Below are 64,589 nucleotides of genomic sequence, written 5' to 3' on the forward strand. Positions count from 1 at the left end.
TCAGCTGTTTTATCGACGACAACGTTCGTGTAAATCTTTAACAACCAGAGAAAGTCACCAGGTATACAACAGACATACAAACTAACATGTTCAGCTTTATATCGCACCAAAAAATAAAATATATCTTAATACGATCACTATGACGACCGTAAAAATCCCCATCTTTTTTATTAACATGCATTGGAACATAAGTTATGAGTTAATGTCCTTATACTAGTATATTCTTCACCAGGATAGAAGTTAGTAGACATCAACATCAACCTTGAACGTTGGAAATTAAAAGATATTTGTGGATATCTGAATATATCACATTCATGCTGCATCATCACACTGAAGAATTTTACACCTGAGACGATTACGGTGTCATCAGTCAAGTCATCCTCGAACACTTTTGAAAAACTAATACACTAATCACCTCAAGAATGAACAGATGCCGGGTATATCAAGTGAGGTAATGCTATGGTACTATACCCAGCGTCTGTCACTAAATTTTATACTGCAAACGGCATCTCTTCAACAACCTTCAATAACCGAAAAGCATAATGGTCTGTATCATGTTGATATAAAAAGATACCAATTTTGTTTTAATGAAAATCATTTGCCAACTTCCAAGGTACCGGGGTCAAAAACAAAATGACCCCGGATACTGACTTAATTATAGAGGTCAAATATATTTCAGACTTTAAACTTCTATTTTGCATTAGGAAATAGTTCGTGCAATCTGTGGAACAGCATGTTTGCTTGAGGAATTGACATTCAAGTTTATTGGAATCTGAATATTTCAGTCCTATGTTCTTTTCACTGCGGTTCCTCTTGTAGTGGTGGTGAAGAATGTTAGAATTTACATAGAATACTAAAGAAAGGAAAACTTTTGTTAAAGACTGGCATATTTTTCTTCAAAACCAACCGTCGTCTATCGTATGTCTAAGAGAATTGTAAGGGCGATTTAGCTTAAACTATTTTTGTAATTCAACTGTGCTAGGAATAAATGGATTTATGTGGACCGATATAGTGACTAAAGATGATCGTGAGGGGCTACTGGCCATTTGTTTGCATCTCTTTTCCGTATAATGAAAAGATTTAATATTAATTTACAATGAAATATTGGTTATTATCTGTTTACAGAGTCTACATGACTTGACAAATCCAAGCGTAACTACATCAACAGCAGGATGTTCCACTGGGGGACAGGCATCTGCAACATTTAAAGCATCAGATATTCCTGCAGAAGGGAATCTTTATTGTAGATGTGGTATGCAGAATGCCTGTCCAGAAAAAGCTGAAATTGTCAGCAATAATATTTATGTAACATAATCCATGTACGAGGACACAACTCTGTTCTTAATGTAGCATAAAAGGGGGGTATTCGTATCTCTGACTATTTTGAGGAAATATAAAGATTTTGAACTCTTTTGTCATGGAGGTATTTGCATATACATTGTTTAAACGGAAATGGATTTTTTTTTTAATTTTCAGCCCTTGCCTTAGATTGTCTTGAAATTCAGAGGGTGAACAAGTTTTTTTTTTTTTTTTTTTTTTTTGTTTGTTGTTTTGTTTTTTGTTTTTTGTTTAGCAACGTCAAGCATGCATATATATATATGTGTGTATCTGCAAACAATTAGACGGACGAGATCAAAAGTTATGAATATATCTATGTGTATCGAAATATTCTTTATTGATCAGTAAAGTATTTTCGACACCATTTATATATTGCACAAGGTAAATGTTTGTAAGGAGTTAAGAAAATATCTATACAATACTTATGTTTACATATTTTTATTGATCTTTCTCCCTAATTATCTGCCGACTAACAGACGAGGTTTTTAACATGTGACCTGATTTCATGAAAATCTTCATCCATAGCATTGTAAAATAATATGAATTATTCTAGTACAATGAGTATTTGTCACTGATAATCATCAGAATCGGAGGATGACAAGTTATGTTTTGATAGTAGATCCATTTCCTCGCTTTGGTTATAAAAAACTGCAATGTGTTGGCCCTAGTGTATCAGATACATTACGCTTGGCGCCATCTGTGTATGTGTATCTCAGACTTCGTTTTCGCTACCACCTCGCTGTCACAATTTCAATAAAATGGAAATTTTTACCGTCGTTGTTTTATTTTCTGTTTTTTATGTTAGGTTACACTGCAATAAACTTTACATTTTTTAGAAATTCTGTTCATAATCCTTAAATCTTCATCTATTGTAAAGCAGTTTTGTCATCTTGCGATGGATAACAAGGACCAGAAATATGTCTATCACGATCATGCAAATTTATTTATTTTCTAGTGAAGCAGATATGACAAAAATATCAACAAAAGTGTGATATGAAGCTGGACGTGTTTGATGCTCTTTTGTTTGTCTGTTGGTTAAGTTGTGTGATATGAAGCTGGACGTGTTTGATGTTCATTAGTTTGTCTGTTAGTTCCGTTGTGAGATATGAAGTTGGAAGTATTTGATGTTCGTTAGTTTGTCTGCTGGTTCCGTTGTGTGATATGAAGCTGGACGTGTTTGATGTTCGTTAGATTGTCTGTTGGTTCCGTTGTGAGATTTGAAGCTGGAAGTATTTTAATCCTGCTGCATTGTCCTTCTAGGACTCGTCAGTGATGTTACATCATACAGCTGTCTTGTCCTTCTAGAACTCGTTAGTGATGTTACAACATACAACTGTCTAGTCATTTTAGATTTCATCAGTGATGTTACATCATACAGCTGTTTCGTCCTTCTAGAACTCATCAGTGATGTTACATCATACAACTGTTTCGTCCTTCTACGACTCGTCAGTGACGTTACATCGTACATCTGTCTGATTCTTCTAGAACTCATCAGTAATGTTACACCATACAGCTGTTTCGTCCTTCTAGAACTCATCAGTGATGATGCATCATACAATTGTTTCGTCCTTCTAGGATTCATCACAGATGAGAAGAGACAAAATGTTGAAGCATAGAAAGCAACCGAGGAAAGGTCAAAATCTAGATAGACGATTGTCAGTTTCCAGGCAGATTTCCATTTCGGTTTCAGATTCTCTTTAAATCAATACTCCATAATTTTATATCTTTCGTAGCGTTCCTATGTCTGATAATTTGGGAACAATGTCGAGTACATAATATTGTGTATATTCTGAATCGTGTCCTTTTCTAATGAATTAAAAGTCCATCGGCACTGTCCACTTCCTAAAACCTCCAAGATTGTAAAAAAGACACACAAGTGAATAGCATCATCTGATTGAACATATGTGTCAGATACACTCGAGTATGGCCAGGACTGCACATACCAACAATAGGGAAAAATTCATTTAGAGTATTTCAGAATTTTCCTTTTTTTCTATAACAAGTCGGTGTCATTTCCATATAGCTATGCCTCAATGATCTGAAGGAAAAAACTGAAATTGGTGTCAAAACTCATATTGATATAATAAGACAACACATATACACATCTAAGATTGTATTTGTATATCATTAGACCAGGTGATGATTTTGTAAACATTATGAATAGAAATTATACCGACTCATTGTTTCCAATAAAAACTTGAAGTTAAACAAACTATAATTGTAGGGAATCTAGATTGATTTTTTTAGCTCTAAATACATCATGGTCTGTTATGCTGTCTATGTTATTCATCTCTGTTTTTTTCTGTAGCAAGGAAAGTTTTTGACAACAGAAACACCCCGTTTATGTTGGCATGACAGTATGCATATTTCAACCTCACCGTTAAATTTAGAGATTATGGTTTAGTTGAAGGTTCGGTAAGGCCAATCTTGTAATGATGATAGACAATTTTATATTTAAAGACTTTACAGGACAGTATTGCTCAGTCGTTAGTCTTATCTTTATCAATTATATGATCTGTGTCTTTCCCCAGTGTATACTAGTCCTTTCACGTCTTTCCCAATCGAGATCAGTTTTCGTTATCTGGTATGTTTATCCAGTTGTGTCTTTTAACACTCTTATCATGCAGTTTCGTACATGTTGTTTTATTGCCATTGCGCATGTCATTATCTAAGTAGTAAAGCGATTGTCCTTATTGAATAATGAACTGTAGATAATCGAATCTAGACACATATTTATCTCCCCTAACATTCCAACTAAAATCTTAGCGGGTGACATTTCAGTTACAACTACACATAAAAAATACCTACATGGCCGTTAGGCCTGAAAACGTTAGCGGAATACATTTGTTATTTTACTATTTATTATTTTAAAATATTTTATCGGGATACACAAAGCATTTTTAAGTTTAGTTTATATATTTACAATCTTTTGAAGCCTTCGTGTGTTACAGACGTTCAGTTGAAACCCCTTGTTTACAGTTTTGTATGATGGTGAGCTAATTGTAATAGATTCGATCTAAAATAGTAATAGAAGATACTATATCAACACAGGAAATTGATAAACACTACCATAAACTGTAAGATACCTCAATGTAAACAGACGTGGATCTCTGAATCCACATTCAAATTCCAGAAAACTAGGACAAATGTTATCAAAAGAAACCTTAATATGGCGATTCCTGCAAAAGTACAAGGAGAATAAGTCTTCTTCTTCATCGACGACATGTAAAAAAAATGTCTACATATGTTCCTGCGTATCTGTTGCCGAATTTTAAGCTGGATATCGTATTATCATTCAAGTTATATATACACAGATTTACATATATATTTTATATAGAAATTCGCTTCTGGAACGTTTCATAACATTGTTTTTTTTAGTTTTTATCACTTATATTAGATACTTATTATAAATCGAATTAGTTATAGTACAAAACAAAACGGCTGAAACCTAGTTTTATTAAGCTTGTATAACATAACTAAATATTTAATTTCCTGAATCACTTATTCTGATATCTATATATCTTAATATTATTAGCTCAACAATTCAATGATAGAATCAACCTTGTCATCATCATTCACAAAGTGGGATCTGTATGAACTCTCTAGGTTAATCCGTAAGATATATTTCATAGATAGCAACATTTCTGAGTTATTTAGTAGTACAGTTGTCCCCAGCGTTTTCAATATGATCACAATCGGAGTATCCCCATCCAGTATATGGGCATTCCGTGATCATTTGTTCAGTTCCTATACATTTTATATCATACATCCCTATAGGCAACCCATCTTCACAATACAGTACTCCTGGGCTATTAAGAGCTTTTCCTGTCCTGCAACGATACAAACAAAGCCTCATTAAATCCTATTAAATGTATTCAATCAGGACGAAATACATACAATAAAGTGTCTAGATATCACAGGTATAAGGAACTCCGTACATGTAAAACTTGTTTGGTATAATGTGTCTTCTTTAAGCATACCATGGAATTCGCTGATTTATGAATCTTGACATACGATGTTAAAAGTCACATGATAATTGTGATATAACCGGAAAAAATGGAAATATTTGTAACATTCATGTATCTAAACATTTGGCAAGGCATGATTCTTTCATAGGCACGATTTTCGCTTATATAGGTAAATTGACAAACAGTGGTAAGTATTATATGATAACTAATTACCTCTCAATATATATCAATCCTGGTTGTATTAAAACAGTATAATTACACACACTACGTGCAGTTTTCAGTTTTCCAATGATATCACTATGACGATCATAAATATTCTGATAACTTTCATTTGTTTGTGCGTCAGTTGACAACTTCGTGAACTCTCCCTCCCCTCTCTCTGTGTGTCTCTCCCCCCACCCTCTCACTCTCTTTCTCTCTTCTTTTCCTTTTTCATCAGTTGTTGATGATTTGTGGCAGCTATCATTTATCTATATCAGCATGTTGTGAAATATTATGTGTCATCATTAATTCTGTTGATGGGTAAGAAATATGTTTATAGTCTATTTGATATGTTGAAGGTAAGCATCCGATGTTGTCAGTGTAACTTTTTTTAAGTCATAAATTCAATATGGCTGCCATGATTGATGTTGAAACATTTAAAAAAAGTAATATCTAGTAAATCGTCGATTGTGTAATTATATCATTTTTCATAACTTTCTTTTCATTGTAAAGGTAATTACAAATAAATATCAAATAAAAAGGATCGCTATTGAGTCAAAAGTCATTGAACTCATTTGATAGTTAAAAATGCCGACGATTCCATACCATTTAGTGACATTCAAGTTTTAACAGGGAAACAATAAATTGCCTCATTAACAGCTGAGTGAATTGAATTCTTCATTTGATATGTGATGTAAGACAACAAATGAATGACATTTCTTGAGATTTTATTTTTTTCAAAATATTTACTTCCGGACTTCGGTCAGTGTTGAAATTGTGTAGTTTGTGAATATATTTGTTTTCTGAATGTCCACAAGACCTAAAATCTAGATATCTACATTTAAGGAGTTCCGGTTAGTGGTTTTCGGGTTTAAAAATATTGAAGAAATTGATCTTTTTTTTTAAGGTCACAAGAGTCAATTTTGTTACACTATTTAAAATGCGTTTCCCAAAAAACCTAGAGGTACATCGCGAGGACATTTTGTCAGTAACATACTTTGATCAATTGCTATTAAACATATTTATTAAAAGTTGTCTGAAAGTTAGACTCAATGTTTTCTATAAGATTCAAAGTTGGAAATTGTTTTTGCGGGTAACAAACTTTGAAAGACTTCTTCTGAAGTTCTGCAAGTCCTGCGCCCTTGACCTTTCAGATGAAGGAATTTGTGATAGTTATTGAGTTTATCAAGTATGCTTATAAAAAATTACTTTCAGGGAGAGAGAGAGAGAGAGAGAGAGAGAGAGAGAGAGAGAGAGAGAGAGAGGGGGGGGGGGGTGAGAGAGGGGGGGATGAAAATCCGCATGTGTACAGAATGTCCTAGCCGATCTTCAAAATCTGGAGTCTTAACTATTCACCTCCACCAGGCAGTTTTACTGTTCGGCATTTCCGTCCGAATTATGCCCTCACTTTGTGATTACCTAACCTTGCTTTTAATGTGAGTCCCACGGAAATCATTCATAACGGTTATATAACTGCTTTTAAGATATTTTCTGTTTTTTTAAGGTAAAATAAAATGATAGTCATTATTTATTCAGATAAGCTGTTGTTTAGTAACTTCGGTCATTAACATGATAACTATGGTCATTATGTTAATCCGTATTTATTTAACATGTGTTTTGGTAGTTAATGCGGTAAAGGATATATGTTTTCTTAATAGCATTTATGTTTTACTGTGGGAGGATAGATATAGATAAAACAACACTTACCCGTAACCAAGCGATCTGCAGACTACATCAGCATCTGTATCATCCCAGTGATCGTCACACACTGTTCCCCACTTACCGCCAAAGTATACCTCCAATCTACCTTGGGAAGGGCTGATACCATCAACAATTCGCGCTGGAATAAAACACAAATTTCATCATAAGGAAAGAAGGGATTGTGCTTTTAAAAATTCTTGTTTACAATTGTATTTATTTATTTACATATTTGGGTGGGGTGGGCAAAGGTAGAGCTTTCTTCGCTTTTGTTGGGGAAAAAGATACAGAGAAAAAATACCGGATGCATGATCTTCGTTAAGAAAATACACAACATTTTCTTTAATGTTTCATCGGCATCGTGAAAATTTCAAGTATCGTTAAAGAGAAAATGATAAGAATTCTAATCGTTTCTTCAAATAGATATATATATATATACCCATATTCATTTATATATTGAGTAAAGGCAATTATTAAAACTAGAGACTTTTTCAAAACAGAGATAGGTAGGTGATCAGTCATATATATCAATTTTATCACCAACCTTTTCCCGGATATGCATTGTCAATAGTGTTGATGTAGTGTTGAGTGAATGTTATGGCACTTACTATTTGAAAAAGACAGACATAGAGACGGACGGACGCACGGACGGACGGACGGCGAGACGGACGGACTGAGATTGAATTGGGATAACGTTTCTCTTTGTAATACAGAACCTTTAGGCTTTACCGTTTCATCTGTCACATCTTAATTTGATCAGCATCATTATCGGGATATTTAACAAAATGAGATATTTCTTAGTATAAAGAAAGTTTAAAACAGTAACACAAAGTGGATGCAGACAATGGAATCACACATGATAGATATGTTAAAAAATAATACGAAAATGCGCAAAACTAATACATTTATCTTATCCCTTGTACTTGTAGTTATCATATGTTTTTTTCATGTCATGCATAATGATATGACGTAATTGATAAAATATTACCTCCTGTATTTGAAGTTATCATAAATTTATTCATCTGTCATGCATAATGATATGACGTTATTGTTAAAATCGTATCTCATATTTATGTAATTATCATACATTTATTCATCTGTCATGCATAATGATATGACGTTATTGATAAATCTTATCTCCAGTACTTGTAGTTATCATATATTTATTCATCTGTCGTGCATAATGATATGAGGTTATTGATAAAATATTACCTCCTGTATTTGAAGTTATCATATATTTATTCATCTGTCATGCATAATGATATGACGTTATTGATAAAATCGTATATCCAGTACTTGTAGTTATCATATATTTATTCATCTGTCGTGCATAATGATATGACGTTATTGATAAAATCGTATCTCATATTAATGTAATTGTCATATATATATTCATCTGCCATGCATAATGATATGACGTCAATGTAAAAAATGATTTCAGTTTCCAATCCATTATAAAAGACAAAAATATTAAAAGTTCTATCATTACATTATTTTCGATGACGACAAATAGTCAGTAGTTTTGAGACTATAAAATAGAACCATCTCCCGACACTGAATACACTGCTTATTAACCCCTAATGACAAATACTTAGTCAGCTTTACAAGCTATATATATTGTAAGGTGATGTTTCTTCAGTAGTTAACAATACTCAGAGCTTTCTGTTTTTTTCGAGTATAAACAATTGATCGCCATATACATTTGCCTACGAACGAACTAGTTATCATAATGTAATTTACTGGTATTATATCTCGTCATATATCGCTAATTGTCAGCTCAACACCACAGTTCCTCAACACTTCACTTACCATAGTATTTTAAGATCAAGACATCTGCACCGTTTGATAAGGAAACACAAATGATTGATTGTGGAATTGTAGAAGTGGCACATGATCCGAGACGAGACTGCAAAAGATACAAAATCTGTTCGAAGCAGGTATATGGAATATATAAAAAAAGACAGATATATATCTTTTTCATAAAACAAAAGAAGTTCAGAAATAAAAAGATGGGAGCAATTTTTATATACTTTGTGAAAAAAGAAAAATGAAAAAAAATCAAACAAATTAATAAATGAGAACGAACGAAAAAGGACCGTTGTCCTATTCTTGTGTTAGAAAAAAGGAAAACGAAAAATGTGGAGGTACGTGTAGACATTAATTTAAGTGTTTAAAATTGAAATGACTAAGCATTATAGTACAGACATTGATCCGTGTGTCATTGACATGCTGTCAAAAAAAATAAAAGAATTTTAACAGATTCGCCATTGGAAAGTAAGCAAAATTTTTACAAAGATCTTTAATAGGTCCGTGCTGAACCGTAACTTTAAAACGGTAGACATTTCCTGAAGCTTAATCAAAGTATAATACAGATAGAAGGAAGTATCGATATAAAACACATTAAAATGACATTTTAAGCCAACATCTTCCTATTTCTGCCTGACCTACAGTTGTCATTAAAGTGTTTATCAAAAAGGAAAGTAAATGCGAAAGACAAAATCAATATTTCCATTACATTTGAATTAAAGAATATCATATTATTAAAAACGGTCAATTGACTAAGGATGACTCGTATCACCTTTTTTTATACTTTTATTTCCGTTTCGTTAATTAAATACAGGTAATAAGACACAAATATCTTTTTTGAATAATGAGGCAGATAATGGATATTAAGCAGGTAGTAACATCCTTTACATTGGCATTAACAATAAAAAGGACACATGCACTATAACTTGATTTGCTTATTGATATACTAAAAGCTGTTGTCATCAGAACGCATTATTCAAAGCCATTAGGCAGATATATTTTACACGCTTATCTACATACTTATGGATAATCATCAATTAATGAATTCAACCCACAACGACATCTGAATTGGAAACTATGAGCACAAACATTGTGAAAGACACATAAGTAAATAGCACCATTTAGAACTAATTGGGAAAGACACAGTAGTACCAAGCAATGAATACAGCTGCATTGTACAGCTGTTTCGTCATTCTAGGACTCGTAAGTGATGTTATTGGGCCTTCTGGTGGCCATAACGAATATTTTTTTTATTTTTTGTCTATCAAAAACTTGAAGTCAGACGGTAATGACATGACATTTATCTAAGGTCAGCTCAAGGCCGTTCAGTTGTTATAGGGGGGACAAGTGTGGGATCAAATTCATAATTATTGCAATAATTATCAAACTAAAATATTTTTTTTTAGTTTTGCTCTCTTAAATGTCATTTGATGATATATTTTAAAACCTTCATTAGAAAAAAATGACCAAAAAATATGCCAAAGTAGGTCACGGTAATTAAGTGCCATAATTACTAATTAAGTCACACTTGAGCACCGTTTTTGTCTTAATGCATCTATAAACAATACGTTTATCACGTGCAGTGTATGTATTTTTGCAAAAATGGATGATATTAAAATGGAAAAAAGTCAATTTAGCACCGGGTTTCACAGGATCATAAATGACCTTTGTCTATTACTTACAGGATTGTATTTTTGTTTACTGCTTTAGTAAGGGGAAAGATGGTGTCGGGATATTCATTTAGGAGTCACTGTCGCTGTCACAATCTGACCAGTTCTCCACCGTCATTGCGTCATCAACACAACTAAGGAAACTTGAGGAGGCAGTTGTTTGTGTAGTATCAGACTGGTGTCAGTCATAAGAAAGATACAATAGGACATGCAATATGGGCACAGCTGCCGACTACTCTGGCAACAACCTTACATTGACAATACCAGTCTGATATTGGGGTCAGTCCATTAGAATATTCAATCAAAAGATTGCACACCTTCGAAACAACATTTTATAAAGTCCTTTGAGTCGATAATAATCTTGATCAGTTAATCCATCAGGTGAATCAAAGTCCAAACAACTTTTTCTAGAAGCCAGTGATCACGGTGAAAGCAGGATTTCTGATATTTCAGATGAATCCAGTTCTGAGTCTTCGCTCGTAGAAGTGAGTGACTGAAGAACATTGAAATGAATATCACCATCCACTATATGAGAAGCACAACACCTAGATGTGTTTGGAATCAAGACACCTGTCTTAATGAAAGTCTTAACTCTTATTTCCGTGCATGGTTTCACCATTTTACTTTTTCATCTCTGGACTTTCCACAAACGAAACATCGCGATTCAGTAAGCGTAGGTCGTGGAATATCAAGTTTGATTTTATTAGAGTCAGGTGTCTCATTCTGATGGTCTTAACCACTGTTAGAATTCTCTACTGGTTCATGGTGTTTGTAGAATCTCCTTCTGCATTTCTTACATACAGGGTTACCTAAACATAAATCTTTATTGATGTTATATTTCAAGAAAGACAGAACATCTGCCTGATTCAGACAATATATTCAGACTTTATAATCTGCTTCGCAGTAAGCACACTGCTTGTGTACTGGCATTTTACAAAAATAACAAAAAGTTAATAAAAACTAAACAAAATACTATAATACTATTATATATATGTCACTCTTGTATGAATGAAATTATATTCAATGGTTTAGTTATACACAAGATATGTGCATAAGTCAATGCATGTACGAACTGCACAGAACAAAGCATACTTATATACCATGTGTTACATACACTGCATTGTAGATTACTGAAGTTTGCTAGTGTTTAAAACAAGTCCATTAACAAGGTATACATCAGGGAGATGTCATGATGTCATGATGTCATATTATTTTATATCAAAGCTCCAGTGTCAAACCATTTTATGTTAAAGCTCAAGAGTACAACTAATGCACGGCAGAATTATTATACTGTGAAATTTATTTGAAATGATTTTTCATACAGTATAATTCAATATTCTCTTTCATTAACCGGAATAAGATAGTGACTGGTGCTCTTGCACTTTAAATTGTAACTAGTCTATTTAAATGACATGCCTCTCTTACCCCGACTGTAACTTCTTCATTGCTCTAATTCATGCAAAGATATTTTAAATAAATACACTGCACATGATAAACGTATTGTTTATAGATGCATTAAGACATACATGTGTTTTAATCACTCATAATACCATGTTTATGTTTAGCAATACCTGTATCGCATTTTCATATTCAAATGATCAAAATTGCAGTAAGGTATGCCCATTGTTATGATCAGTCGTTAAAAATCACAAATTTCATAACCGGCTTATTAGGAATAGTATACTTTTTTAATTCATAGGAAAAGAGATATTACAACGACAAAAAAATATCTAATCAAAGTATATGCCTAGAAATGATAATTACATCCACATTCTAAAACAACTTGAGTCTAAAAGAAATGATAATATTGTAATACAGTGCAATGCAATAATATCGGAGACATGCACACCTGTTTAATAAAGTTCTTGGCAAATGTAAACGCATTTCCTAAGATTCATGATGTACTTGCTCTACCCAGTTCCTATTCTAGTATATGAAAGGGCATAAAACGTTCTTTTTCTGCGTGAATTATCTGTTTAAATTGTTGCTTATATTTCTTCTTTGTGTGTATACACGACATCAATAGATCTATATTGGAATGGCTGTTCACTAACACAACGGACATCGGAGAGAGACTTCGATAAATGACAGGAGATTCAACCGAATTTGCAAGCATTATTCTGTGAAACGGGCATTGTAATTAATGTATCGTTCTCTATGTACTTATCCAGTAGAAGTAGGAGACAGCTACCTTCTGACATGTTTTACATGTGTTACTACATGACAAGAAGAATGGTAAAACATGTAATTATTATCACAACCATAAATGGACATAAGGATGTTTCAATATTAGATCATTATGACCACCAGAAAAATGACTTTTCACTTCAATAGTCGTCCACGGCTGACATATTTTCTTTTATTAGAATCAAACATTTGATGATATTGTCAACTGTGACATGAAATAGAAAGGTGATACTTTATAAATGTGAAAAATCAACAAGAAGTGAATACAAATTGGTATGGCAACCACGCAGCCATATTCATAAGGTCATTTAATATGGTAAAAGTAATGATAACAAACAGGGACACTTACACAATATCGAATCAATGTCATTTATTGTTGAATTTTGAAAAGAAAAAAAAGAAGCATCACTTTGTGTTGTATGATGTAAGAATTGAAATGTTACAGTACGAAATGAATTCACTAAGGTAATTATTTATATATTTGACAATTTTGAGTAAATTGTTTTGATTTCGTTGTACTCAATACAATACTGATAATAGTGCAAATTATCATACAATGTAAATAAATAATATAAAACTTTACATCAATATTAAAATATAGATACATACATATTGAAATATAAAACACAAGAACCGCAACAGACTTTCATTAACAGCAAATTATTGCTCCGCGAAAATTAGACTATTCAATAAATTGATGCTTTTAGAAATCGATTGTGGATTTGCAATAGAATGTTATTATCAGATCTCACCCAATCATATATAAGTATATTAATTATTTGATGCTCTTAAACAGAACTGACTATCATAGATGCATGTCAATCTTGCTTTCAAACCGTTAAACCGACGGTGTCCATGTCTTTCTAAAACCAGACTAATCACAAACAGATCCGGCTTGACAGTAGGCATTTTCACACATAAAGTATTTATATTTGTGTATAAAATAACGCAATATACGTTCAATCTATCTTGTGATCAACAGAGCAGTTTAACAAATATAAAAGCACTCTGAGGGTATACATTTTTCATGTTTAACGTAAAATGGTCATATTCCCGACAGTTGAAGATAATTCGATACTAACAAACTTTTAGTCAATAACCTCACTCTGATAGCAAAAAGTCGATGACGTCAAAATCATTTAAGATAATGATCAATCGATATATCTTTGTTTTTATTTTTTCAGAAATGAAGTAACGTGTAATATTATTACGTCTGTAAAGGAAAGATAACCTTGTGTTTGTAATAACGCCCTATGTTGTTTATGTTTAGTGATCTCTGTCACCAGGACAAAACAAATAAATAAATACTGTGTATTAAAGCCAAATCAAAAACCAATACCGTTTCATAAGTTATTTATCAATAATGATTTGATGAAGTTATTATGACAATATGGTACAAAACCACCAGGAAAATACCAACATGACAACATAATCATCATTCAAACTCAAATTCCATAAAAAAAAACCGAAACCAAGATTGCCGCCAGGGCAGGTGGTGTGTCATATGCTCTCCTGCTAATTGCTCAACTTAGTAGTAAACTTTATTTCCAAAAACCTGATGATGAAGTGGATTACAATCTGGAAAATACTTGGCCAGTGTTAAAACTAAAAATTTTATCTTTTGGAAGGGAAGCTTTAGCCAGATAATTTTTTACATGAAATTATACATTGTTGTAAGAACTCCCAGAAATCAAGGAGAGTGAGCGGTTTTTACCAGATTTTACGCCTATGTCTTATTCTTTCAAATGACGTTAAATCTAACCCGGGACCCTTTCACCAGGATACTAATCTCCTACCCGGCAGTGTCTCACCTACAGCATACATACCTGTTGATAACCGTGTTTAATGTACCTTACCTGTATGTGAATTAGATTATGTTACCTGTGTTAGTTGTCCAGCAATGTTTCATTCTACCTGTGTGATTACTACTAATCAAGGACAGGTAAACTTGGATCTGTGATGTCTGTGTGGAACATTTCTACACATTTTATGACTTTTACAAGGCTTCAGACAATTTTATCCAAGATCTACCAAAGGGCTTGTCTTTTGGTCATCTCAATGTACGGGGACTTCTTAGTAAATTTGACCACCCAAGAATAGTACTGAGGAACCATACCTTTGATATATTTGCAATGTCTGAAACTCACCTTGACAACACCATCAATGACTCTGAAATATTGATCAAAGGATATAATTTATTTCTAAAAGATGGGAACCGGCATGGTGTTGGTGTTGCCATATACATTCGTGACAACATTTCTGCCAGTGAAGATTGTGTTGATCATACTGGGACTTAGAATTACTTTCTATAAAAATACAACAAAAGAACTCTTCACCAATTACATACATTAATGTCTACAGACCACCAAGTGAACACGTGGACTGGTTTGATAGATTGGATTCAGCTATTGACCAACTATCAGCTGTAAATCAAAACATCATTGTTTTGGTTGATTTTAACATTGACGAGCTAACATCATCAGGACTAAAAAACTTGATGCTACTTTACACCTTACATCAGCAAATAACTGTTCCAACTCGAGAATGTAAGGACTCAAGAACTCTCATAGATCATATATATACAGCTGATTCATTTGGGTGTTTGGAGTCTGGAATCATTCCCCTTGGAATTAGTGACCATCATCTGGTATATACCATTCGGAAAAACAGAGGATTTGCTCCAAAGGCCAACACGACTATCAGATACAGGAAATTCAAAGACGTCAACCTGGAACTGATATGCAGCAGGTTTCATGGAGCTCAGTTGAACTTTTTAACGATGTGGATTATGTTTGGGCTAGTTTTAAGGAACTTCTCATAAATTTCATTGACAAGCATGCACCGATTCATGAAAACGGATCAAGGCAAACTCAGAAAAATGGATCAATGATGATATATTAAATGAGATGCACAATCGTGACTATTTGCATGCCAGAGCCAGAAAATTGAAGTTAAACTCCGATTGGGCACTTTCCAGAGCTTCTAGAAATCGTGTACTATCTAAGATTAGACAAGCTAAACGTCATTACGTAGATGAGGCTCTCATGCAATGCTCTCAAAATTCAAAAGAAATTTGGAAAAAAATTAACGAATTTCTGCTAAGTAAAAAATCTAATTCCACAATAAATCTTTATGTTGATGGAAATCTTATAAACAACAAAGTTGATATAGCCAATAGTTTCAAAAGTTTTTTCTGTACTATCGGTTCTGATATAGGGAAAGATTTTGACAATAGTCTACCACAAACTGAGAGCTTTGTTACAGAGATACCATATAGTATTCCAACTATTGCAGCTGACTTGTCAGAAATCAAATTAAACATATGCCTGATGGCAAAGCCACAGGCTTAGATGGTATTTCTGTCAATTTTTTTAAATGTGCAGGAGAAGCTATTGTACCTCTTCTTACCTTTTTATATAACATGTCAATAACCAAAGGTGTCTTTCCTTCAGATTGTCAAAGAGCAAAGGTCACTCCCAATTTTTAAAGCAGATGACCAAACTTCAGTAAACAATGATAGGCCAGTTTCTGTACTGGTAGGTCTAAGTAAAATACTAGAAAGACATGTTCACAATTCTTTGTATGACTTTTTAATTTCAAATAAACTTTTAAGTGACAGTCAATTCAGTTTTCTACCAAATCATTCCACCTAGACCGCTTTGTTAAGCGTAGTAGATAAATGGCTGAAGAATACTGACGAAGGTTATCTTATCGGTGTTGTTTTTATTGACCTTCGGAAGGCTTTCGATACAGTTAATATTGTTTTTATTGACCTTCAGAAGGTTTTCGATACAGTTAATATTGTTTTTATTGACCTTCAGAAGGTTTTCGATACAGTTAACATTGTTTTTATTGACCTTCGGAAGGCTTTCGATACAGTTAATATTGTTTTTATTGACCTTCGGAAGGCTTTCGATACAGTTAATATTGTTTTTATTGACCTTCGGAAGGCTTTCGATACAGTTAACATTGTTTTTATTGACCTTCGGAAGGCTTTCGATACAGTTAATATTGTTTTTATTGACCTTCAGAAGGTTTTCGATACAGTTAACATTGTTTTTATTGACCTTCGGAAGGCTTTCGATACAGTTAACATTGTTTTTATTGACCTTCGGAAGGCTTTCGATACAGTTAATATTGTTTTTATTGACCTTCGGAAGGTTTTCGATACAGTTAACATTGTTTTTATTAACCTTCGGAAGGTTTTCGATACAGTTAACCATGCTGTTCTTTTACATTAGCTCAAAGCATACAGTGTATCAACTTCAGCCCTCAGTTTTTACGAATCCTATCTGACCGGGAAAACACAAGTAGTTAGTTTCCCTGGTGTACTGTCAGATGTTCTCCCCATTGGTGTGCCCCAGGGCAGTATTTTAGGGCCATTGTTATTTATTTTGAACATAAATGATTACGAAAAGTGCTTGAAACACTCTATAGCTATGATGTACGCAGACGACACAACGCAGAGTGTAAAGGGTAGAACAGTAGAGATTTTAGAAGAAAAATGTCTGAAGATCTCTTAAATACAGTTAAATGGATGAAAGAAAATAAATTAAGTCTCAATTTAACTGAAACCCAATGTATGATGCTGATGGGGTCATCTCAAAAGTTGCACGATGTTGGCAGCTCTGTTTAAAAGTAGGGGATATTACCATTGAAACTATTAAGTGTGCAAAACTACTGTGTGTTTATATTGATCGTTGTCTCTCTTGTAAATAGCATACCGATTATATCGCTAAAACAATTTCCTAAAACCTTTGTGTGTTAAGGAGGTTAAGGTCATGTATGTCAAATGACATTATCATGAAAGATTACAGCAGTATTTTTTCATACATTTTATATACTGTTCAACTGTCTAGAGTGAGCCTAGCAACAAACTTTATATTGATAAGATATTTAAATTACAGAAAAGAACAGCCAAGATTTTGTTAAATGTTAAAGATATTCTTCGTCCATCCAAGACCCTTTTTGAAAAATTAAAATGGATGCCTTTTTGCAGAATTTTACTTTTTTAGCAAAATGATTCTTTCTTACAAAATTCATCATTGCGAGTCAAAAATGTTAACAGCAGATCAACGAGAGCTTCTGAATCAAATAAACTGTATGTTCCAACTGCCAGAACAAATTATTTCAAAAGTTCCTTTGTATATACATGTTCTGTTTTATGGAATGAAGTAAGTAATGCAGCAAGAGACTCGGGCAGTATTGGGGTTTTTAAAGCAGATATCTGCAATATTACTTCACCAAGTCTTCGATTTATTCCAACAATGCCGTAGATTGTGATTTCGAGGACCAAATGGGACACGGATAAAAAATTGTGTTCCTTTATCGGATGTGTTACAATGTTCAAAATGTTGATTAAAAAGATATACTACCTAGAGCAATGTTGTTGATCCGAATGCTCCACATTAAGATTACATGTCGTATTTGTACCGGAGTTATCATCAGACGTCAATGTATTTAATTAGTCTGATGCATACAGCTATGTAATCAATAAAATGATTTCGAGGAAATACATGTATTTTTTCTCTATATTTACTTAAACCATTCTATCCATTACGCTGTCATGGATATTAAAAAATACCTAATTCATATCATATTTTAGATATTGTTTAGTGAAGGTGTGTCTAAAATAAATTTCTTGATTTTCCTAGCAAATGAAGTGAAGTCACTGAAATCATTTTTTGTCCAAATGTAACTTCAAATTTAAGCAATTCTAAAACACACTGAATTGTCGTTGGCATATTGGACGTAAAGAATATTGTAAATGTAAATTGTGTGAATAATCACGTCACTTGAATACATCAGAAGACATTTTTGGCAATACTTAAAAATCACGTTCTTTCACGTTCTATAACAAAAATCCGCCGGCTATGTCTGAAGAATACAATTCAATTTTATGTCTTGTACAATCTTTGATATAATAGATAGTAGACACTGCAGATGGACTATTAGTCCCTGAGATTTGCCGTAAACTGCATGTCACGTTTTAGTTCACTCTAAGAGTTGCACGGTCCAGGATATACACATTTACTTGACGTTGTTGTAAAATTATCTGATATATGCCTCCCCGTCTTTATTTAGACTTTTCTTTTCATCCCATTGGATTATCATTGGTCGCCTCTCAGGCTTCAAAAGTAAGGCATGTTTGATGTAACATCACTGATGAGTTATAGAAGGACCAGACAGCTGAATGATGTAACATCACTGATGAGGTCTAGAAAGACCAGACAGCTATATGATGTAACATCACTGATGACCTTTAGAAAAGCACGAAACAGCTGTATGATGTAACATCACTGATGACTTCTAGAAAAGTACAAAACAGCTGTATGATGTAACATCATCGGCGAGTCCTGGAATGACGAAATAGCTGTATGATGTAACATCATTGATGACTTCTAGAAGGACCAGACAGCTGTATGATGCAACATCACTGATGACTTCTAGAAAAGTACAAAACAGCTGTATGATGTAACATCATCGGCGAGTCCTGGAATGACGAAATAGCTGTATGATGTAACATCACTGATGACTTCTAGAAGGACCAGACAGCTGTATGATGTAACATCACTGATGAATCCTAGGATAACGAAATAGCTGTATGATGTAACATCACTGATGACTTCTAGAATGACAAGACAGCTGTATGATGTAACATCACTGATGAATCCTAGAATGACGAAATAGCTATATGATGTAACAACACTGATGACTTCTAGAAGGACCAGACAGCTGTATGATGTAACATCACTGATGACTTCTAGAAAAGTACGAAACAGATGTATGATGTAACATCACTGGCGTGTCCTAGAATGACGAAATAGCTGTATGATGTAACATCACTGTCGAGTCATAGAAGGACGGAACAGCTGTATGGAGCAGTTTATTTCATTGTTTTGCCCTACTGTTTCTAAATCTAAGGTGCTATTCGCTTGTGTTTATTTTATATAATTTTTGCATTACAGGATGCTTTTCAGTTGTGTGCTTTTGTACAATTTCATCATGTTAAACAATGATATATCGCAGAAGATGTGTATGGCAGCCTAAACACATATGTCGAAACATCATGAATAAAACATCAGTATTTAATTATACACTGGCTGGTCCAGGACAAGATACGGTTCCTCTTCCCACCTATTGGACAGCTTATGAAGTCGAATGCCACGATCTTTTCTAGCACACGATCCCCGACATTGAGTACAGTCTCACGAACTCGCCTGTCATAGTTGGCCTTCTGGTTGGTGTTTGCCTTCTCGGAGTTTGCAACCGCCAACTCGTAAGCCCCCTCGTAATCGCTCTCGAAGATCAGATACGCATTGCGTCATGGTGATGTCATCTCATTCACTGAGTATTCCGAAGTCTACGGGTAGCCTCGGGTTCCGTCCAAACATAAGAAAGTACGGGCTTTGTCCAGTAGAGTCTTGTAGAGTGCAGTTGTAGGCGTGTACTATGCTTGAGACATTAGCTCTCCAGTTCTTCTTTTGCTCTGCCTTAAGTGTCCCTAGCATTCCTAATAGAGCCCTTTTGAATAGCTTACACTATCTGTTACCCATCGGATGATAAGGAGTTGTGTGAGACTTCTCTATGTTGGTGATCCTACAAAGCTCCTTCATGAGGTTACTTTCGAAGTTTGACCCTTGGTCAGAGTGGATCCTGTGAGGCAACCCGTAGTGTACCACAAAATGATTACAGAACATTGCCGCTGTCGTCCGAGCTGTCATGTTCTTTGTTGGTATAGCAACAGCATATCTGGTGAAATGATCCGTCATCACGATAATATTTTCGATGCCACCCTTAGATGTCTCCAACGACAGGAAACCCATACATGCAAGTTCTAGAGGTTGCGAGGTGTTGATGGATACAAGTGGAATACAAGTTCTAGAGGTTGCGAGGTGTTGATGGATACAAGTGGAATACAAGTTCTAGAGGTTGCGAGGTGTCGATGGATACAAGTGGAATACAAGTTCTAGAGGTTGCGAGGTGTTGGTGGATACAAGTGGAATACAAGTTCTAGCTGGAGTTGCGAGGTCTTGGTCATGCCAATCCAAAAAAATCCTGTCTCTAACCAAGGATAAGGTCTTGTCGCGTCCCTGATGGTCAAAGTCATCATGAAACATGGTGAGCACGGTGGAGATCCTGGATCTTGGAAGTATGGTCTAAGTCTTCGCATCGGCATCTTCCTGGATATCTCGACACAATATATCATCTCAGCCTCAGCTTCTCAAACTTCTTCAGCATAGCCTGATGACCTGGTAAAACATCCTAGCACACTTCGTTCATGTGTCCTATGTGTACATATGAGTATATATGTGTACATGTATCTATATGAGTATCTATGTGTACATGTATCTATATGAGTATCTATGTGTACATGTATCTGTATGAGTATCTATGTAGATATGTATCTGTTTGAGTATATATGTGTACATGTGTCTGTATGAGTATCTATGTGTACATGTATCTATAAGTATATATCTGTACATGTATCTATATGAGTATCTATGTATACATGAATCTGTTTTAGTATATATGTGTACCCTGATGGTCTATATTTAAGTCATATGTATATAACATGTATCTGTGAGCACGGTATATATGTGTACATGTGTCTGTATGAGTATCTATGTGTACATATGTCTGTATGAGTATATATGTGTACATGTATCTATATGAGTATCTATGTGTACATGTGTCTGTATGAGTATCTATGTGATATCTCTAAGTGTACACAATATATCATGTATCTATATGAGTATCATGTGTACATGTTCTCAAACTTCTTCAGCTGTATAGCCATGATGTACCTGGTAAACTAGGTATATAGTGTCCTCCCTATGAGTATCTATGGCTGTACTTCCATGTATCTATATGAGTATCTATGTGTACATGTGTATATGTATCTATATGAGTATATATGTGTACATGTGTCTGTATGAGTATCTATGTGTACATATGTCTGTATGAGTATCTATGAGTACATGTATCTATAAGTAACTATGAGTACATGTATCTATAAGTATCTATGAGTACATGTATCTATAAGTATATATGTGTACATGTATCTGTATGAGTATCTATGTATACATGTGTCTGTATGAGTATCTATGTGTACATGTATTTATATGAGTGTCTATGAGTACATGTATCCGTATGAGTATCTATGTGTACATGTATCTATCTGAGTATATATGTGTACATGTATCTATATGAGTATCTATGTATACATGTGTCTCTATGAGTATCTATGTATACATGTATCTATATGAGTATCTATGTATTCATGTATCTATATGAGTATCTATATGTACATATGTCTGTATGAGTATATATGTGTACATGTATCTATATGAGTATCTTTTTGAATTTTTTCTGATTGTGTTGATATGTGAACCACTGTAAAGATGTAAATCACTTGGTGGCTGATAGTCAGAATTGATTGGTTTTGTGTGATACAATGTGAATTTGAAATGAAATTTTATCTTTAAAAAATCAACATTTAATTGTAAACTATCTGACAATGGTCGATATGGACCGTAGAGGTATAACATGCTTATCTCCCTTTATATTTTTGTTGTCATTATTTGTTTTTATTGTTTGTTTTTTTTTTTCATATATATATTAATGAAGCATGGTATGGATTAAATTGTACAGTGTTATATACAACGTAATGATATATCAACAAAAACGACACAATATATAAAAATAACATTTGTATTTACCAGAAAAAAAAAGTTTTGATGACGTCACACCTTGACCATATAATGACCATTCATACACTTGACCAGATTGGCATGTAAACTGATACAACTCTTATCTGGTTTAAATAGAGCTTGACGGGAAACTGATGGTTGACGGGAAACTGATGGTTGACGGGAAACTGATGGTTGACGGGAAACGGATGCTTGACGGGAAACTGATGCTTGACGGGAAACTGATGGTTGACTGGAAATACTGTGTTATGACATGAAAACGTAACATTAAACTTGAATGAATAGAGTTTAAAAAGTACCCAAAAACGATTCTTTTTTATGTTTGTTTATTTGCACCCGAACACCTACCTTTACGCTAGATGAATTAATTCACAGGTAAAAAATACTAACAAACACAAGTTCGTGTGTTTTTGAATCCCACGTTTAAGATAAAGAGAGTTGTTCTTAGTGAAGGATTCGGCACCGTATTAATTATAATAAACCATGGCACATATCACCGGCCTAGAACGAGGGCCGGAAAAACCAGGTGTCGGGCTTCTCTATGGGAGAGTAACGCTGTTGGCGTTTCTTTGTTTACAATAAAGAATAAGTAGTTTTATATCTTCTATCGGTCAAGGTCTGTCATATCAACCGTCAGTATTATTTATGATATTATTCATCCAAAATGACAATGGCGCTAATATTAACGATATATGAGGCTCCTGAGGGGTAAACTTTAGAATGAACTAATCAGTTGAGTAGTTACTCCGCAGTGTTCTGTTACTTTAAAGTATAAAACATTACGGGAACATCTGTGAGAAAGCTTACTGAAGTTATGTATAACAGGGGGAAAATAAAAAAGTAAAATTACTGGTGTTTTTTCTTTAAATATATTCTAAGGACAAAACCATGATCAGGTACCCATAGTGACCCCCTGGTGTCTGACACATTTATGCCAGTAATACGTATAGAAAATATGCTGGTAGAAGTAAATAAATAGTTTTATGGTGATTTCTATATACATTCGGAGTAAGACTAGAACGAGACCAGACATCCTCACCACCATCATATACCTCTACTATGGACTATTTTCAAATTGGAATTTTATTGATATTGTACATAAGTAAGTATTATATGCTACTGTACATTATGTTAGCGTTTTTCTACTATTTTAAGTTTACACTACAGCTGTTTCAATCGGTAACGTTACATTATGTTAGCGTTTTTCTGCTATTTTAATTTTACACTACAGCTGTTTCACTCGGTAACGTTACATTATGTTAGCGTTTTTCTGCTATTTTAATTTTACACTACAGCTGTTTCACTCGGTAACGTTACATAATGTTAGCGTTTTTCTACTATTTTAAGTTTACACTACAGCTGTTTCACTCGGTAACATTACATGATGTTAGCGTTTTTCTACTATTTAAAGTTTACATTACAGCTGTTTCACTCGGTAACGTTACATAATGTTAGCGTTTTTCTACTATTTTTAATTTTACACTACAGCTGTTTCACTCGGTAACGTTACATAATGTTAGCGTTTTTCTACTATTTTAAGTTTACACTACAGCTGTTTCAATCGGTAACGTTACATAATGTTAGCGTTTTTCTACTATTTTTAATTTTACACTACAGCTGTTTCACTCGGTAACGTTACATAATGTTAGCGTTTTTCTGCTATTTTAATTTTACACTACAGCTGTTTCACTCGGTAACATTACATAATGTTAGCGTTTTTCTACTATTTTAAGTTTACACTACAGCTGTTTCACTCGGTAACATTACATGATCTTAGCGTTTTTCTACTATTTAAAGTTTACATTACAGCTGTTTCACTCGGTAACGTTACATTATGTTAGCGTTTTTCTACTATTTGAATTTTACACTACAGCTGTTTCACTCGGTAACGTTACATAATGTTAGCGTTTTTCTACTATTTTAAGTTTACACTACAGCTGTTTCACTCGGTAACGTTACATTATGTTAGCGTTTTTCTACTATTTAAAGTTTACATTACAGCTGTTTCACTCGGTAACGTTACATAATGTTAGCGTTTTTCTACTATTTGAATTTTACACTACAGCTGTTTCACTCGGTAACGTTACATAATGTTAGCGTTTTTCTACTATTTTAAGTTTGCACTACAGCTGTTTCACTCGGTAACGTTACATAATGTTAGCGTTTTTCTACTATTTTTAATTTTACACTACAGCTGTTTCACTCGGTAACGTTACATAATGTTAGCGTTTTTCTACTATTTGAATTTTACACTACAGCTGTTTCACTCGGTAACGTTACATAATGTTAGCGTTTTTCTAATATTTTAATTTTACACTACAGCTGTTTAACCTGGGTAACGTTACATAATGTTAGCGTTTTTCTACTATTTTAAGTTTACACTACAGCTGTTTAACCTGGGTTACAGCGCTGACTCGTTCGTGATTTCAGGCGTTATACCTAACAGAACGAGTAAGTGTCAATTGATATTTTTCAAGCAGTTCATTTCCTTTGTTTGAATACAATAATATCAGGGTTAGAATAAGAAAACAAAAATGGTATCCTAGATTTGTAATCTGGCATCTCGGTAGGATATGGGTTTGAAGGATTGTTTTATATTTTGACAAATATCTAAATATATAATGATTGTTGATGCATATTATGTGATACAAATAAAGAATGTGAACTTTACAGAACTTTAAGAAAATAGAATAGTGCAAAAATCACGCATTGGGAAAGAAATATAAGAGTTAACTCCCTTGTTTTTGATTTAATCGGACATCGACACAAAGTTTAGAAAACAACACATGTTTTAAATCAAATGCTTTTTTGTTGAAAGGAGATATCTGTAACAGAAATGTATAATATTAAGGGATAAGAAAACTGCCTATATATCCGTGTAACGCTGTATCGAAGAAATGTCAAACTGGCCTTGCAGTGTTTATAAACAATTTTTCTCCCAAATTGCAAAACTAATATAAAAAAAATGCAGTAGTAGTAAGCTTAATGATTTTGAATTGATTGTGCTAACTTTTATGAGAAATAATTTTTGTCGATTTTTAATATTTGTAAAACAGACCGGAATGTTTAAGCTAGTTACCATTGAAACACCATCTTATGTCGTATACAACATACTGTCCGACATATGGAGAACAGTATTCATCAGTATATCTATTCATCAATATCTGAGTATTCATCAGTATATCTAACAGTATTCATCAGTATATCTAACAGTATTCATCAGTATATCTAACAGTATGATATTCATCAGTATATCTAACAGTATTCATCAGTATATCTAACAGTATTCATCAGTATATCTAACAGTATTCATCAGTATATCTAACAGTATTCATCAGTATATCTAACAGTATTCATCAGTATATCTAACAGTATTCATCAGTATATCTAACAGTATTCATCAGTATATCTAACAGTATTCACAGTATATCTAACAGTATTCATCAGTATATCTAACAGTATTCATCAGTATATCTAACAGTATTCATCAGTATATCTAACAGTATTCATCAGTATATCTAACAGTATATTCAGTATTCATCAGTATATCTAACAGTATTCATCAGTATATCTAACAGTATATATTCATCAGTATATCTAACAGTATTCATCAGTATGATATTCATATATCTAACAGTATTATGATATTCATCAGTATATCTAACAGTATTCATCAGTATATCTAACAGTATTTATCAGTATATCTAACAGTATTCATCAGTATATCTAACAGTATTCATCAGTATATCTAACAGTATTCATCAGTATATCTAACAGTATTCATCAGTATATCTAACAGTATTCATCAGTATATCTAACAGTATTCATCAGTATATTAACAGTATTCAGTATATCTAACAGTATTCATCAGTATATCTAACAGTATTCATCAGTATATCTAACAGTATTCATCAGTATATCTAACAGTATGGTATTCATCAGTATATCTAACAGTATTCATCAGTATATCTAACAGTATTCATCAGTATATCTAACAGTATTCATCAGTATATCTAACAGTATTCACTATATATATCTAACAAGGTAATCAGTCATCAATATCACTCTATATATGTAACAACGTTGATCAGTCATCAATATCAATCTATATATCTATAAACGTCTATCAGCCACCAATATCACTCTATATATCTAACACCGTTTATCGGTCATCAATATCACTCTATATATCTAACAACGTGAAACAGTCATCAATATCTCTCTATGTATCTTACAATGTCTATCAGTCATCAATATCACTCTATATATCTAACAACGTTGATCGGTCATCAATATCACTCTATATATCTAGCAACGTTTATCGGTCATCAATATAACTCTATATATCTATAAACGTCTATCAGTCACCAATATCACTTTATATCTGTAACAACGTCTATCAGTCATCAATATCACTCTATCTATCTTAGAACGTTATCAGTCATCATATATCTATATATCTATCATCAATATCACTCTAACAACGTTGATCAGTCATCAATATCACTCTGTATATCTATCAACGTCTATCAGTCATCAATATCACTCTGTATATCTAACAACGTCTATCAGTCATCAATATCAGTCTATATAGCTAACAACGTTTATCAGTCATCAATACCACTCTATATATCAAAGAACGTCTATCAGTCATCAATATCACTCTATATATCTTTAAATGTCTATCAGTCATCAATATCACTCTATATATCTATCAACGTTGATCGGTGATCAATATCAATCTGCATCTAACAACGTTGATCAGTCATCAATATCAATTTATATATCTAACAACATCTATCAGACATCAATATCACTTTATATACCTAACAACGTCTATCAGTCATCAATATCACTCTATATATCTAGCAACGTTTATCGGTCATCAATATCAATCTATATATCTAACAACGTCTAATATATCACTCTGTATATCTAACAACGTGTATGAGTCATCAATATCACTCTATATATCTAACAACGTGAAACAGTCATCGATATCACTCTATATATCTAAAAATGTTGATCAGTGGTCAATTTCACTTTATATATATAACAGCGTGAAACAGTCATCAATATCACTCAATATATCTAACAACGTCTATCAGTCATCAATATCACTATTTATTTCTAGAAACGTCTAACAGTCATCATTATCACTCTATATATCAAACAACGTCTATCAGTCATCAATATCACTCTATATATCTAACAACGTGTATCATTCATCAATATCAGTCTATATATCTAACAACCTTGATCAGTCATCAATATCACTCTATATATCTAACAACGTCTATCAGTCATCAATATCACTCTATATATCTAACAACGTCTATCAGTCATCAATATCACTCTGTATATCTAACAACGTCTATCAGTCATCAATATCAGTCTATATAGCTAACAACGTTTATCAGTCATCAATATCATCTATATATCTATATCAGTCATAATAACTCTATATATCTCAACGTCTATCAGTCATCAATATCACTCTATATATCTAACAACGTCTATCAGTCATCAATATCACTCTATATATGCTAACAACGTCTATCAGTCATAACAACGTCCATCAGTCATCAATATCACTTATATATCTAACAACGTCTATCAGTCATCAATAGCACTTTATATGTTTTACAGCGTCTATCAGTCATCAATATCATATCTATATATCTAACAACGTTATCAGTCATCAATATCACTCTATATATCTAAAACAATCGTCATCAATATCACTCTATATATCTAACAACGTCTATCAGTCATCAATATCACTCTATATATCTAACAACGTCTATCAGTCATCAATATCACTCTATATACCTATACAACGTCTATCAGTCATCAATATCACTCTATATATCTAACAACGTTGATCAGTCATCAATATCACTCTATATATCTAACACCGTCTATCAGTCATCAATATCACTCTATATATTTAATAACGTTGATCAGTCACTAATATCACTCTATATATCTTACAATGTCTATCATTCATCAATATCACTCTATATATCTAAGAACGTCTATCAGTCATCAATATCACTCTATATATCTAACAACGTCTATCAGTCATCAATATCACTCTATATATCTAACAACGTCCATCAGTCATCAATATCACTCTATATATCTTACAACGTCTATCAGTCATCAATATCACTCTATATATCTAACAACGTTGATCAGTCATCAATATCACTCTATATATCTTAAAACGTCTATCATTCATCAATATCACTCTATATATCTAACAACGTGAAACAGTCATCAATATCACTTTATATATCAAACAACGTCTATCAGTCATCAATATCACTCTATATATCTAAGAACGTCTATCAGTCATCAATATCACTCTATATATCTATAAACGTCTATCAGTTAACAATATCACTCTATATATCTAGCAAAGCTGATCGATCATCAGTATCAATCTATATATCTTACAACGTCTATCAGTCATCAATATCACTCTATATATCTAACAACGTGAATCAGTCATCAATATCACTCTATATATCTTACAACGTCTATCAGTCATTAATATCACTCTATATATCTAGCAAAGTTGGTCGGTCATCAATATCAATCTATATATCTAACAACGTCTATCAGTCATCAATATCACTATATATATCTAACAACGTCTATCAGTCATCAATATCACTCTATATATCTAACAACGTTGATCAGTCATCTATATCAACGTCTATATCAATATCTATATATCTAACAACGTCTATCAGTCATCAATATCACTCTGTATATCTAACAACGTCTATCAGTCATCAATATCACTCTAAATATCTTACAACGTCTATCAGTCATCAGTATCAGTCTATATATCTAAAAACTTTAATCAGTCATCAACATCACTCTATATATCTAACAATGTTGATCAGTCATCAATATCACTCTATATATCTAAGAACGTCTATCAGTCATTAATATCACTCTATATATCTAACAACGTCTATCAGTCATCAATATCACTCTATATATCTTTAAATGTCTATCAGTCATCAATATCACTCTATATATCTAGCAAAGTTGATCGGTCATCAATATCAATCTATATATCTAACAACGTCTATCAGTCATCAATATCACTCTATATATCTAACAACGTTGATCAGTCATCAATATCACTCTATATATCTAACAACGTCTATCAGTCATCAATATCACTCTGTATATCTAAAAACGTCTATCAGTCATCAATATTACTATATATATCTAGCAATGCTGATCGGTCATCAATATCACTCTATATATCTAACAACGTCTATCAGTCATCAATATCACTCTATATATCTGAAAACGTCTGGCAGTCAACATTATCACTCTATATATCTAACAACGTCTATCAGTCATCAATATCACTCTATATATCTAAGAACGTCTATTAGTCATCAATATCACTCTATATATCTAACAATGTTGATCATTCATCAATATCACTCTATATATCGAAGAACGTCTATCATTCATCAATATCACACTATATTTCTATAAACGTCTATCAGTCATCAATATCACTTTATATGTCTTACAGCGTCTATCAGTCATCAATATCACTCTGTATATCTAACAACGTGTATAAGTCATCAATATCACTCTATATATCTAACAACGTCTATCAGTCATCAACATCACTCTATATATCAAACAATGTTGATCAGTCATCAATATCACTCAATATATCTAACAACGTCTATCAGTCATCAATATCACTCTGTATATCTAACAACGTCTATCAGTCATCAATATCACTCTATATATCTAACAACGTCTATCAGTCATCAATATCACTCTATATATCTAGCAACGTTTATCGGTCATCAATATCACTCTATATATCTAACAACGTTGATCAGTCATCAATATCACTCTAAATATCTTACAACGTCTATCAGTCATCAATATCATTTTATATATCTAACAACGTCTATCAGTCATCAATATCACTCTATATATCTAGCAACGTTTATCGGTCATCAATATCAATCTATATATCTAACAATGTTGATCAGTCATCAATATCACTCTATATATCTAACAACGTCTATCAGTCATCAATATCACTCTATATATCTAACAACGTCTATCAGTCATCAATATCAGTCTATATATCTAACAACGTTGATCAGTCATCAATATCACTCTATATATCTAAGAACGTCTATCATTCATTAATATCACTCTATATATCTATAAACGTCTATCAGTCATCAATATCACTCCATATATCTAACAACGTCCATCAGTCATCAATATCACTCTATATATCTTACAACGTCTATCAGTCATCAATATCACTCTATATATCTAACAACGTGAAACAGTCATCAATATCACTCTATATATCAAACAACGTCTATCAGTCATCAATACCACTCTATATATCTAAGAACGTCTATCAGTCATCAATATCACTCTATATATCTATAAACGTCTATCAGTTAACAATATCACTCTATATATCTAGCAAAGTTGATCGATCATCAGTATCAATCTATATATCTTACAACGTCTATCAGTCATCAATATCACTCTATATATCTAGCAAAGTTGATCGGTCATCAATATCAATCTATATATCTAACAACGTTGATCAGTCATTAATATCACTCTGTATATCTATAAACGTCTATCAGTCATCAATATCACTCTGTATATCTAACAACGTCCATCAGTCATCAATATCACTCTATATATCTTACAACGTCTATCAGTCATCAATATCACTCTATATATCTAACAACGTTGATCAGTCATCAATATCACTCAATATATCTAACAACGTCTATCAGTCATCAATATCACTCTATATATCTAACAACGTCTATCAGTCATCAATATCACTCTATATATCTAACAACGTTGATCAGTCATCAATATTAATCTATATATCTTACAATGTCTATCAGTCATCAATATCACTCTATATATCTAGAAACGTTGATCGGTCATTAATATCAATCTATATCTAACAATGTTAATCAGTCATCAATATCACTCTATATATCTAAGAACGTCTATCAGTCATCAATATCACTCTATATATCTAGCAACGTTTATCAGTCATCAATATCAATCTATATATCTAACAACGTTGATCAGTCATCAATATCACTCTATATATCTAACAATGTCTATCAGTCATCAATATCACTCTATATATCTAACAACGTCTATCAGTCATCAATATCACTCTATATATCTAACAACGTTGATCAGTCATCAATATCACTCTATATATCTAACAACGTGAAGCAGTCATCAATATCACTTTATAAATCTTACAACGTCTATCATTCATCAATATCACTCTGTATATCTAACAACATGTATAAGTCATCAATATCACTCTATATATCTAACAACGTGAAACAGTCATCAATATCACTCTATATATCTAACAACGTCTATCAGTCATCAATATCACTCCATATATCTAACAACGTCCATCAGTCATCAATATCACTCTATATATCTAACAACTTGAAACAGTCATCATTATCACTCTATATATCTAACAAATATCACTCTGTATATCTAACAACGTGTATCAGTCATCAATATCACTCTATATATCTTACAACGTGAAACAGTCATTAATAGCACTCTATATATCAAACAACGTCTATCAGTCATCAATATCACTCTATATATCTAACAACGTCTATCAGTCATCAATATCACTCCATATATCTAACAACGTCTATCAGTCATCAATATCACTCCATATATCTAACAACGTCGATCAGTCATCAATATCACTCTATATATCTTAAAACGTCTATCATTCATCAATATCACTCTATATATCTATAAACGTGTATCAGTCATCAATATCACTCTATATATCTAACAACGTGAAACAGTCATCAATATCACTTTATATATCAAACAACGTCTATCAGTCATCAATATCACTCTATATATCTAGCAACGTTTATCGGTCATCAATATCAATCTATATATCTAACAACGTCTATCAGTCATCAATATCACTCTATATATCAAACAACGTCTATCAGTCATCAATATCACTCTATATATCTAGCAATGTTTATCGGTCATTAATATCAATCTATATATCTATAAACGTCTATCAGTCATCAATATCACTCTATATATCTTTAAATGTCTATCAGTCATCAATATCACTCTATATATCTAGCAACGTTTATCGGTCATCAATATCAATCTATATATCTAACAACGTTGATCAGTCATCAATATCACTCTATATATCTAACAACGTCTATCAGTCATCAATATCACTCTATATATCTTACAACGTCTATCAGTCATCAATATCACTCTAATATATCTTACAACGTTATCAGTCATCAATATCATCTATATATCTAACAACGTCTATCAGTCATCAATACCATTCTATATATCTAACAACGTCTATCAGTCATCAATATCACTATATATATATATATATATATATCTAACAACATCTCTCAGTCATCAATATAACTCTATATATCTATAAACGTCTATGAGTCACCAATATCATCAATATCACTCTATATATCTAACACCGTATATCAGTCATCAATATCACTCTGTATATCTAACAGCGTGTATCAGTCATCAATATCACTCTATATATCTACCAACGTGAAACAGTCATCAATATCACTCTATATATCAAACAACGTCTATCAGTCATCAATATCACTCTATATATCTAACAACGTCTATCAGTCATCAATATCACTATTTATTTCTAGAAACGTCTAACAGTCATCATTATCACTCTATATATCTATAAACGTTTATCAGTCATCAATATCATTCTATGTATCTAACAACATTGATCAGTCATCAATATAACTTTATATATCTTACAATGTCTATCAGTCATCAATATCACTCTATATATCTTACAACGTCTAGCAGTCATCAATATCATTCTATATATCTTACAACGTTGATCAGTCATCAATATCACTCTATATATCTAACAATGTTGATCAGTCATCAATATCACTCTATATATCTAACAACGTCTATCAGTCATCAATATCACTCTATATATCTAACAACGTCCATCAGTCATCAATATCACTCTAAATATCTTACAACGTCTATCAGTCATCAATATCATTCTATATATCTAACAACGTTGATCAGTCATCAATATCACTCTATATATCTTACAATGTCTGGCAGTCATCGATATCACTCTATATATCTAACAATGTTGATCGGTCATCAATAACAATCTTTATATCTAACAACGTCTATCAGTCATCAATATCACTCCATATATCTAACAACGTCCATCAGTCATCAATATCACTCTATATATCTTACAATGTCTATCAGTCATCAATATCACTCTATATATCTAACAACGTCTATCAGTCATCAATATCACTCTATATATCTAGCAACGTTTATCGGTCATCAATATCAATCTATATATCTAACAACGTTGATCAGTCATCAATATCACTCTGTATATCTAACAACGTCTATCAGTCATCAATATCACTCTGTATATCTAACAACGTCTATCAGTCATCAATATCACTCTATATATCTAAGAACGTCTATCAGTCATCAATATCACTCTATATATCTAACAACGTCTATCAGTCATCAATATCACTCTGTATATCTAACAATGTCTATCAGTCATGAATATCAGTCAATATAGCTAACAACGTCTATCAGTCAGCAATACCACTCTTTATATCTAACAACGTCTATCAGTCATCAATATCACTCTATATATCTATCAACGTCTATCAGTCATCAATATCACTCTATATATCTATCAACGTCTATCAGTCATCAATAGCACTCTATATATCTTACAACGTCTATCATTCATCAATATCAGTCTATATATCTAACAACGTCTATCAGTCATCAATATCACAGTATATTTCTTACAACGTCTATCAGTCATCAATATCACTCTATATATCTAAGAACGTCTATCAGTCATTAATATCACTCTATATATCTAACAACGTCTATCAGTCATCAATATCACTCCATATATCTAACAACGTCCATCAGTCATCAATATCACTCTATATATCTTACAACGTCAAACAGTCTATCAGTCTTTCAGTCATCAATATCACTCTATATATCTTACAACGTCTATCAGTCATCAATATCACTCTATATGTCTTACAACGTCTATCAGTCATCAATATCACTCTATATATCTAACAACGTCTATCAGTCATCAATATCACTCTATATATCTAGCAATGTTGATCGGGCATCAATACCAATCTATATATCTAAGAACGTCTTTCAGTCATCAATATCACTCTATATATCTAACACCGTCTATCAGTCATCAATATCACTCTATATATCTAACAACGTTGATCAGTCATCAATATCACTCTATATATCTAACAATGTTGATCAGTTATCAATATCACTCTATATATCTAATAACGTTGATCAGTCATCAATATCATCATATATATCATCACTCATATATATCTATATACTCTATATATCTAACAACGTCTATCAGTCATCAATACCACTCTATATATCTAAGAACGTCTATCAGTCATCAATATCACTCTATATATCTATAAACGTCTATCAGTCATTAATATCACTCTATATATCTAGCAAAGTTGATCGGTCATCAATATCAATCTATATATCTAACAACGTCTATCAGTCATCAATATCACTCTATATATCTAGCAAAGTTGATCGGTCATCAATATCAATCTATATATCTAACAACGTCTATCAGTCATCAATATCACTCTATATATCTAGCAACGTTTATCGGTCATCAATATCAATCTATATATCTAACAACGTCTATCAGTCATCAATATCACTATATATATCTAGCAATGTTGATCGGTCATCAATATCAATCTATATATCTAACAACATCTATCAGTCATCAATATCACTCTATATATCTAACAACGTCTATCAGTCATCAATATCACTCTGTATATCTAACAACGTGTATGAGTCATCAATATCACTCTATATATCTAACAACGTGAAACAGTCATCGATATCACTCTATATATCTAAAAACTTTAATCAGTCATCAACATCACTCTGTATATCTAACAACGTGTATCAGTCATCAATATCACTCTATATATGATCAGTCATCAATATCACTCATATATATCTAACAACGTCTATCAGTCATCAATATCACTCTATATATCTAACAACGTCTATCAGTCATCAATATCACTCCATATATCTAACAACGTCTATCAGTCATCAATATCACTCTATATATCTAATAACGTCTATCAGTCATCAATATCACTCTGTATATCTAACAAAGTCTATCAGTCATCAATATCATTCTATATATCAAACAATGTTGATCAGTCATCAATATCACTCTATATATCTAACAACGTCTATCAGTCATCAATATCACTCCATATATCTAACAACGTCTATCAGTCATCAATATCACTCTATATATCTTACAACGTCTATCAGTCATCAATATCACTCATATATCTAGCAATGTTATATCATCTATATATCTTACAACGTTATAGTCATCATAACAATATCTATATAGTCTCAATATCAGTCTATATAGTTAACAACGTCTATCAGTCATCAATACCACTCTATATATCTAAGACCGTCTATCAGTCATCAATATCACTCTATATATCTTACAATGTCTGGCAGTCATCGATATCACTCTATATATCTAACAATGTTGATCAGTGATCAATATCACTTGATATATATAACAGCGTGAAACAGTCATCAATATCACTCTGTATATCTAACAACGTCTATCAGTCATCAATATCACTCTATATATCTAACAACGTCTATCAGTCATCAATATCACTCTATATATCTAACAACGTCTATCAGTCATCAATATCACTCTATATATCTAACAACGTCTATCAGTCATCAATATCACTCTATATATCTTATAATGTCTATCAGTCATCAATATCACTCTATATTTCTAGGCCCGTCCAACAGTCATCATTATCACTCTATATATCTAACAACATAAAACAGTCATCAATATCACCCTGTATATCTTACAATGTCTATCAGTCATCAATATCACTCTATATATGTAGCAACGTTGATCGGTCATCAATATCACTCTATATATCTTAAAACGTCTATCATTCATCAATATCACTCTGTATATCTAACAACATGTATAAGTCATCAATATCACTCTATATATCAAACAACGTGAAACAGTCATCCATATCACTTTACATATCAAACAACGTCTATCAGACATCAATATCACTCTATATATCTAAGAACGTCTATTAGTCATCAATATCACTCTATATATCTAACAGCGTCTATCTCTAATATCACTCTATATATCTTTAAACGTCTATCAGTCATCAATATCACTCTATATATATATAAAAGTCTATCAGTCAAAAATATCACTCTATATATCTAAAAACGTCTATCAGTCATCAATATCACTCTAGCAAATCTCTATATATCTAACAACGTGAAACAGTCATCAATATCACTCTATATATCAAAAAACGTCTATCAGTCATTAATATCACTCTGTATATCTTACAACATCTATCAGTCATCAATATCAGTCTATATAGCTAAAAACGTGTATCAGTCATCAATATCACTCTATATATCTAACAATGTGAAACAGTCATCAATATCACTCTATATATCTAAAAACGTCTATCAGTCATCAATATCACTCTATATATCTATAAACGTCCATCAGTCATCAATATCACTCTAAATATCTTACAACGTCTATCAGTCATCAATATCATGATATATATCTAACAACGTTCATCAGTCATCAATATCACTCTATATATCTTACAATGTCTGGCAGTCATCGATATCACTCTATATATCTAACAACGTCAAACAGTCATCAATATCACTATATATTTCTCGTCTATCAGTCATCAATATCACTCAATATATCTAACAACGTCTATCAGTCATCAATATCACTCTATATATCTAACAACGTGTATAAGTCATCAATATCACTCTATATATCTTACAACGTGAAACAGTCATCAATATCACTCTATATATCAAACAACGTCTATCAGTCATCAACACCACTTTATATATGTAAGAACGTCTATCAGTCATCAATATCACTCTATATATCATCAATATCACTCTATATATCTAACAACGTCTATCAGTCATCAATATCATTCTATATATCTAACAACGTTGATCAGTCATCAATATCACTCTATATATCTTACAATGTCTGGCAGTCATCGATATCACTCTATATATCTAACAATGTTGATCAGTGATCAATATCACTTTATATATATAACAGCGTCTATCAGTCATCAATATCACTCCGAATATCTACAACGTCCATCAGTCATCAATATCACTCTAAATATCTTACAACGTCTATCAGTCATCAATATCATCTATATATCTAACAACGTTGATCAGTCATCAATATCACTCTATATATCTTTAAAGGTCATCAATATCACTCTATATATCTAACAACGTTGATCAGTCATCAATATCACTCTATATATCTAACAACGTCTATCAGTCATCAATATCACTCTGTATATCTAACAACGTCTATCATTCATCAGTATCAGTCTATATATCTAAAAACTTTAATCAGTCATCAACATCACTCTATATATCAAACAATGTTGATCAGTCATCAATATCACTCAATATATCTAAGAACGTCTATCAGTCATCAATATCACTATATAATTCTAGGAACCTCTATTAGTCATCATTATCACTCTATATATCTAAGAACGTCTATCAGTCATCAATATCACTCTATATATCTAACAACGTCTATCAGTCATCAATATCACTCTATATGTCTTACAACGTCTATCAGTCATCAATATCACTATATATTTCTAGGAACATCTAACAGTCATCATTATCACTCTATATATTTAATAACGTTGATCAGTCATCAATATCACTCTATATCAGTATGATATTCATCAGTATATCTAACAGTATATATAACAGTATTCATCAGTATATCTAACAGTATTCATCAGTATATCTAACAGTATTCATCAGTATATCTAACAGTATTCATCAGTATATCTAACAGTATTCATCAGTATATCTAACAGTATTCATCAGTATATCTAACAGTATTCATCAGTATATCTAACAGTATGATATTCATCAGTATATCTAACAGTATTCATCAGTATATCTAACAGTATTCATCAGTATACCTAACAGTATTCATCAGTATACCTAACAGTATTCATCAGTATATCTAACAGTATTCATCAGTGTATCTAACAGTATTCATCAGTATATCTAACAGTATTCATCAGTATATCTAACAGTATTCATCAGTGTATCTAACCGTATTCATCAGTATATATAACAGTATATCTAACCGTATGATATTCATCAGTATATCTAACAGTATTCATCAGTATATATAACAGTATTCATCAGTATATCTATGATATTCATCAGTATATCTAACAGTATTCATCAGTGTATCTAACAGTATTCATCAGTATATCTAACAGTATTCATCAGTATATCTAACAGTATTCATCAGTATATCTAACAGTATGATATTCATCAGTATATCTAACAGTATTCATCAGTATATCTAACAGTATGATATTCATCAGTATATCTAACAGTATGATATTCATCAGTATATCTAACAGTATTCATCAGTATATCTAACAGTATTCATCAGTATATCTAACAGTATTCATCAGTATATCTAACAGTATGATATTCATCAGTATATCTAACAGTATGATATTCATCAGTATACATCACAGCATTCAAGGGAATGGTGTGAATGTGCCTTTTTGGTAAATGTTAACTTATATCTTCACCTATAGTGATCACTGACATTTTTTTCTGATGGTTTGAATACGGTTGATACGCATTTCTCTGTATGTATGGTTTTCTTACTAAATAATGTCAGATAAAGTATGATAGTAGCAAAAGCGTTGTACAGGACGATTAGTATCCTGTCAGTCAATCAATGGAGATGTAAAATCATATTGTTGAGGGGCGTTGCTCACTTGTATGCCTATTGTGTAAACGTTTCGTGTTCCTTTATATCAACATTCTTTTCCGTGATATTTTACACTTTTAACGACTCGATGTTAATAACATGTCAACCTAAGATATCGAATAAGAAACCATTAACATAAATTGAGGTCAAAGTTCACAAGTCCTCTCTAGGATCTGCATGTCTATTGTAAGTTATATATTTCTTGTCCCCCCTTTTTTTACAGATGTTCACGTATCATCAGGGACGACAACAAACACTGCAGCAACAGAGGAAAGTACATGTCCACGATTTCAGACCCGAACCGAGAATGAGTCTCTTATTGTACTATACCAACCTTCAAATGAATACTGTGAAATGTAAGTACTTTACTTATGTACTAGTAGTATTTCTGTAATATTTCAGTATGACTAAGCTATAGAAGTAGAAGATGTATATATCTGGAACTCATTACATTTGCAGCGAGAAATGTTATTCACTTGTGTCGTTTTGTGCAATCCTGTTTGTTATTGGAAAACGGTTCCTTTTTCTCCAAAGAATGTGCATGCTATCTGAGGTACGATAAAACATACCACAGGCGAAGAACAAACCCAATGAAGAATAATTTTACAAGATCACTGGATTTCTACTACATTTCTTTTGGTGTAATATACAATTGTTGACTGGGATTGAGGTCCACATGCGTTCCGGAAAACCATAGGACTAATCTGTTTGGACCGAGGGTTCAACATAACACACGCTGACCGAAAATCCAGTCTACAGCCATTTTGTTATATCCTCTCCAGTTCATACCTGTCTTCAGCGGTATATTAGACAAATCTAGACAACACTTAAGCATCGGACCAGAAGGTTACGTCAGGAATGTGTACTATTGCTTAATGGCTGAAATTGTTGAGTAACGACCGGAAAGTACCGAACACTAATGAGCTGTGACGTAAGCAGTCAGCATCGAAATGTTGATTGGTAACCATTAATCTGTGGCAAACATTTGGAACTTCAGTCTTTTTTATCATAGACAAGTATAGAGAGTAAATAGTAAAGTTGTATCTTTACAACACATACTGTTATCGTACTGTTACGTCGTGCTGATATACTGGGCACCGTTTTAGTATTTATCTATAACATATGATATCATTTATTTATTGATATGGTTTATTAATTGATAGCATTTATTGATTTTTTAACATCATGTAGTAATTGATATCATTTATCTATTTATTCATTAATATCAAGTATTTTTCCAGATTAAATTATGTCAATTATTTGAATAGCATCAATGATTAATTTAGTGATATCGATAATTGGAATTGAAATCGACAATTCAATAATTAATAAAGATATTATTGATCGTATGAAATATAAAGTATTATTGATATTAATAAAAGGATTATTGGCAATACTAATTCAAATCAGTTATTTGACTTAATTTCAAGAATTATTTATACTAGTCATATAAACTAGTTATATTATGAATTCATTTAATGTTTTCAATTATCCGAATCAGCGAGTTCACAAAATGAGTTAATAAAATTCGATCCGATAATAAAAACAGATATTTAATCATATGAGTTATGTTCATTGATATGATAATTAGTGATATCACGTGTCAAATATTGAGTACATCGATATGATACTAACAACGTAAATCTACCATGACAATGAATCACAAAGTATCTGTCAGAGACATCAGAAAAAAGATTTAATTGGATATTATACAAAAGACAAATTAAAGCTGGCATTGGAAGTTTAATAAAAAAAATAAATTAAGAGAGAGAAAAAAAGAAAAAAATGTTTCCGTTTCCCAAATGATATCTTCCAGTAATTTGTATCTAAGGAAGTGGTCGGCATTTTAAGCTAAGACTAGCTTGGAAACAAGTACAGACATCGTATGGAATAAAAGGTCCGCGACCTGTCATCCCGTTTCTCGTGTGAAGATTGTCCACTCTCCCACGCTGAAGATCTCTTGTGGTTTTTCGTAAAAAGAGTAGGCGGGATAACACGGTCCGGGGATAGTATCACACTATACAATTATTACTAAGTCAGTAGACTTCAAAGTTACCTAAACACAAACCAAAACTAGATACGTCCCCAATTCTTCCATTCAACTTTTGGTCATGTTACAACTACTAGAATTAGGATAAGGCATTATTATACCCCGGAGCTGTCTATTAATTAGTATATTCAAACGTTCACCGCCACAGACGGTTCAATTCCACTGAGGGGGATGCAGGTCGCCCCCTCAAGTCGTCTGAGCACTGAAGTTCGTCGGTGAGACGATACCCGGAGACGGGATGAGCCGTGGAGACGAAAACCTGCCAACCAACCAACCAATCAAACCGGTTATCATTGACCGATGTGAAACTCTCCTGTTTATTATAAAACGTACGCGTGACCCCAAAGAGCGGACTCACCTGAATACTTTGAAGTTACGTGAAGATGCTCAGTACTTCTCAGCTATCCAAAAATATATTCATAAGATATAATATAACTGAAAACACAGCGAACTCCAGTCAGTCCATCGTCCCGAAAAACTTACATGTGCGCTTAAACGCGACAAATTTCACTATGTCACTGAAGCGCTTCAATTATTTTTTTTTTATAATATACGAAGATTGTTTGTTTATACTTTCTTAATCTTGGTTATGTAAATGCTTGATCTGTATTAGATTGTGTAAAATTTAACCTGTGAACCTTTTTTCTGAAGTATTACAGTTTATTAGGTAGGATTTAAATTCTGTACTCCGGAAAAACAAGGTATAGTTTGCTGTTGTAATTCATGTGCTGATATGTTGTGTTTCTATAAATCTTTGTAAACCTAGGGTATGACGGAGGGAAATTGTAATTGTTCAAAAGACATTCCAAAATGTAACTTAGGAGGTGCATTAGCACAATAGTTTAAAAAAATCGCAATTTTTACATATCTGATAATTTCAACTGTTAAAATAAAACATGATTGCATTTTGATTGATAAACCTCATTTTAACAGTTGACAGATGAACGCCTGTTGTCGACAACAGTATATATACTGATAAACAGAAAACATCTTTATTTTCAGGGTAGTTACAACAGAGACTGTACAACTACGTCCATCTACGGAACTCAAAGCCTTCAAGAAAAAACATAAGTAAGATTATCGAATTGATTTTAATTCAGTGTGTCTTATATCATTTATTTAATTTGAAGATGTTTAGCAGGATTGAATTGAATTATATATATCTTGATCAGTCGGGCTCGCGTTGGCCGAATTTTCGCAATCTCTTCACCTCTGCGTTTGTTACCTTGTTGAGAATGCATCTTGTGGATGTGGTCATCCTTGTGAGAATGTCTATCACTGTTTTATTGAATGTCAACGTTTCTCGGACGAGAGACTTATTTTAGTTCTAAATTTAAATAATTGAGACGTTGCATTTGATATAGAAATTATTTTGTATGGCAATTCTCAATTTTCCGTGGACCTTAATGCAAACATTTTAAAATCCTTGCAAACTTTTATTTAATCCAGCAAGAGATTTTGATGTCAATGTGTAACAATAATTGTATATTTGTATTGCCATGATTGTAATGTCATTTAAAATGTATATTGGGAGAAGGCGTTGATAAGTTGCATTAACTTGCGCCTAATCCGTTGTCTATCTTTTGGCAATAAATATGTTAAAATCAAACTGGAAACCTACGCCGAGCAGTAGCAAGGGACTGGCCGCAGGTCGGCGGTATTCGGTTTTGGCGGGAAATCGTCCATGTATTAATTGAGGAACAGGACATAGAAAACCATAACTTGCATAGGCCAGTTTTGATTAAGTAACGTTGTGTAATCTCCAAGTTACAGACATTAGACAGACAACGCTATTCAACGATATTCCATATCATACCTCGTAAATCACTGTAGCATAATCAAACACAAAGGTGAAATTGTAAAAGTTTTTAATATGATAATTAAGTACAAAGCTATCAGCATGAGATATATTTGTATATTAGTAGTGTCACATTTCTTACAAATGTTGTTATCAGTAAAACGGGACGAAAACACAGGATGATTGCCCGAGCTGTCAGATTACTTTCTTTCTCTTGTTTTGTTTCCGCAGGACTATCCGCCGACCTATGGTTAACTTCAGGAATACCAATACCCTTGACGGACAGATGCCCTGTGAACCGTTAACACATAATAACGTAGGGCCGTTTGTGTTCGTGAACACAGTACAGAACCAATGTCAAATGTAGGTATTTTAGCACCAAACCTGCATATAATCATCTCGTCAAAACGTACACATCATATTCTATCATATGACACCTTTTTAATAGACTTTTCCGAATTATAAAAATAAATTCTATCACATTTTTAACAGACTTTTCTTATCATTTGACACCTATTTTTCAGGCTTTTCCGAATACATAAGCAAAAGAATCCAAACCATGAGATGAAGCAGCCAAATACAAAAGGCAAGGACAGTGGACGTGGAAAGAAAAAAGGCGGGAAAAAAAGATCAAAACCAAAGAAAATACCGAAGTGAGTGTGACATATATACTGACAAATATTGCCACCAATCCATGTCTTCAGTTACGGTATTAGTACAACCCTATGAGATGTATTAAGTCTTAGGTTAAAATGGTTTAGGAATTAAAGAATAAAACATTATTGAATTATATATCAATAAGTTTTCCTGACATTTTGAAAATAGATTTGATTTTCTTTGAAAACATTAATGGAAATTGCAAAATGTGAAAACCTTACATTTCTTTTTATTAGAAAGAGGTTTTCAAATTTAAAAAAATGTTTTAACTTGGTACTGGTGTAAAAGTATTGTTGTGTTTTTCAGGTATCAGTTCATTCCTACATTCGAATATGTCGACGAATTTCTCTATTAAATATATGAGACTCCGGACTACAGAAATTGGTAAACGAACCAATGAATTGTTCTAATTATCCAATAAAGCCCTGAAATTATCAGTTGATGTACGCTTCTATTGTGTATCACCTCAGTAAGTCGATATAGAGATTGATTTAAATCGATATGGTTCGACTAGAATCTGCATTTCATACATAAGTTATATAGGGAAACTGACAAAGGATATCACATTTACCAAAGGAACCTGACAAAGGATATCACATTTACCAAAGGAACCTGACAAAGGATATCACATTTACCAAAGGAACCTGACAAAGGATATCACATTTACCAAAGGAACCTGACAAAGGATATCACATTTACCAAAGGAACCTGACAAAGGATATCACATTTACCAAAGGAACCTGACAAAGGATATCACATTTACCAAAGGAACCTGACAAAGGATATCACATTTACCGAGGGAACCTGACCAAGGATATCACATTTACCAAGGGAACCTGATAAGGCTTTCACATTTACCAAAGGAACCTGATCAAGGCTTTCACATTTACCAAAGGAACCTGACAAAGGATATCACATTTACCAAAGGAACCTGATCAAGGCTTTCACATTTACCAAAGGAACCTGACAAAGGATATCACATTAACCAAGGGAACCTGACAAAGGACATCACATTAACCAAAGGAACCTTATCAAGGCTTTCACATTTACCAAAGGAACCTGACAAAGGATATCACATTTACCAAGGGAACCTGACAAAGGATATCACATTTACCAAAGGAACCTGACAAAGGATATTACATTTACCAAAGGAACCTGACAAAGGATATCACACTTACCAAAGGAACCTGATCAAGGCTTTCACATTTACCAAAGGAACCTTATCAAGGCTTTCACATTTACCAAAGGAACCTGACAAAGGATATCACATTTACCAAAGGAACCTGACAAAGGATATCAATAATTTACCAAAGGAACCTGACAAAGGATATCACATTTACCAAAGGAACCTTATCAAGGCTTTCACATTTACCAAGGGAACATGACAAAGGATATCACATTTACCAAGGGAACCTGGCCAAGACTATCACATTTACCAAGGGAACCTGACCAAGACTATCACATTTACCAAAGGAACCTGGCCAAGACTACGACAAGTATCCAGGGAACTCGACCAAGACTACGACAAGTATCCAGGGAACTCGACCAAGGCTACGACAAGTATCCAGGGAACTCGACCAAGACTACGACAAGTATCCAGGGAACTCGACCAAGACTACGACAAGTATCCATGGAACTCGACCAAGACTACAAGTATCCAGGGAACTCGACCAAGATTACGACAAGTATCCATGGAACTCGACCAAGACTACGACAATTATCCTGGGAAATCGACTAGGGCTACGACAGGTATCCAGGCAAATGTATGAACAAAGGTAAGATTTACTCGGATACTCTTGAAAGTTTAAGGAGAATCAGACCAGATGGTCCGGTGCAGTAAGCTTCTTCTGCTTCTTCGATGACACCCGAAATGTAATTTTTGGTGTGATCAATCCAAAGTAATTATGAATTAATTAGAACAATGAATAAAACAACGGAACCAATAGGCAATCTAACGAGCATCAAACATTGCTTCATATCGCATACAAAGTTGCATTATATCTCAATGGGATCACTATCATGACCGTAAAATCTAAATCGTTGATATCCTCAATCAATGTTTTTGGTTACATCACAAAGCACGCTGTGAATGTTTGACGTTAACAACAGATGTAGCATTCCAACCCTCAAAGTTATGTCACACACATTTAATAAAAAAATAGCATGAAAAACACCATAAGGCGTTACTGTACTGATGTATTATGTTGTCAGATATTGGGTATGTAATTACACTGATATACAGCGGGTATTACACGACATGTTTAAGAAAATGACCAGGAAAAAATTTGATGAAAATTAGATGAAAAATAATAATAAAAACACCATTCATCAGGAACACGGGAAACAAATTGTTCATAACGCTGCTCATCGTTTGCGTTAATTCAATACATAAAACATTTCGTCCTTAAATTTGATAAGCATTTGAGTTTGTCCAATACTTAAACATTTCGTCAATACATTTGATAAGCATTAGAGTTTGTCCAATACTAAATATTTAGTTCTTTAATTTGTTCAATATTTGAGTTTGATCAATACTTAAACATTTCGTCAATACATTTGATAAGCATTAGAGTTTGTCCAATACTAAATATTTAGTTCTTTAATTTGTTCAATATTTGAGTTTGACCAATACTTAAACATTTCGTCAATACATTTGATAAGCATTAGAGTTTGTCCAATACTAAATATTTAGTTCTTTAATTTGTTCAGTATTTGAGTTTGACCAATACTTAAACATTTCGTCAATACATTTGATAAGCATTAGAGTTTGTCCAATACTAAATAATTTGTTCAATATTTGAGTTTGACCAATACTTAAACATTTCGTCAATACATTTGATAAGCATTAGAGTTTGTCCAATACTAAATATTTAGTTCTTTAATTTGTTCAATATTTGAGTTTGACCAATACTTAAACATAAAGTCCTTAAATTTCAAAAGCATTTGCATTTGCTCAATACTTAAACATATCCTCCTTATTTTTTTAAAACTTATTTGAGTTTGTTCTAAATCCACATTATTTCGTTCTAAAAGTTGTTGATCATTTGAGTTTGTAAAATGGACATACATATTTGTATGTACCTGAAACATTCCGCTCTTATTTTTTATCCCGTTTGATTTAAGTTTCCAGTTTGATTTAAGTTTCCAGTTTGATTTAAGTTTCCAGTTTGATTTAAGTTTCCAGTTTGATTTAAGTTTTTCACGTTTGATTTAAGTTTCCAGTTTGATTTAAGTTTTCCCGTTTGATTCCTTTTTTGACGTTGTTGAGCATTTAAGTTTGGTTTGGTATGTATCTAAAACATCCCGTTACTAACATTTTTGAACATTTGAGTTTGGTTTGGTATGTATCTAAAACATCCCGTTACTAACATTTTTGAACATTTGAGTTTGGTTTGGTATGTGTCTAAAACATCCCGTTACTAACATTGTTGAACATTTGAGTTTGGTTTGGTATGTATCTAAAACATTCCGTTACTAATATTTTTGAACATTTGAGTTTGGTTTGGTATGTATCTAAGACATTCCGTTAGTAACATTGTTGAACATTTGAGTTTGGTTTGTCATGTATCTAAAACATTCCGTTACTAACATTGTTGAACATTTGAGTTTGGTTTGGCATGTATCTGAAACATTCCGTTACTAACATTGTTGAACATTTGAATCTAAAATATTCCGTTACTAACATTGTTGAACATTTGAGTTTGGTTTGGCATGTATCTAAAACATCCCGTTACTAACATTGTTGAACATTTGAGTTTGGTTTGGTATGTATCTAAAACATTCCGTTACTAACATTGTTGAACATTTGAATCTAAAATATTCCGTTACTAACATTGTTGAACATTTGAGTTTGGTTTGGCATGTATCTAAAACATTCCGTTACTAACATTGTTGAACATTTGAGTTTGGTTTGGCATGTATCTAAAACATTCCGTTACTAACATTGTTGAACATTTGAGTTTGGTTTGTCATGTATCTAAAACATTCCGTTACTAACATTGTTGAACATTTGAGTTTGGTTTTGTATGTATCTAAAACATTCCGTTACTAACATTGTTGGACATTTGAGTTTGGTTTGTCATGTATCTAAAACATCCCGTTACTAACATTGTTGAACATTTGAGTTTGGTTTGGCATGTATCTAAAACATCCCGTTACTAACATTGTTGAACATTTGAGTTTGGTTTGGTATGTATCTAAAACATCCCGTTACTAACATTGTTGAACATTTGAGTTTGGTTTGGCATGTATCTAAAACATCCCGTTACTAACATTGTTGAACATTTGAGTTTGGTTTGGTATGTATCTAAAACATCCCGTTCTTAAAGGTTTTTCCCATTTGAGTTTGTTCAATACCTAAGTGTTCTTTGTTTATTTTGTGCTTTTTAGATTCCCATTAAGTTCTGGTCAACAAATATGAACACCTCTGAGATGGTTATTTAGTCTGTACAGCTGACACAAGTGGCATCAAGATGACCACAGTTGGTGATTCCCAATCCTGTGTAAGAACACTTTGCGATCGTTTATTCAGTTCCGACACCCTCAACTTTACTCATCATGATCAACCAACCTGCAGTATTCCTGATCCCCGGGTTGGCCTTAGTAACTCCTAATCTACAATATCAAGGCAGATAAGACGAAAGTCAAATAAGTGAATATCTCTTTTCACAAAAAACTAAATATATATTAAATTAGAATCAGATTATTCTATATCCAGTTAGTTCGTCCTTTTTGGACTCAGCCGTCAGTGATACTAAAGAATTTAAGTTTGAAAGGAGGCGACTGTAGCCAATCAAACCGACATAAATATGATGATCTAGATAAATAGGAAAATTTCAGATAAAAATAGGTTTATTTCCTACATATTTACATATTCATTGTATGAGAAAAAACTTCTTTAAATAATGCAAAAAGAAAAAGAACAAGAGGTCCACGGGCCTTAACGATCACCTGCAATTTTCAGGAATTCATTTTACATATCTGACCCCTGTGACTTTGAAAGGGGGTAAGATAATTAATTTTATCAAACTTGGTAGCCCTTTGTCCCAACATACTACAGGCCCTGTCTCTACCTTACCTGGACAAATGAGTGTTTTGCTGTAATTCAGTCTCTACCTTACCTGGACAAATGAGAAGTTGTTTGCCGCAATCTATCATACAAAGTAAATTAATAATATAAAATTTTACATCAATATTAGAATATAGATACATACATATTGAAATATGAAACACAAGAACCAGACTTTCATTAACAACAAAGTATTAACTCCGCGAAAATTAGATTATTCAATAAATTGATGCTTTTAGAAATCGATTGTGGATTTGCAATAAAATGTTATTATCAGATCTGACCCAATCATATATAAGTATATTAATTATTTGATGCTCTTAAACAGAACTGACTATAATAGATACATGTCATTCTTGTTTTTAAACCGTTAAACCGACGGTGCCCATGTCTTTCTAAAACCAGACTAATCACAAACAGATCCGGCTTGACAGTAGGCATTTTCACACATAAAGTATTTATATTTGTGTATAAAATAACGCAATATACGTTCAATCTATCTTGTGATCAACAAAGCAGTTAAAAATATATAAAAGCACTCTGAGGGTATACTTTTTTTCATGTTTAACGTAAAATGGTAATATTCATTAAAATGATAATTCGATACTAACAAACTTTTAGTCAATAACCTCATTCTGATAACAAAAAGTCGATTTTTTCCAGATATGAAGTAACGTGTAATATTTTTACGTCTGTAAAGGAAAGATAACCTTGTGTTTGTAATAACGCCCTATGTTGTTTATGTTTAGTGATCTCTGTCACAAGGACAAAACAAATAAATAAATACTGTGTAGTAAAGCCAAATAACAAAACCAGTACCGTTTCATAAGTTATATATCAATAATGATGTGATGAGGTGAATATGACACATGTTGCAAAACACCAAGAAAATGCCAACATGGCTACATAATCATGATTCAAACACAAAATTCCATAAAACAAGGCAAAATAGCAATAGAAAGATTTACACGAAGCCACCTGAAAAAGCATAAGGAGAATAAGACCAGGTATTCATGAAGAGTAAGCGTCTTCAGCTTCATCGATGACGCCCGCCATGTCAACCTTGGTCAATCCCACTATATTGACTGATTTGTTTTGTCGCCGTATAAAGTAGAGAAGACGAGCAGGCGTGGTTCTTGGTGTATAGTATGAATATCTGATTCCTTGGAAATGTGTTTGTATTCAAGTTACAACGAGAGGCCACTGAATTAAAATTTCGAGAAGACACTGTCATTAAATACAAAGGTCATTTTAAACATATGATATTAGTTTTTGCAGGTATCTCAAGGAACCGAAATCAAGTGGTAAATTGGGATTTGTTTGTTTTTATTGTTTGATTTTTGTTATATTTCAGATTTTAAAATATATCTAATAAGCGCTTTTACTTTCTTCACAAATGTATCGAAATAACTAAATACACAGAAACCACGAAAGGTCTCGAATTCCAATCATACAAGGGACATCAATTTTCATCCCATAATACAACCCCTCGCTTCCATACTGCAAACAACAAATATATCTATGAGATTAAAGTTTGTTTCCGCAAGTGTTGAAACTTGATGTACCATGTATAATTACGTAATACCTAGGTGAATTATCATCTACATACTATACACTAACTCTTGGATTAATAAAATATGTTACCCATAACTGAGCGAGATCGGGGTATCTCAGTCAAGGGCTAGGATCCTGTAACATAATCCCAACCGTAGCTAACGATTGGAATTATGTTACAGGATCTGAACATCGATGTTTGGAATATTTTTAATGTTGCTTTGATATCTTTGATGGATAAATGGATAAATATAGATATTAGAAATAAGTATTTATCAATAGGAATTATATAAGTACACATTTAACCATAATCTCACTGCCTTTACCGACTTTATGAATATCAAAGTATTAGCTCCTTAAGATTTAATATTTATGTATAAACGTGATGTTATTAGAAGACGACTATCTATTCGCAATACAGTTTGACCTCGTTAACCTGAACTCTTATAACTCGAATACCCTGTATAACTCGAAGTATTTCGTCGGTCCCAACCAAATATAACACTAAACATTCGAATTGACTTAAATCGAATATTCAAAGTTATCTCACAGCCCAGATGACTTCGAGATAACGAGGTTCGACTGTAGAATGTTATTAATTCAAGGTAACCACAGTGAACGAATCCAGTCATATTTAAAGAAATAACAATTCCGATGTACCGTACCAAAACAAACCGCAATAGATCCATGTCTTCCTTTAAAAATGTAACTCCTGAATGTCCCGCTTTAATCTTTTTCACAAATTGATGCAATTCTGTAGAATTGACGGCGTTATAACCCAGTCATCTGGAGGTCAGAGTGTGACGTTTCGATGATTACACGGTCACCTTCATCTTATAACACAACCATAAGACGATTAGTGTGTGATGTTTTGATGGCTACAGGGTCACCTTCATCTTATAATACAACCATTAGAAGATTAGAGTGTGACGTTTCGATGACTACATGGTCACCTTCATCTTATAACACAACCAGTAGAAGATAAGAGTGTGATGTTTCGATGACTACACGGTCACCTTCATCTAATAACACAAACAATAGAAGATAAGAGTGTGATATTTTGATAGCCACAGGGTCACCTTCGTCTTATTTAACACAACCAGTAGAAGATAAGAGTGTGATGTTTCAATGACTACACGGTCACCTTATAGTTCTTATAAAACAAAGAGTAGAAGATTAGAGTGTGATGTCTCGATGACTACACATTCACCTTCATTTTATAACACAACCAATAGAAGATTATAGTGTGATGTTTCGATGACGACACGGTCACCTTCATCTTATTACACAACCAGTAGAATGTTAGAGTGTGAGGTTTTGATGACCACACGGTCACCTTATAACCCAACCAGTAGAAGATTATAGTGTGACGTTTTAATGACTACACGGTCACCTTATATTTCTTATAAACAACCAGTAGAAGATTAGAGTGTGATGTTTCGAAGACTACACGTTCACCTTTATCTTATAACACAACCAGTAGAATATTAGAGTGTGATGTTTCGATGACGACACGGTCACCCTCATCTTATAACACAACCAGTAGAATATTAGTGTGTGATGTTTCGATGACGACACGGTCACCTTCATCTTATAACACAACCAGGAGAATATTAGAGTGTGATGTTTCGATGACGACACGGTCACCTTCATCTTATAACACAACCAGTAGAAGATTAGAATGTGATGTTTCGATGACTACACGGTCACTTGAATCAAATAAATAACCAGTGTGGAGTTTCCTTTCCTACCACTAACGTATGAAGTATCCGAGATGGTAAGAAAACGACCAATACTTTCGGCTTTAGTATGATTAGATGGAAACGAAATAAAAGGTATTCTGGTTTGATACACGGCATTCATTTCACATCAATATATATGATGCAACAAGTAAATAGTATATTCATTGCTATCCCGCAGAGCATTGTTGAGGCGATGTTCCAATAATTTGATAAGCAAAACCCATGTTTATTTTATCGCCTTTCTTATATACAAAAAGTACATTAATTATTTTAAATATTAATCGATAAGCGTTCATGCTAATGTTTTACTTGGATGAAGTGAGGTAGGGTATAATTGTACATATAAAGGAATAATATAACTAGTCCCTGAAAACTTAATTTAAATTTTTGCCACCCTGTTCATTGTCATCCACTCAACGCAAGAAGAAATTCATAAAACAATCAAGCAAACAGTATAATTTTTTTTTTCCATTTTAATCAGAATGTCGTCTTGGTGTAATGGTTAAACAGTTTAGAATTTCTTTGTTGTATGATTCCATGCCGTGAATGTGAATTCGAGGACCAAATGGGACACGAATCAAAACTTGTATTCCTTTGTCAGATGTGTTACAATGTTCAAAATATTGATTAAAAAGATATATTACCTAGAGCAATGTTGTTGATCCGAATGCTCCACATTAAGATTACATGTCGTATTTGTACCGGATTTTTATCATCAGACGTCAATGTATTTATTTAGTCTGATGCATACAGATATGTAATCAATAAAATTATTTCGAGGAAATACATGTATTTTTTTCTCTATATTTACTTAAACCATTCTATCCATTACGCTGTCATGGATATTAAAAATACCTAATTCATATCATATTTTAGATGTTGTTTAGTGAAGGTGTCTAAAATAAATTTCTTGATTTTCCTAGCAAATGAAGTGAAGTCACTGAAATCATATGTTGTCCAAATGTAACTTCAAATTTAAGCAATTCTAAAACACACTGAATTGTCGTTGAAATATGGGACGTAAAGAATATTGTAAATGTAAATTGTGTGGACAGTCACGTCAATTGAATACATCAGAAGACGTTTTTGGCAATACTTAAAAATCACGTTCTTTCCATAGACTATTTACAGATGTTGTTACTTTAAATATATAAATGAAAATCTAATTTGACAGTAAATATTATCTCAGCATATTTGTTTATTTTGTGAAACTAAAAAATGATACGTAAATATCATTATGCTTTAATTGATATAACAAAAAAAGCCGCCGTTATGTCTGAAGAGTACAATTCACTTTTATGTCTTGTGCAATCGTTGAGATAGTAGATAGTAGACACTGCAGATGGACTGTTAGTCCCTGAGATTTGCCGTAAACTGCGGAACGTTGATCACATTGGATTATCCTTGGTGCTTCTCAGGCTTCAAAAGTAATGCACTTCGCATCACTGACGATTCCTTGAATGCCGAAACAGCCGTCTGGAGCAGCTTATTTCATTGTTTGGCCCTACTATATCTAAATCTAAGGTGCTATTCGCTTGTGTATATTTTATATAATTTTTGCATTACAGGATGCTTTTCAGTAATGTGCTTTTGTATAATTTCATCATGCTAAACAATGATATCTCGCAGAAGATGTGTATGGCAGCCTAAACACATATGTCGATCAGACATCACGAATAAAACATCAGTGTTTAACTATACACAAACCGATATTCAATCAGCTGCTTACAAAAGCATTGTATTTGGAGAACCACTAGCCCTACTCGGTATTGCTACAGTGACATATTAATAGACATCTGTTGTAAAGATTTACAAAACATACACAAGTTAATAGCAGCTTTTAATAGAATCAAATATCAGATACTGTGACGCTAATTAAGAATACCGACCTCCAAAGGTAACGTCTAAAGGTCTTTTCCCGACTTCGTTTTATCAAGGATCGTAATGGGAACTGTATTTATAAATGATAATTTCAACAGTTTTTTGTCAATACAGATGCATGATAAAAAATAGGTATTTTCTCTTCGATGTTTTAGAGAAATTAGAGTTTATTATGGCTTTAAAACATGATCAACAGAAAATTTATGAAATTTTAATTGTTAACCGTTAAGGAATACGTTCCTTATATTTGTATGTATCCACTTAGAATTAATAGAAATATCACGTTTTCACTGATAGATTTATTTTCTCCGTAAACATTAAGATTTCAAATACATGTCTTAGAAATTAAGTGGTAGAAACTGTTAGGCGTTAAATATGTCTATGTCCAGTGCCAAACGCCAGCTGCTATATAGTATTGTTTTCCAGATCAGACTGCTGTGTTTCAGAAACTGCCGTTCCAGGAATCAATTGTCTATATAATTAGATTTTGGGTCATTATACCCCGCATGATATACAGAACATCTCTTAGATCATGTCATCTTCCTAGTGCTGGTCAGGTACATGTTTATATACGATTATAATGTAATTATTGTCTATATTAAGTAATTATATACATTTATGGTAATTGTATACATTTATGTCCGGCACCAGAGAATAGAATATAAACATTTCCCTGTGGTATTCAAACCATTTTATTATGCCTATGGTATCCATATGATGTATTCTTATAAATGAATGTCTAAGATTGGTTAATTTTTGTAAAGAAAATGTATTTGTGAAAAAGTCAGTCTATCCACATACTATCAGAATATACAATACACAGGAGATTATACACTATTTATCAACTCATTGTTTACACTAGTTGTGATCTTAGTATGTTGGTGTGATATATAATTTGCCTAACAACTTGGTCAATTTCTTGAAAATTCTGACTTACTTCATATCATGCTATTCATAGACCATATTTTTCCTAATAATTTTTTTTATCTATTTTTCAAAAGTTTCTATTTCAATTTAGTTTCAGACAATTTTATTGGTGCATCAATACATATATGGCATCTTCCACATCAAACATCACAGTGGTACAGAACATAATCAACGTACAAGACAGAACAAATATATCATATTATTTATAGTCTAGGTTTACTGCTTGTCTTTACACAGTGATCTGAAACTGAACATATTAAATCGTTATCATTTTTAATCTCTCTCATAAGAAAGGTTTCAATTTAACTTAAGTTTTAGATAATTTTACTGGCATTTGTGTACTTGTATGACATTTCCACACCTAATATCACAGTTGTACCAGACAAAATCAACTTACAGCAGAGTCATTATATAATGATAATTAGCAATACAACACAAGGGCGATAACTCCGATCTACCTGAATGTGATTTATTTTCAAACAGCATTGTTGCATTTATTAAATTTTTTACTATGATCCACAATGTATATTATTACCATTAAGTAAGATATGTACAAATATTTTCTGATATTAATCTCCATCACCTCAACAGATAAAGGCCGATATCCCAGTTCGACGTTTACAAACAAAATCTGAATGCATAATTACAAAAGTTGTTAATAGAAATCTGATTTCATGTTTGTAAATTAACGGAACAGTCCAAACTTCCTCACAATAAAATTGCCCATTTCTTCGTAAAAACTCGCTTAGAAAATATGATGATTCAATTATTAGTCGCGTTATCTTGTTTATTCAAAGTAAAGGTTAATTGTTTCCAAAATACGTGGAAATTATTCCTTCGACAGCCTCCAAACAGTATTCGGACCAGGCATCAGACGTACGCTTCGAGTAGGAGCCAGACGCGATGAAGATATTATCCACAGCTGATGGTTTGTGAATTGTTCTCCAAACTGTTTCCTTATCGACTCCAGTTTTCGATGTACTGAATGCCTCCTTATATGGATACTGATCCCAGTGTGATATCACTCCAGCAGTCGGTGTCGGGATTACTGTCATGTTAATGTTGTAAAGCTTTGCCAGGTACATGTGGGCGTGTCTGACAACCTCTGTTGACACGCTGTGATGTCCAAGATTGAGTTTTTCGCCATTTTTCTGTAACTCACTCCACAAGTCATGCACTGAATACGCTGCCAACAAAACAGCTCGGCCTGTCCTGTTAGAAATACCAAAATCTAAGGTCATATCAATTGGGAGATCTGATATCAAAGTTGGGCGTATATGTTCATCGTACCTGTTATCAGTATAACCAGAATGTAGAATATCATAGTAATTAGAATATTGATTTTTGAGCTTGGGGCATTTATGAAGACTGTCGTATGAATTCAAGCTATCAATGTCTGATTTGATTAGATGGTCTCTCCACCAAGGGTAGTCATACAGCAAGAACACTTTAACACCAACATGGTAGTTCAAAGTTTTTAAAGTTGAAAGAATATGTCGCTGTTGTAACGTTTCCAAGTTAATCTGAAGCAAAGCTGGTGGCGGAACAGTCAATATAACTCGATGACTACAGACACTGATAAATTGGCTGGTCGGACTTGTTTTTCCGTCACTCGTTACAGTCTGCATGAATCCTAGGGTGTAGCCATCAACAGAGTTCCGGGTGATACTAATCAGTTGATGGTTTGTGTGTACACTATGATTTCTGCAGTTATAAACAATTAAGGTATTTTTTTATACATTTTTTAAATTTCAAATTTACTGAACTATATTTAAATACACTTTTTCAAACATTGGTTTTTCAAAACTGATATATTCTAGAGCTAAGGTTTTAACAAAGGCTGAAAGGTTTAGGTGATAAGTATGTTCTTAGCTTTGTATAAATTACTTAAGTGGCGAGACATGTTTCATCTTTATCTATCTAGATATTGTTTCAAACAATATATATGTATAAAAGTCCTTAATTGTGTAATATAAAGCATGGAATAATTCGATATAATTCTAAGTAATATTGCATGGTACACCATATTTAAGGACTAACTATTCACATCTATATGCCCGAGTTCAGAATGTGACTATGGTTAAACAGTCGTTATTATTTACCTCATATGCCTATGTCCCGTAAACATGATGTTGACCTTTGAGAGCTGAAACTTTTTACTAATATTTACGTTTTCCGTGCCTATATATTCATATATGGCTATTCAAATACTCATTGTTAGAGTATCCACTGGATGAGACCATCGTCTAACGTTAAGTTTATCTGTGATAAATACAGCGATACAAGTCGATGTCTGCTACATGTAAGTGGTTCATTGCTTTTATCTATTATGTATGTATAAGGAATATTAAGGTATTACCGAACATTAGTATAATTACGAAACAGTTTTTACCTGCTGGCTCCAATAAACTGCTTTACCAAGTGTTCCGGAAGTTGTTGAATACCTTCTGATATTGTCATATACACGTCGACATTAAAATTTTCTGGCATAAAATGTAGAACATGTGCCGCCGTTGGGTTATGGGAGTTAAATTTCAAAATGTTGGTAACCATTTCAATAGCTTCATCACTTAAATACTTTGAGAAGAATTCACTGATTCTGTAAGACAATCAGAGAATGGTAAATTAGATGTATAATTGTCATCTTTCTCAATGTTTATTTTCAGTTTTCTATTTTAAGTATGCTGCCTGCAATGTAACTAAAATATTAATCCATGTGGATATTCATACGGTTCAGAAAATAAAATGTCCGATTTTTCACCGAAATTTTACATTTTAAAAATGATGAACACCAAGGTTGATTATTATTTACTAGCAGGCTAAAATGTGTTACCATTAAAAGACATATTCATCATTAAAGAGTCTTAGAAAAACGAAACCATATCTATATATACTTAACAATTAATATGTTTACAACTATTTCAAACTAGTTTTACGTTTGGTCTGACAACGAAGCATTGTCATCTGATACAATAAAGGGCAGCTCCTTTTGTAAAGATGAAAGGTCTCCACTAAAATTGGTCTTCTGAGTCAAATATCTGAAAACAAAATGAATATCAATGTTCATATATGCTTAAAGTTCCTTTTAAAGTATCATAACCAGCTAACCAAACACTTTGTAAAACAAAAGAATAACAAACCTATATATTTCTTGTATCCCTTTCCTTTCATTTTGACGTAGATTATAAGGCACATGATTTTTACTAAAGTCTTTATTACGGAAATGTACTCCCCTCAGGAAAAGCATTGTCTCATCGGAAAAGTAATCTTGATTTCTAAATATTCCCGTCTTAAGCCCGAGTTCTTGTATTGTACGAGATAATATCGGATGGAGTTCATTGTTGAACCTCATAGCACCAAGCTCGATTGGAATGTCCGGTGCCTCAGGAAAGCGATACGTGTAGAAGCGGCCTCCAAGTCGGTCCGAGAACTCGTATAAACCGATATTTAATTCATGATGTCTGAGTTTCCAGGCCGCGTATGTCCCGCCAATACCACCGCCTACTACAGTCACATCATGACATACATCTGTAACAGAAACATCGGAATCATGTATGTCATGATTGTTTTCAGAGAAAAATCTATATAATTAATGGTTCGTTTTAAAACACTTTCCATTTTATTTTTTTCGATCATCAACATCGATAATTGAATATAATCAGGAAACAGTTGATGCCTGGCAACATCTAGCTACAATACAAACATTTGTATTTGTATAAATGATTTCTGCTTGTTGACACATTGTTGACCTACTAAAGTTTCGTATCCTTTATCATGTTTCTACTGCATTAAGCACTTTTAAAAAGGTAAAATGTTGCAAAGCGCGATCGTAAATCATGTTAAAATGTCATTTTATTTCTTTCGGATAACTCCAGAATCGATGAAAGAAATGTACAATATAAGCACAAGAAATATACACACAGTTCGGACAGCTTTTACTAACATGTTTTAAGATCACTTTATTAATCTTTTATATAAATACTATTATTTTCTTTTCACGAAATATGGAGGGGCCAACAGATGCTGAGAAGACGTTTTTTGTTATTTCTGTTTTTTCGGCATTTCTGTTTTTCGGCTGACTGTTGATAATTAGATGATGCTGACATCAAATGGTTATATATTTTGTATGTACATATCAAGACAATTTCTTTTACCTCGATCAGCAAGAGACATCACCATTGTAACACAAAGCACAGCAAGAAGTGTGTTGCCGTCAACCATTTCCTTTGAACGATCTTTCCACAGAAATGCGCAAAATGTCTGTAAACTACAAAATTACTATTAAGATACTACTGTCGATTGTGTAATAACAACCCATCTATGGTATATAACCTATCGATATATATAGAAAAGGTGCACAGGTCTGTCCTGATTGGATATTTCTCTTGTTTATATTGACCCACTGATATATGCGTTTCAGTGTATTATTTATTCGTATATAATGCGTCATATGTTATACTGTTTTTAAGGCTAAGTGGTGTATTTAAATTTATGTATTGGGAACATTTGTTGTATCTAGCACCTATCTGGAATCTAGAATTCCTACAGTAGCGACATTACATCTGTACGTGCAGTCCTTTATTGAATAATCGTCAGAGGCTCCTAAACTTTAGTTTTCAGCAAACCACGCATCATGAAACCTTGTGTTTTCTATCAGGTATAAGTAACTGGTGATATCTATCACGGAAATATTTGAAAAAAAATATTCAAGTGGTAGACACTGCTTTTGGATTTCTAATGAACGAAGTTCGCCAAGAACTGCAAGCTACATTTTAACTTATCCATATAGTGATACATTATGAGATATATTCAAATAAAACCTGGTAAATCTAAACACAATGTTCTTGCCCACGGCGTATTTTTCATAAGATATGTCATTTATCAAATATGATGATTCCCTCATAGCTTAACGATATCGAAACAGATTTCTCGATTGGCCTACAGGTGGCGCTTCTGTCAGCAATATATTCCAATTGTAAGAGTAACCAATAAATATCAGCTAAAATCTTTATAAATTCACCAAAAATGTTGACAATTATACACATTTTTACAAGCGTGATCTTGTGCAGTAAAGTATTGCTATGTAAAAACCTCCTCTGTTTAACAGTGATTTATTATGGTATAAACAACAATTTACATCTAAAACCATCCCAGGTCAAGACAATACCAACAGTTTACATAGCTAACAGTCCGAGAGTACAAATATGCACCTCAGCGATCATCAACTCGCTAACTTATAATGTTGAGTTTGTAAATTAAGGAGTTGATATTATAAATATCACCAATATTTTACACCAGAAATCTGTTCAAGCTAACATTCAACCATACTTTCAAAGTAGAAACGCCCCTGAAAGTTTCTGTCATTACTGCAAGTCCATTGCATCCTAACCGTATAACTACAAACAAACGCTGCATCAACTGAATGTAGATGACCTTAGAACTTAGAAGTGGTGATATAAGCATTATTCAAAATGTTAAGCTTTTCATGAAGGGTCCTGAATATCGTGAAACCTCGTCAGTTAATTTGAATGCGAATTTCAAGATACTTATGGATTCTGTTGAAACGTTTCCAGGGAATTGGCGAAACGAGATTATGCTGCGTTGGACTCACTTTCTGGGAGAGTTATGTCCATTCCGTTCACCATTCGTAAAATAATCTGCAACTTGAAATCGAAAATGAAAACATAACACAAGTCAGCTTTCCTAGATCCTGATGTTAAATCTACACTTCAAGATTTACATGACAGGTATGTGATTATTTCGCAGATAAGGCGTCCAATAACCCAATCCTTGTCTGCAAACATTACATTTCCTTATATAGAGGGAAATGGGTTTGTTTGATAACGAAGGAGACCCCGCCTCTACATGATGTTTTCTTTCAAAAGGACGAAATGCTGATCTTGCCTCGTTATTACGAACCATTTTGATATCCTATTAATGATAAACATTTGGACCTCCCCCGTTTATAGTGGATCCCTAAACATCACAGGAATCCATATAAACAACGTTTTATAGCTTGCTCGTCTAACTGTTCAATCGAGCCTTTGTGTAAACTTCTAACAATGATTCTAAGTACTATAACATCTGGGTTACAGCCTTATTGTGATACTGTTTACTCTAAGAAGTGACTTTATAGTATCTTTAACACCTCTTCTGAAAACGAATGTCTCCTATTTGATAATTCCACGCAGTACACCACCATACCCCATTCTAAACTGAAGGAACGTCTTCGTTTTCTTGTCATGAAATCTTTCATCTCCAGGAAAGGTCGACGGCGTTATAAATATATGATTATGAACTATACTGAAGCGTACTTCGTAAAATTTACGACCAAATCAAAGACGAAATATTCGGAGGACGAAATCATAAAACTGATCGATTTTCTGGTTGACCACAATTTCGTCGAGTTTGGTAGTAGATCTTCCAACAGACTATTGGCATACCTATGGGAACAAACTGCGCCCTTCTGTTGGCTGACTTTTTTTTTTTTTGTTTTCATAAGAGACTGAATTCATTGAATAGCTTATCAAAACAGGTCACAATGATCTTGCAAAGTCGTTTAATTTCACCTTTAGATATATTGCTGACATCTTGTCTGTAAATAACAAGAAACTTCTTGACTACGTTCATCGTAAACATGTACCAGAACTGGAAATCAAAGATACCACAGGCTCTTCTACATCAGCTGCTTATCTCGATCTTTTCCCATAACGAAACCAACTTGAACAACTTTCCATCAAGTTGTATGATAAACATGATGATTTCAAGTTTCCATTTCTGGATAGTAATATACCTCCATCTCCATCCTATGATATGCACATGTCACAGTTGATTGACCGAGGTTTATATAATGGGTGTCAAAGAAGAAACAAGACGTTTGCTCTTCCGGAACACCTGATCTAATTATCCTTGTACTTTTGTTCAGGAATATCTGTGTAAATCTTTCATTTGTTCATATTTTGCATTGGTTTTATTCCATTTGAGTTTGGATTATTTGATAATGTTTATGTTTTCCTGTTTTCTTGTTGTTTTCTCTCTGCCATCCAATTTAAAAGTATGACGTATTCTGTTCAAAACAAGTTCATTTGCGTTAAGCATTCATATGTATCAACAAAGAAGGAGTTTTCCCCAAAATATCATTCGGGAACCATCCTGCCAATTAACCTAGATTTACCATTTGCTTTCGATCACTTTGGTTTTCCTCAGTATCCTCAAAATTTCAAAATGTAGGCCTTTAGTATCACTGTTGAGTTCTAGAAGAAAAATTGTAAAGCTATGAACACTAAGTGTACACTTATTAAGCAATACATTATTCTGTGTTATGTGAACATATGGACTTTTAAATGGTGATGATACGATATGAATTCAATTTAAATTATATACCAGACTTTGATATTAATTTACATATTCAGTGATCGATACTGTATCTGTGTTTTACAATAATATTATTAATCAATAGATAATTAGTCCAACGTCCTGTACGCCTGTTAAATATGTAATCTCACTAGATATTCATATTTATATGATGTACATGCATACTTATTACTGCAATTTTATATAAATAACATCTGCTTTAAAGATTGTACAACATTTATAACAGACAGTAACAACTGTTACTACAAAATAGAAATTAGATACAAGGAATTAAAATGTATCATACAGCTGGTGGGTCCTTCAATGACTCGGCGGTGATGCTAATGACATGTTGTTTAAACAAAGGAGGTAAATAAGTATACTTAAAACTGACTGAAATAAATTTTAACATCGATATATCCATATATCTGGGAATTTCACTTGAATTGAAGTACTACCTTCCTATAATATAAACATCTTGTTATTTAAAATTTACATAACCCATTCTTAATCCACAGTGTAGTAGTGTGGTCTATGCGGTACGTTTTTTTCCCCTCGTATCTAATTTACAGAAGGATTGGAAACAAATACTAAGTTAAAAATGTCATAATCCAAACTAAAAACATGTGAGAAATCAAATATGACCCTTAACAATATCTTCACTGATACCATTGAAAACGCGTAAAGAGAATAAACGCGGTTGTAGCCCTTAGTCACATGCTTTGACAACATCCACCGTGACAATCCGTTTAATGTAACGTTCACAAGTATAAAACCATCACATTTTACCACCAAACAAACAATGAATACATCTTAGTTTTATTACATAAGGAAATCAAACATTCCTCCTTAATATAATCTTAATCACGATCGTAATGCTTCGCCTTAATCTTTTTGCAGCATGTATCTCTCGAAACTCTCTCTTATAAACGTATCAACAGCTATCGATATTTACAGGGAATCGAACTCATATCTGTAAACAGATGTTCTGTACCAGAATATTTTGTGTAAAGTAGATTAACTTTACTATGACATCCAGTATCCGGTTTATCAGATCATTTTATGAAAGAAAAACAGTCCCACAAACAATTCCCGAGTAAACTTCACAAATCCTAATTGAACACCTCTTGTTTTTTATCATTACGACGTATTACCACTAAATATTTCGAATCCCCAGATTGTCAAATAAGTCTCTATAGCTAACAGGATGACAGAGATATTACTATTATTATATGACATGTTTTATCTTTATTTTTTTCTTTATTTGCGTAAACAGTACATTTCTAAACTTTGCACTGTGTAAAATAATATACTGAATAACTACGTAACTTTATGTTATACTTATGAATATCCATGTCTAAAATTTTGACTTTTCTTGGCTATTCTTTTTTTCATAAGTAAGTATTATTTGAAACCTCTTCACAGTTTTAAGGACTGACAAAATAACACTAGATAACTTTATTAAAAAAATAAGTGTGGTTGGTGATTAGTGTCATTTCGCAGAACAAACGCGAAAGGTTGTATTATAACCCCTGGCGAAGTTTACCTTGTGTAGAAAACACTTACCCTTCCGGGACACCCGGTCTTGTTATCATTTTACGGGTATTCCTGTATTCCTATCTTTTGTTCTTGATTTGGCACACTGCCTTTTTGTTTGATAAGAATACTATTTAACATTTCGGTATTTTTTTTCGGGTATTTACACCAGATTGATGCATATTCAGAATTCAGTTGGCATCCAGTGTATTTAGGCTTTGAAATATTCTTCGCCTCTGCTGACTAAAGCTTGTGCGATTGAAAAGAGAATGATGACTCCCACAGTGATGACCACAGTTACACTCCGGGCTTTCTATGACATTTGCCCGAATGAATGCATACTTTACCATTCAACT

At 32.9% G+C, this 64,589-nt stretch overlaps 2 protein-coding genes across 2 annotated transcripts; one reads left to right on the top strand and one right to left on the bottom strand.

The window, feature by feature from the left end:
- Positions 1-23,640: 23,640 nt before the first annotated feature.
- LOC132563131 (uncharacterized) lies at positions 23,641-44,614 on the top strand. The gene is made up of 6 exons (XM_060227890.1): positions 23,641-23,683; positions 39,891-40,023; positions 42,720-42,788; positions 43,747-43,878; positions 44,040-44,168; positions 44,479-44,614. The coding sequence occupies exons 1-6, from the start codon at positions 23,641-23,643 to the stop codon at positions 44,525-44,527; spliced, it is 555 nt and encodes a 184-aa protein (XP_060083873.1). The 3' UTR covers positions 44,528-44,614.
- An 11,533-nt stretch (positions 44,615-56,147) lies between these two features.
- On the bottom strand, positions 56,148-59,565 carry LOC132563132 (aplysianin-A-like). The gene is made up of 5 exons (XM_060227891.1): positions 59,499-59,565; positions 58,692-58,872; positions 58,281-58,382; positions 57,737-57,943; positions 56,148-57,048 (listed from the first exon to the last, which is right to left on the bottom strand). Exons 1-5 carry the CDS (start codon positions 59,563-59,565, stop codon positions 56,148-56,150), a joined length of 1,458 nt encoding a protein of 485 aa, XP_060083874.1.
- Between the last annotated feature and the right edge of the window lie 5,024 nt (positions 59,566-64,589).

The sequence above is a fragment of the Ylistrum balloti genome, unplaced genomic scaffold (genome assembly GCF_031769215.1).
Source record: "Ylistrum balloti isolate Yb309-2 unplaced genomic scaffold, AGI_CSIRO_Ybal_v1 Utg371602, whole genome shotgun sequence".
Lineage (NCBI taxonomy): Eukaryota > Metazoa > Mollusca > Bivalvia > Pectinida > Pectinidae > Ylistrum > Ylistrum balloti.

Bases quoted from the DNA above. Each gene is read 5' to 3' on its own strand.
- LOC132563131 (XM_060227890.1), top strand. From the start codon at position 23,641: ATGGACTATTTTCAAATTGGAATTTTATTGATATTGTACATAA. The intron at 43,879-44,039 runs GTAGGTATTTTA...CCTATTTTTCAG, and splicing joins GTACAGAACCAATGTCAAAT to GCTTTTCCGAATACATAAGC. The intron at 44,169-44,478 runs GTGAGTGTGACA...TGTGTTTTTCAG, and splicing joins AAACCAAAGAAAATACCGAA to GTATCAGTTCATTCCTACAT.
- LOC132563132 (XM_060227891.1), bottom strand. From the start codon at position 59,565: ATGGTTGACGGCAACACACTTCTTGCTGTGCTTTGTGTTACAATGGTG. The intron at 58,873-59,498 runs GTAAAAGAAATT...TTTCTGTTACAG, and splicing joins GATGTCTCTTGCTGATCGAG to ATGTATGTCATGATGTGACT. The intron at 57,049-57,736 runs GTAAAAACTGTT...TTATAACTGCAG, and splicing joins CAGTTTATTGGAGCCAGCAG to AAATCATAGTGTACACACAA.